The sequence below is a fragment of the Eubalaena glacialis genome, chromosome 17, assembly GCF_028564815.1.
Source record: "Eubalaena glacialis isolate mEubGla1 chromosome 17, mEubGla1.1.hap2.+ XY, whole genome shotgun sequence".
Lineage (NCBI taxonomy): Eukaryota > Metazoa > Chordata > Mammalia > Artiodactyla > Balaenidae > Eubalaena > Eubalaena glacialis.
In genome coordinates this window covers 71539535-71611623 of record NC_083732.1, presented here as the reverse complement: position 1 = coordinate 71611623, position 72089 = coordinate 71539535, and the positions used below count along the sequence as shown (strand labels likewise).

Here is a 72089-nt window from a genome sequence, read left to right as displayed (position 1 = left end):
TGTGGGAGAGCTTAGCCTTATCCATAGGTTCAGTTTTGAAAGCAAGCAGAATAAAAGAAGACTGCAATTGTTCACATGTGTTTGAATTTACGTGCACTTAACAGTTTTTTAAAGGGCTTTTTAAAAAGAGCTTTTAATATGATAATCATTTTCTGTAAACACAATACTTAAAAAGAAAATGCTTAATGATATTTTTTTTAAAAAAGTAGAAAAAAAATGCTCTTCTATTACATTTCTAAAAAGTATTTATACATTAAAAATATCTCAGTGCACATGGGTGTCATATTTTAATTTTTTCTTGAAAAGCATAGTGACTGCTTCTAGATTTTTGGCTTTAAAAGAAACACTTTCATTCATTCCATGCAAAGTCATATTTTTTAAAATTACATATCAATACTCATAAGATACATTTTGCATTGGGAAAATTATGAGCCACAGTAACATCATGCACGTAATTGTAAATGAATTCATCACACTTTGAAAATGCCGCAGGTTTTGAAAGCAGGGGGACTGTATGAAGTCTGTTTCCCTCCATCATCAGGGGGTCCCTGAACATACTCTCAGTCTCTCTAAGTTTCCAATTTTCTGGGCCAATCTTGATTACTCTCTCGTAGGGCAGATGTGCAGATTAATAGAAAATGCACATATAATCCTGAGCATGGTGCCTGACATCTGTAAATGCACAATAAACATTTCTTTTTATTGTTAAATAAATTTTACTCTGTTTCAGGCACTGTATCAGGCCATGATGACATAAAGATAAGAAAAAGGATCTTGTCCTTACTCCCACTTTGTTTAGAAGAAACCAAGGGAAGAATTAAAATTATCTTCTAACGACTGACAGCCAGGAAACCTGGGCACTGGAATCTTTATGTTTATGTTTCTGAACATAAATCTTTATGTTTCTGAAACTCCAGCTGACCCAAACATTCTCTTGATTTTGATAGTTAAAAGACTAGAGTTTCTAATTGCCAAAGACGTTTGTGGTCTTACACTAACCGCATAACTTCCAGTTGGAGTGCAGGTGGCTTGAAGTTTACCAACAAGGAGAGTGGACACCTTTCTTTGAGCGTGCTGTCCTGAACTGGTGGCCTGAGCAAGCATTTTTCTCAGATTCAATGGGCTTTCTTCGTTGTCTTCAAAGCAACTCTTCCTTATCCTTCAAGAATCAGTTCAAAAGTTACCTCCTTTCTGTTTTTTACTATTTGCCCACACACTCCCAGCAGTGTTAACTATATTGTCCTCAGTTTTGTATGGCACTCTATCATATACCTCCATTATAGTACCTAATATCAAATAGTGATAAATTAATGTTTATTATTTATTTTCAAAATATGAAATTTGGGCTATGTCTAACCATATTAATATGTGTAACCTCATTAGATGTGTTTGTTTGACATTCAGTAAGGATTGTCTCAAGGGACCAAGTTTTAGGTCTGTCACTAATTGTGTGACCCTAAGTTGCTTAATTCCTAGAACTTAGTTTCTTTAGCTACAACATGTTAATTTGGACTATGTAACTGCTAAAGTCTTTTCGGTTCCCAAATTCTATGAGTGTAACATCAAGTAAATTAAAATGTGCAGTTTTATTCTCCTTTTATTTCAAAAATGAGAAAACCAGAGCTCAGAGAGCTGACGTGATGTTAATAGTGTTGAGGAGATAGAGCTTGGTATTTCAGAGAATGGGCTCTAGGGGCAGAAGGCCTGGGTTGGAATCTTGCCACCACTGCTTGCTTGCTTGCTCTGTGACTTTAGGGAAGTTGTTTAAACTTTCTGTGCTTTTTAAATTATCTGTAAAATGGGGATGATAATAATATCTATGTGTAAGGTTGATAAAAAGATTCAGTTACTTAACATATGTAAAATGCTAAGAACAGTGCCTGATCAATAGGAAGTATTAACTGGCAGCTCCCATCCTTACCTGTTATCTTACACTAGTTAACAACACATAAGGTCCTGGAACCAAGTCTTCGGGCCACACAAATGGTGCATAACTTGAGCTAACCTCAATAGCCAGAATTAGATAAGGTAGTAAAGAACAAAAATAAAAACATTTATCACCAATTGGGTTTTCTTTTTTTTTTTTATCAAGCTCTTTAACAACTTATCTCCCAAAGCCCATCTTCTCCTGGTAGAATTGGGTCCCTTACCACGATGTGAGGCCACAGGATGCACGGTCAGATTTGAAAAGCAATAAATACAGTGCAGTTCAGTTTCCTGAGAAAGATCAAATGTTTTGAATTTGACTTCCTTTCTATCCCTAAAAAACATTTCAGGAGGAAAAGACTGATGAATTCCTCATTGATCTTTTTCCTTTGTATGTTTTGTTAGATTTTTTTAAAAACTAGGCTGTGAAAAGTTGTTGTTCATTAATGAAACTCAGAAAGTAGTCAAATCCCTTTGAAGTTCAAGACAGCATCTGTTCCACTGTCCAAAGAGAGTGGAGAAATTAACATCTCCATCACGTGGGTTTCAATGTAATTCAGGTTATTGCCACCCAGAAGTTGCAGGTGCAAGGATATAGCTAGCTTTGTTTTATGAAGCACATTCATGTTTGTATGTGTGTGTGTCCACATGCACAATAAGGACCAGGTCTTATAAAATGCATACTTAAAAAAGTAAGTTAAAAAAACATTGAAATTAAATTAGAATTGCTCTTCAGGTAGATTTTTCTATTACCAGTCAAAGCTATTTATCCTTCAGTCAAAAATAATCTAGGTCTTGTACAAAAAAACTAAACATTCTAAGGGAAAACTTAAATTTTCTAACTCAGCTAATTGAAAGGAATACATTTAAAAGTGGAAAATCAAATTCAATCAAATTCAAGAGGATGCTTACCTCTCAGCCTTCCCAATCAAGATTTCAAAAGTTAGAGTATTAAAAAAAAATTAAAAATATTATAATTTTAACTTTGCATATAAATGCACATTAATTTGTCAGCCTTTTGATTTACAGTTATGGCATTTTGGGGGAGATGGGAGGCATATATCAACTAATCTGTGCCATCTATCTTTTATAAGCCATATCAGTAATGCAATTTCTATAACTTCCAGTCTTGGTTTCCTTAGAATGGAGTGAGAACTCTGGCAACACTTGGAACATAATCTCAATGCAGAAACCTCAAATATTTTTTCTCATCCATACCTAATTTGATAACAATAATTTCAAACAATATTTTATAGATCAATTAATCCCCACACACATATTGTTTTGTTAATTTATGTGTAGTTTACTAAAGTAAGTAATCATAATAACTGTCAAAAATGGATAAGCTTCCACTTCTAAAAAGATAGAATAGATATGTTTTTCCCTACTCCTCCTGCTAAGTATACCTAAAATCCTTGGAAATTATATGTAAGGCAAACAAAAAGAGACCTTGAAGGTCTCTTTCTGAAAAACAGAAAGAATATAATACACAGAAAAAAAAAGATGAACAGAGCCCTAAGAACCTGTGGGATTGTCACAAATCTAACATTTGTGAAGAGGAAATGTTTAAAACTATCATAAAAAGTAAAAATTAAAGGAACATAAAGGGAAGTAAGGTTTTAAAATTTCATTCAAGCTAATAAAATCTCAACACCAGTTTTCTGTGATAAATTATACATATATACATAATGTAGTTCCTAGAGCAACCATTTAAAAAATTATATGAAGAGATAAAGTGAAAAAACTATAGATGAAATAAAATGGAATTAAAAAAAAAAGTTTAAGCAACCCATAGAAAAGAGAAGAAAAAAGAAATGAAGAACAGACAGAACAAGCAGAAAACAAAGATTTAAATGGCAGACCTAAGCCCTAACTTACCAATAATAACATTAAATGTAAATGGTCTAAATACACCAATCATAAGACAGAGATAAGCAGAGAAGATAAAAAACATGATGCAAGTATATGCAGTCTATGAGAAACTCACTTCAAATACAATAATATCAGCAGGTTAGAAGTAAATGAATTAAAAAATATATATCATGGTCTTCCCTGGTGGTGCAGTGGTTAAGAATCCACCTGCCGATGCAGGGGACACGAGTTCGAGCCTTGGTCCGGAAAGATCCCACATGCCACGGAGCAACTAAGCCCGTGTGCCACAATTACTGAGCCTGTGCTCTAGAGCCCATGCTCTGCAACAAGAGAAGCCACCTCAATGAGAAGCCTGCGCCCCGCAACAAAGAGTAGCCCCTGCTCGCTGCAACTAGAGAAGGCCCACGCAAAGCAACGAAGACCCAACACAGCCAAAAATAAATAAAATAAAATAAATTAATTTTAAAAAACCTTTAAAAAAATATATATATATGTATCATGGAAACATGGAAACAAAGCAAGAATGGCTATATTAATATCAGCTAAGGTAGATTTCAAAGCAACAAAAAATACACATACGAAAAGATATATAATACAATAAAACATAGTACTCCTAAATGTATATGCATTAAACAATAGAACTTCAAATCTGTGAAATAAAAATTGATAGAATTGAAAGGAGAAATAGAACTATTCACAATTATAGTTAGAAACATCAACATCTTTCAACAATTGAGAGAGCCAGATAGAAAATCAGCAAATTAATAGCACTGGATGGCATCAACCAACAGAACCTAATCAACATTTGTGGAACATTCCACACACCAAAAGCAGAATATATTCTTTTCAAGTACCCACAGAACACATTCCTAGATGGACCACATTATGGGCCATAAAACAAATCTCAAAAAGTGTAAAAGAAATGAGATCATACAGAGTGTGTTTTCTGACCACAATGAACTCAAATCTAGAAATTGTTAACGGAAAGGGAAGAAAATCACCAAATGCATGAAAACTAAACAACACACTTGTAAATAATCCATGGGTCAAAGAGGAACTTTCAAGGTAAATCAAAAAATACAATTAACAGAATGAAAATAGAAATACAGTACATCAAAACATGTGGGATGTAGTTAAAACATTGCTAAGAGGGAAATGTATAGTTTTACATTCTTACTTTAGAAAAGAAGAAATATCTAAATAATTATGAGAGAAATTTAAAAATATATCTAACTATTAATTTAGATTAATCCATATATTCTTATAATCCTACCAGTTGTTACTTTATTCTACTACTACTAATTTACAAATTTAGATGACTAAGACAAAAAAGGATATTGCTAATTGCTGAAATGAATAACAAATAAAAAATGTGAGAGGGCTTCCCTGGTGGCACAGTGGTTGAGAATCTGCCTGCCAATGCAGGGGATGCGGGTTCGAGCCCTGGTCTGGGAAGATCCCACATGCCGCGGAGCGACTGGGCCCGTGAGCCACAACTGCTGAGACTGCGCGTCTGGAGCCTGTGCTCCGCAACAAGAGAGGCCACGACAGTGAGAGGCCCGCGCACCGCGATGAAGAGTGGCCCCCGCTTGCCACAACTAGAGAAAGCCCTCGCAGAGAAATGAAGACCCAACACAGCCATAAATAAAATTAAAAAAAAAAAAATTCTAAAAAAAAAAAAAAATGTGAGAAATGTAGAAGTACCTGCAATTTAGGAATAGTAGAATAAAGTAGCAACTTAGATTAAATTGGCTTTCATTTGCTGTGTATCATTCATCTTTTCCAAATTTCTATTAGTTTCTTCTTAATTTCTTTTTTTGGCTTGGTTTTCTTTTTTGATGAAAATTTCTCTGTTTAGGGAAAAAAATAGTAGAATCTTGTGTGTGTGTGTGTGTGTGTGTGTGTGTGTGTGTGTGTGTGATAGAATGGAAATGTCTTTTTTATCCAAGTAAGCTTAATACATGTATTTATATTTATTATATTGTCACTATAAATGGACTGATTTTTACCTCTGATTTCATATATTCTATCTATCATACAATTACATTTGTGGAAATAAAAATAATTTTATATTTGTGCACTTTGCATACCTCACATTGGTGGCTCTACATGGAATTAATTTATGACTGGAGGACCTATTTATGAATACCAAGGACCTGAGAAAAGGAATGGTAGGTGAGATAGAGAGGGGAGATTACACTTGAGAAATATTTAGAGGGTAAAATTAAAATATTTTGAATGTTAATTGAATGAGGGAAGTGGCAGACAAAAGGATAACTTTTTGATCTCTAACTGGAAAGACTTAATATAGGGTATCACCAAACAATAGATGTATGTAGTATGGTTGTACCAAATGTTCCATTTCTTTTCCTCTATGTCCTGAACCTTCAGGGCCCCTCCCTGTGGGAGAATTATACTTTCCACCCCTCTGATGTCAGCTTTGTCCCTCTTACTTGTTTAGGCCAATGAACAATGAGCAGAAAGGTGATGTGCCCTTTCTGAGCAGAAGCTTCCTGAATTCAGCCCAGTTTGCCATCTTCTCTTCCTTCTTTAATCTGAGATAAGCCATGTCCCAAACTGTTTTCTCAGCCTGGATCCTGAAGTAGAGTCATGAACCAGAGTCTCAGTCAATCACATGAAACACAGTGAGAAATAAACCTTTGCTTTCATAAGACACTAGGATTTGGGCTTGTTTTTTGTGCTGTAGTATAATTTAGCCTCAGCTGACTGATACACGTCAATAACTTTCACGATTGTCCTATCGGAACACATTATTTACATTAGCTGTAGGTATTGACACCACTTTTTTCTCCTAAACTCAAGACTTGCATGAATGGTATGATATATATTAAGTGAATAAGTGTTTATAATATTTGAAATTGGAACTGCCTAGTAAATCCTCGCTATGTGATCAATTTACTTAAAAAAATATGTGTGGATGGGAGGATGAACATATAATTATTTCAACTTATTAATAAAATCTTTTAGCAATAGAAAACATTTTTAAGTTTGTCTCTACAAAGGAAAGGAATATTTGTAAAAGTTAGACTAAGCACAGTGTATGTCAATTTGTTTAAACAATTATTTTTAAACCACAATTATTTTCTCTCACTGACCTTAATGTTGCCATTTCAAAACAAACAAACAAACAAACAAACAAAAAACCTCTTAGCCTTTTAGATTGGGTATCATATTTGAAAATATGAATAGGACCCTTTGGAGAGAGACAAAAGAACAAAGAACCTTTGAAGGCTGATTTAATCTTAACTGCGTCAGTCACTTGCAGAGGTTTTGGGATGATTAAAATTTCATCTATCGAAACAAAAATAAGCCAAATGACAGTCATCGTTGAAGAATAATATTTGTACAAGGTATTAGACTCCCTCTTTCCCTTCCTCCTCCTCTCTTTGTATATAAATATATGTATTTTTTGATTCTCCCATGGTCCAGGCAGTATGCTTGGTGCTAAGGATTAATCCAAAAATGGGGTAGGCTCTGTCCCTACCTACAGTGAACTACATGTGTTTAAACAGGCAGGACACACATTCCTTCCTCATCTAAACAAGGTATAAGTGTTTCAGCAATCTTGCCGTCTTCAGCAACTGGAAAAAGGCAAAGCAGCTTTCTTAGTAAAAATGCCTAGTCATGCTCAGGTGTAGCTGGTCAGTTAGAGGTCACTGAAGAAAGAGAGGTTGTTAGTCTTCTCCAGTTTATGTTTTCTGGTAAAGGGAGGATCCTCCTGTACAAACAGCTATTTTAAGAAACCAGTTCCCGACGCAGAGTTCTTTATTAAGATGAAATGGTGGAAAACTGTTATTTAGCTTCAAGGCAGAGTGGCACGTTTAAGAAAACACTGAACTTGTGGTAAGACAAAGTGGGGTTCCTCCTATAAGTCACCTGGCCGAAGGCAAGTAATTTGTCCTGATGGTAAGATTCTTCATCTGCAGAATGGATGCAGTGGTAGCAGTTTTATCGTCTCAGCATTGCTAGGAAGGAAGAACAAATAAACACACATTATGTTCACTGCAAATGTGTCTTACTCCGTTTATTTCATGCCTTACTATTTCCTTTTTTTTTTTTTTTGAAATTTTTGTCAGTGTAAAAAAGTAACATAGATCTGGATTGGCTCCTCCCAGAACATCCAACCACAGTACTGCATTAGGTCAGTTATATAAAGAGATACAAAGTAACCAGCCGCGACTTTACTCTTGAATTTATCCATTCAGTCACTATTTATGAAATACCTGTTATTTTCAAGGTTTTGTATCAGGTGCTCCAAGAGATACAGAAGTGAATGACACAATTCCTTTGGTATTACAGAAACCCTAGTTTTAAGACTTTATCCCAAGGGGACAATTGTACATACCTGAAAATATTTTAAATGAAGGTCATGTCTTCAGCACTTTTATGATAGATAAGAAAGAACAAAATAAACTATCAAGCAAGAGAGATTGGTTAGATACATTCTTGAAGTATTACTAGTATAGAATCATATACAGTCATTAAAAGGATTATGTAGCTCTCTAGATCATTAACTGAAAATATACAACATATTCAGTTAAACGAAGAAAAATTTACAAAAAGTAAATGTTCCTCTTTTTGTAACTTCTGTACATCGATCCATGTGTCTATATGAAAAAACTGGCACCATTTCTGAGTTTTTATTCTTTTTGTACTCTTTTGTGGTGTTGCTTATTTACAATGAATAAAGATTTCTACAGAAACAATAAAACTATTTTCAAAGAATTAAAAATAAATAAATGGCACAGGACTAGTCTTCAAAGATTCTACAACCAGAACTAGGAGAGATTACGTATATAAACGTAACGATAAAATTAGAAAGGGATAAGTATGATGTGAAAGATAGGCATGGAGCATCAAAAGAGATAAGAAGAGGGAGAGATAATAAGAATACTGATGCAGGCAGAGATGGGAAAAGAGTATTTTAGGCAGAAAGGACAAATGGACTAAGGTTTTGAGATGGAAATGTGCTCTAAATTGTTTAACCTAGTGTGCTTCACGTGGAAAGGTTTGCTATCAGACTGGAATGTTTAAGGCAAGATCAAACTAAAGAGTTGGGCCTTTGCTGAGTTAACAATGGAAAGTGGTGATATTCTAGAATAGAATAACGATACGTTCAGATTACACAGTGGAACGATTTCGCCTTATATGGATGCCCTGGCACGTTGACTGGCAGTACAATCCTTAGACCCAGGCATGAGGGCCCCCAGTTCTGAGCCTATTTTCAGGGCCAGCATAAGCTTCTACCCTGGATTTGGAAGTCAAGGGTCCAAAGAATTGTGCAGTGGGTGCCTGATTTGTGGAACTATGGATGTGCTTGGAAGTGTAAGCTGGTATATTCAATGCATGTCTGCAAGGCCCATCACATGATGGCATATAGTCAGGAGTGGGAAAAAAAACATGGATGGTCTCAGGACCAGAGGCAGGAGACTGGTGCCAGGTGGCTGGTGGCTGGTAGTGTGTTTTTTCACTGCTGTTCTGGCACAGAATGCTAAGGTTTTTGAGAACTCTAACTTTGAAGACTTGCAAGTTTATACAAAGGTATATTTTTCAAGGTAGGAAGAGGAACTAATTTCATTGATACTTTGCCAGCTTGATTTATAAATACCAAGCATTTAGACACATGGCATGTGAGCCGCTATTACTACTCCTGTGCTGAGTTCTGCGCATGTTAGCAGTAAGGCTGTAGATGGCCCACTGTAGATGCTCAGTCAACTTTTGGTGAATGAATACTTGGCAACAATGAACACAAGGACTCCAAATGAGGAGAGATGACAGAGAGTAGACCATATTGGCCAGAATTTCTAAGAGGGAAACTTTTCTGCTATACTTCCAATTCCATATCGTCAAACAGCCTAAATTCAGTTATTTGGAAGAGAGTTGGGAAGTCATGTTCAGGTTGTTATATTTAGAAGTATCTTTTATTTTATTCAGGAATTTAAATTAAATAAAGACATGAAAAATAGCAAACATATCCCTTCTTTTTGCTCTAAAAACAGAGGTGTGAAGATTTATTTTCAGTTAACCATTTATTTTTGGACACTCCTACCAAAGAGACTTGCCAGAAGCCCTGGCAAAAAATTCCTTGATTCAGTCTGGCCTGAATCATTGACTCATTGCATGTGATGTGGGGCAATTCATTTGACCTCTTTTCACCTCAGAGCTTTTCAGCTGGAAGCATAGGTGTAAAGCAAGAATGTGCTGAAAACCAAATGCTCCATCTAAGTTAGCTTCCTTGGGTAAATACATTATGCAAAAAAAAAAGAACGTTCAACTCTTTGAAAGAAGTATTTTAACTTTGGCTTTTAATTCTTAAACATTGGGCTTTTTATAATTTAGGTAAACTCAGTGAATACTCATATATCAAATACCTTCTGAACTATATATTTACTGCTGGTGCTTAATAAGTATTTTAAAAGGATTTTCTTTAGGAATTGAAAGCCAAATCTGTAGCTTTTACATCTTCAAAAAGATCTGACCAGCTTCTTAAATTTTTGAATTCTGATTATAGTCTAGAAGTACAGTAGCAGGAAGCCTAACCGGAACAGGAGAAATTGAACATCTCCATGACAAGGGAGGAACAAGTTCTTAGGCACTTTCTTTTCAACAATACCAGTAATTATGGTTAACATTTATTGCACACTTATCAGAGCTTTACATGCATAATTTTATTTACTTCCAACATGAACTTCTAAGGGAAAGTTTGACTACTTTCCACATTTTACATAGAAAGAAACTGAGACCTAGAGAGATCAGGCAATTTGCCCAAGACCACACAGGTAGTAACTGTATGGGGACCCAAAACAAGTAGTTTGAGTCCAGAGCCCTCAGGTGTACACTTGATAGTGCCTCACTTGTGGTCGAAATCAGTAGATTAATATGCCAGCTGATAACCTATTGATTATACAAACCTCATCACGTTCCAGACAATCATACTGTCATTGAACAGAGAAATTCTTTGGAATTCACAATTCAACTGTATTTTGCAAAAGAAGAGTTTTTGCTCTTTTGTTTCCCAAGTAAAGACCAAAAATCTAATTTTAAAGAGTTATGTGTAGAAAGCCCAAGAAACCAATGTCTCCATCTACAATATTCTTAAAGCAGAAGTTCCCAAGCTTCAGGGTGCATAAGAATTACCTGAGGAAGCTTTCCAAGTAAGTATATTCTCAGGACTCACCACTCTAAATTCTGGTGAACTAGGTCTGTGGTTTGGACACAGAATCTGTATTTTTAAAAGCAGCCAGGTGATTGTGAGGCAGGAGATAGGTGGGCCCCAGGCTGAAAGTTTCTCCCCTGTGGACAGAAACTCCATAAAAGCAGGATGATGGAGGAGGCTGCGCCCTGCCCAGATAGAAGATAAGAGACCACATATTCCTCATTCTCAATGTCAGGGAGACCTCCCTGACCACACATGCACAGAAAGGCTCCCTGGAGGTCAAAAAGGGAGTGGGCGCCACCTCATAGTAAGTGATGCCAACTACCCATAGGCCTCTTCGCTAGAATCCATCTTGGCTAAGAGATGCCCACTCACACAGGGTAGGACCCTGAGATATACCAGACACGGACTCAGAACAAGGCAAAGCAAGATGATTGGTCAAAGGAAACCCAGAAGAAACGCCCCATAAAAGTGATTCAAACTACCATGGGGGGCGACTCTCTCTCTCTGAGCCCCCCCCCCCCATGTGTCTATCCACACATACTGTACCTTTTTTCCTCCTAATGAACACTTTACTTGCTTCACTACTTTCCATCTCTATGCGGAAATTCATTTCCTCATAGCTGATGGGCCAGGGCCTTGTCACTGGACACTCATCCCTGGTGGTCTGGTGGCTAGGATTCAACGCTGTCACTGCCACTGCCCGACCTTAATCTCTGGTTGGGAACCGAAATCCTGCTTCAAGCCACTGCAGGCCGAGGCCACCCGAGATCAATTGCGCTGGAGGCTGCCCTCAGTCCACACTTTGAGATGTCTTTAAGTTTCTTTTCACCTCTGATTCTTGGAGCCACCTGGCTTTTCAAAATAAACAACATGGCAACTTCCCCATTTGCTTAATTAGAAGTCTTGAGAAATTCAGTGTGAACAAACAACAAGTGCTGTCTGCAAGAAGTGAATCGGGAACAAAATCAAAGTACGTTCCAGTTCTTCGCTTAAGCATAGTATATAGATGGCACCACTGCATACTAAGTTCTCAGACCCACACAGATCTGGGTTGAACTTTGAAACTTTAAAATACTGGAAAGCAATGCTATGGCAGAGAACATGAGAATGTCATTCCTTTGACTAGCATGACAATACTTTGCTTTCATCTTCAAATTATCCTGAAGTCTAAGGTAGGCAGGATGTGACTAAGGCAATGCATGCAGTCACACTTCTTAATGGCATTTTTAGGGCTGAGAACAGCAGTACCAGCCCTCGGTGCCTTTGGAATGGTAATTCTGCTAATTGGGTTTTGGAGCTAACACCTCGCTTGGACAAAGGAAGTCTCACTTTACTGAGTTGGTTCAGGATTTTCCTCTAAGGATTTCAGCCACCTCTATTTGAAGGCAGGCTTCTTACCCCAAAAGCTTGAAGCAGAATTTAGATCTTCTTGTTCTCCTAAAAGTATAAAATCAGGTTTCGATGCCCGAGGAAAGGGAAATGAATGGATTCTTTAAAAATCTTATATTCCCGATTTCCTATTCCCCTTGGATGGCTTTCTCCCAAATGCCTGATTCCCTTAATTTGAGATTTTACCTCCCCCAAATTGGGGCATGAAAAAAAATTAGTGTGAATCATTAGAGAAAATAAAAGGTTTGCTTAGTTCCCCCTCCGCCCTTGTGTTTTACAAAAACTTTAAAGTATATGATGTGGTTTCTAAAGAACTAAAAGATTTAGAGTTTCATAGTATTTCCAAAGACTGAACAATATTTCTCTTGGACAAGGAAAATTTTAATTTGTCCATGAACAGATTTGAGGAAAAGCAATCTGTGAACCCCCTGAAATTGTATGGACATTTTTTTTTTCTTAATTATAAAAAAAAAAAAAAAGGTTCCTCTACCTAGAAAACTTTTAACTATCCCCTCTAATAAGAAATACATTAGTTTCCGGAAATTAAGCATATCTTTAAGATTTTTAAAAGCTGGAAATCTTGTCAAGCTTTTCAGGAAAAAAGCGAAATGCCACTTAATCTCCAAAGAAGATGATTTAAATTATGTATTTCTATTTCCACAATTACAACTATTAGCAATTGCTTGTGGGCACTTCCATTTCAAAATCTTCTCCTTAGTCATTATAATTAAGACTATTAAAATATCAAAGGACAGTTAGATTTCAGACTTCCCCTCAAGTTGTGCTCTCTACTTTTATTGATTTGTCATGTAAAATATAAACTCTTGCTGACAGAAATTGTTGGTATTTAAATCGAGAATAAACAGTTTTGTCCTTTTCTGTAATCTGGATCAGAAAATGCAAGTGATAAAAATGTCATTTAGATACACTACCAAATGTAAAATAGATAGCTAGTGGGAAGCAGCCGCATAGCACAGGGAGATCAGCTCGGTGCTTTGTGACCACCTAGAGGGGTGGGATAGGGAGGGTGGGGGGGAGGGAGATGCAAGAGGGAAGAGATATGGGAACATATGTATATGTATAACTGATTCACTTTGTTATAAAGCAGAAACTAACGCACCATTGTAAAGCAATTATACGTCAATAAAGATGTTTAAAAAAAAAATGTCATTTAGGCTGTGTGAAATAACTTTATCCCTCTCTAATCTGAAACACATATGACCCAGGGGATAATTCTTAAAATTTAAATAGTCCAATAACATGAAAGGAAAACTCCCACATATTCAATGCTTTAAGGTAAAGTTTTAAAATACAAGGTTTTCTCTTCTTTTCTTTTTTTAAATAATTCATTCAGATGGTTGTATTTGGGTATTTTGATGTCAATCAAATCACAATCATAAGTCTCAGGTACTTTTGAGTATTCATCTTTTAGGGTTTAGACTAAGTCATATAATATTTTAAAGCTAGCTTCCTCACCCATGGAAAGAGATGTTGAAAGACGATTATAAAGAGTGTATATGATGAGGAAAGGGAGTTTTTGTCCCTTTTCTTTCATTTGGGGAATCTTTAAGGCACAGCTCTAATAATACTCAGAATCTAATTGAAAATAATCAACAATTGACAAATTATTCTATCTGATATAGTGAGATCTTCAAAAACTATGATGAGAAATAAAATCATCCTCTTCTACCTATATAAGTGTATCAATAAGTATTTTGATCTCTTCCAACCTGTTCATTCTAACTTCCTGGGTGTCTGATAGATGCTTCAATATCTCCCTCTACCCACAGTGAAAAACACAGCCATAGCTTCTTCAAAATTTGGTCTGAATTAATCCTAGAGCCTCAAGAGTTCAGCCTTGGAATTAATATTAAAAGTAAGCAGTCCAATTTCTATGAACTACTAGAAACTTCTTCACATCATCCAATTTAGAAAACTAAATTCCAGAGCAATCTCTTTCCATCTTTGCACAACTCGGATTCTTACAAAATTCTACCATTTATGAAGCTGAGATATATTGTGTTTTAATCCCCATTGGCGTACCGTCTTAGGCTCATAGAGAATATCTTAAATCTCACATGTATATGCCAGCACTGTAAAAGTTTTCCAGTGTCCGTTAGGTTCTCTGAATCTTTTCTGTCAATCTAGGCATTTCTATTTCCTATAGTCATGTTTCATATGACAGGATTACTATTAAGATTCATCTTCCCACTGCTAGATCTCTACTCAATGTGAAACAGTTTGCCTATGTTCTTAAAGTAAAACACTCAAATTTATACACTACTGCATCTGGTATGCATAACATAATAGAGCATTTTCCAAAGCATAGTCTGTAGATGCTTGGGAACCCCAAGACCCTTTCAGGGGACCGCCAAGATTAACACTATTTTTATAATAATAAGACTAAGAAATTATTTTCATCTTTCAATATGTTGACATTTACACTGATGGTGCAAAAATAATGGTAAATAAAGCTGCTTATACCGTAGCATGAAACAAGGCAGTGCATCAAACTGTACTATCAGTCTTTGTATATTTTACCCCCATACATTTACAGGAAATAAAAAGCAAATTTCATTTAAGAAAGTTCTTGATAAAGCAGTAAAAAATTAATTTCATTAAATGTGAATTCTTGAGTGTATGCTTTTTAACGTTCTGTGTGAAGAAACACCAAGCTATCATGTTTTCTGGAGGAAAATCTTTCATGTGATTGAGTTGTGAGCTGAGCCAGCCGCTTTTATCCTGGAATACAAGAGCAACTCATAGACAAACTACTATTATCCAGACTTAGGTATTTTGGAAGACATTTTATTTTTTTAAAAAATAAGTGAAGTGAACTTGTCATTTCAATGAAAACTACAGTTACTGACATTATTTGATGCTAGTGAAAATATCTGAGCGTTCAAGAGAAAATTAGAATTTCAGTAAACTTTATTTGCCACCATGACCATGACAGTTTCCCAATATTGGAAGACTTTTTTGGATGAGATTGGTGGTGATTCAATGATTGTGATTTTTTTAAAATATGGAATAATGAAATATACCAACAATTGGAAAATCTACATAACTTAGTGAACTGATATTTTATAAATGATTGATACATGTCACAAATTCATTAACGGTTGTAAAAGATGCAATTAAAGTGTAAGATAAACCAGCAGATTTTAATGTGACAGAGTACACAAAGTTCATTCCTATTGTTTTAGATTCAACATTGCAATTTACCTTTAAAAAATTACTATTTGTCAAGTTTTGACATAGCATCAAAGAACAATAACTAAAAAGGCTATTAAAATACTTCTCCATTTCCTAATTACATATCTGTTTGAAGCCAGATTTTTTTTTTAATATACATCAATCAAAACGATTGAATGATGAGGCAGATATGAGAATCCTCCTATCATTAAGCCAGATAGTAGAGATTTGAAAACATGGAAAACAATGCCACATTTCAAAAAAATATTTTATTAAGTTGACAAGTCATTGTGTGTATTATTTTTAATGAATTAATAAATATTTTTAAATTGAGACACAGATGTAGAGAACAAACGTATGGACACCAAGGGGGGAAAGCGGCGGGGGGGGGGTGGTGGTGGTGTGATGAATTGGGTGATTGGGATTGACATGTATACACTGATGTGTATAAAATGGATGACTAATAAGAACCTGCTGTATAAAAAAATAAATTAAAAAAAAAGAAGAAAAAAATATTTTTAAACTTTTCTAGTCAGCTTTTTAAAAAATTTATTTGATTCAAGTATAGTTGATTTACAATGTTGCGTCAGCTTTTATTTCTAACATGCTAAATATTGATGCCTATAACCCATATGCACAAGTTTTTTGAAGTCCTCAATAAGTTTTAAGAGTGTACAGAGGTACTTTACACCAAAATGTTTGAGAACCACTTATGCAGAGAATTATGAAGGTACTAAATCCTTGTTCTGGGGAAATTCCCTGGTGCTCCAGTGATTAGGACTCTGTGCTTTCAGTGCCAGGGGTGCGAGGTCAATCCCTGGTTGGAGAACTAAAATCCTGCAAGCCACGCAACGCGGCCAAAATAAAAAGAAGAAGAAAATAAATCCTTAAATCCTTGTTCTGGAAACCTTGTCTCTCAGACACATAAACACTTGCTCTGTGTTGTGGGAGGGACGAGATCAGTAACAGGTCACATCAACTCCAGCAAATCTCCTACTTCTACAGTTCCTTGCTACATTGTCTTGTACAGTTGAAAATGTAATAGATACAGTTGGATACCGTAGGTCTTAGAATGTCAGAACCTGAAACACCTGTCATCTTCTGATCCAAGCAGCTCATGTTCAAAATGGTAAAATTATTTTTACTATAATAAATAAAATTTATTTATTATTAACTATTTACAATAGTTAAATTGTAAATTAATTATCGAATGTTATTCAATTGGTCGGTGCCATAGCTTGTTTGTGAACTGGATCTCACGTCTCTTAATATGTTGCTTATGAGTCAGTACTAGACGGCTGGTAGCCATAAGTCAGACCAGGACCAGAAAGGAATTTCAGTTAAATGTGAAGGTTTGGGGTGTATCTGTGGGCACACAGAAGAATTTAACCTATGAGAGTCAGTGAGGGGGCAGAAGAAAGCTGAAGTAGGTCCAATAAGTGAGCACGGGGTAAAACTTTAGTTAATGCTTATCAAGAATAATATAAAGAATAGAAAGCCAGGAGAAGGGTACTATTATTTTTTGAATACCCACAGTGGTTATATTAGGAACCATTGGGTTACATTAGGAAGCTCTACCTAAAGGAGAGGCACCACATTAATCTCTTAATATAATTTAACACATTCTATCATCGTAACAACTCTGTAAAGCAGGTATTCTCCATTTATCAACTAGGAAATAGAGTTCTAGAGAGGTGAAATATGATTTCAGGATTTCACAAATGGATCATGCAATCTTGCATCAAAAGTGGGATTTGAAGTTAAGGTCTTTCTTATTCTGGATCCCCTCCCTAAGAAAATCTGGTAGATACAATATTCTGCCTTCAGGGAACTTTCACCTCTGGCTTTAAATTGTGCTATCCTCTTCCCTCTTCTTTTGGGGGTGGGGAAGGCATTGGTGGCGGGAGGGGGAAGAGACTGATAGAAATGCATGAATGTGTAATTAGCTTTTATATTCATCTATAATTAGGGGACATTTTACTTTTGCTTTATGAATCATGAATTACAAGTAGAAGGGGATAAACAACAAGTGTGTTTTTAAGAAAAGAAACCCAATTTTACTGAACGTTCTCATTGCTTGAACTCTTAGCACAGAAACAGTTAAATGCTACCAAGAAATAATGAACAATCTTGCATTACATATAATATTCATGGAAATTTAGAGCTGAGGTTGTGTTCCTTCGTGGGGACCCACAGCTAGACACTTGACATCCCACAATTTCCACCCTACTCCTAAGTCAGTTTAATTCACATTACATGTAAGAGTACATATGTTAGATAATATATTTAAAATTATAATTTAGCATGTAAAAACCACCATACAACTAAAAATCACAAAGCCAGAGTCTGATTCAGTGAGACGAACTTGGGCTCTGAAATTTAAACCAGTTTCTCAAGAGTTGACCACCTAAGGCAGGGTTCAAACAAAGCCTGAAGGCTTCAAGGTTTGCAGGAGAAAATTAGTAAGTGAGTTTCCCCACAGAGGTGTGAAGTCATCAGGCCAAGGTAATACTTCTCAGAGGTGTAACTGCTGTGTGTGGGGGTAAGGTGGAGGTGAGGGGGTGGAGGTAGGGTGGAGGTGAGGGGATGGAGGTAGGGTGGAGGTAAGGGGGTGGAGGCAGGGTGGAGGTGAGGGGGTGGAGGTAGGGTGGAGGTGAAGGGGTGGGGTGGAGGTAGGGTGGAGGTGAGGGGGTGGAGGTGAGGGGGTGGGGTGGAGGTAGGGTGGAGGTGATGGGGTGGAGGTAGGGTGGAGGTGAAGGGGTGGGGTGGAGGCAGGGTGGAGGTGAGGGGGTGGAGGTAGGGTGGAGGTGAGGGGGTGGGGTAGAGTTAGGGTGGAGGTGAGGGGGTGGAGGTAGGGTGGAGGTGAGGGGGTGGAGGTAGGGTGGAGGTGAGGGGTTGGGGCGGAGGTAGGGTGGAGGTGAGGGGGTGGGGTGGAGGTAGGATGGAGGTGAGGGGGTGGGGTGGAGGTAGGGTGGAGATGAGTGGGTGGAGGCAGGGTGGAGGTGAGGGGGTGGAGGTAGGGTGGAAGTGAGGGGGTGGGGTGGAGGTAGGGTGGAGGTGAGGGGGTGGGGTGGAGGTGGGGTGGAGGTGGGGGGCGGCGGAAACCGTAGTACTTTGCAGGTTGGTCCCTGGGGACAGGCTGACACCTGGTGTTGTAGTTAAAATCTTGACCTCTAATCACAGCCCCCTACACCACATCCTGCGAGACGTGTTGAAAGGCATCGCTCCCAGTTTACTGACTTTTCTGTTTTGACTTGTTCATTCTTGTAGAAGATATATGATAAGGAGCAAGAACCCAGTTTTCAAGGCCTAGTCGAGTTTGAAGGAAGTCCACACCTCACAGGAACCTTGGAGGAAAAGAAAAAAGAAAAAAAAAAAGAAAGAAAAGAAAAGAAATCTCTTTTATCCTATAGTAACTTCCGTGAAATCTCCAAAAACCGAAATAGTTAATTTGTAAGCTCGCTTTCATTTTTTCCTAAACAGTGCCACCTACTGTCCATTTGAAGTCATCAGGAAGCTTGTTGGCGAGGACCAAAGAGAAATAAAGAAAAGGGGAAAAAAGGAACAGAAAATTAACTCCCAGCCTTGGGTCATTGGAAGAAAGATGAGAAAAGGCCATCAGGAAGCAAAAATAAGTATTTTGACTCGTTATCTTTTTAAAAGGCTCGCAAGAAGCAAAAGTCACTTAAGACATTCCCTTAAAATAGCTTTTTTTAAGGGCGCTATTTTGGAGTCCTCTAGAGGACGGTTTATATTTTGTTTTATTTTATTTATAATGCTCGCTGTTGGCGTATTTTAATGGTAGGGGACCGGGTTAAGAAAAAATACAATTATTTTTCTACTTTTTCGCCCACCCAAGGCGAAACTTCCATGTAAAAGGGACTTTGGACACTTGACATCAGCTCAGAAACTTGTGAGCTGGCGGGAAGAAAGGGTTAACAAGTGGTAGAGCAGTCACTGATCTTTTAGAGTTTCAGCCGGCTTTCGGAGGCTCCAGGTGTATACACACACACACACGCACACACACCTCCCAGCTCTCTCTCCCCAGGGCAGTTACTTAGCCTAAGGGCACCATTTGGTCTTAAAGCAAATTACTTAAACAGAACTGGCAGTGCATCGCGAAGTGGGAATCCTTGTAGCTCAGAGGAGTCAGTCTACACAGCGTGGCCTCCCGGCTCCACTGCTGGAGGAAAGGAGGGAATCAGGTGGTGGCCAGCATGTGTGCACAACATTTCTCTGCACACGTTTGCAATCAAGTTAATTGAATTCATTGGCGTTTAGAACCGGTCGCTAGCTCAGAGAGAGCTTTGAATGGCCAATTTCTCTCTCCCTCTCCCCCTCCCCGCCTCCCGCCCGCCCGCGCTCCCAGTTCCCTCCCCTCCGGGTTCCCCAGTCCGCACCTCCCTTCTCCACTCCCCTCACCCCCCACTCCCTCCTCCGCCCTATTAAAACACCCACCAGCTCACTTGTTAAGACCCCCTTAAGTTGGAGGAGGCAGAAAGGCAACAACCGCGAGGAAGGAGAAGTCAAGACGTCTGGAAAGAATTACTCAGTCCTGGCTTCCAGCAGCCCATTGAACCAGGGACTTGAACCAGCCCCAGCCAAAGACTTTCTCCCGATTCTACGCTTCCTGGGTTCTGCTGAGTTTTCACCAGGCTTTTTTTTTTTTTTTTTTTTAATACGAAGAAGAGAATTTCCGATATTAGGGGAGGGGGAACTAGAGCATAAAATAAAATAAAGTTAATTTATTTTCAAAGCACAGATAACATTTTCTTTAAGAGTTAGAAGATTGAAGTGCAACGGAAATATTAAAAAATACTAGTGATTTTTTTAAAGTGGGGGAGACCTAAGCATTTAAGACTCCCCCATCCTTTTTAAATGTTGTTTTTAAATTTTTTATTTTTTTTGGCCGGTCGTCTCAAATTCATCTGATCTCCTATTACCTCAGTTTTGGAAACTGCCCGCCACCGACCCTCCGGGACCACACAGACAGGCTGAGGACAACTTTATGACCAAGAGCTGAACAAGGTACGTTACACTGGCGCGATTTGGTGAACGCTGAGGGTCCTCGAATAGGCCAGGGAGAGGGAAGACATTATCCACGTTAAGAGTTAAAAACAAATTTAAGTCAGTTTTCGACAGAAAAGTTTGAGGTCTGAAAATTTCCAACAGACTGCAAATCAGGGGATATTTCAGATCACTGTCAGGCTTAGCAACATTTTCTCTGTCTTCTCCCATCCTTGCGGCGCTCGCCAGAAATCCGCTGCCTTTCTGGAACACAGGTAACCTCTTTGCCTGGGAAAGGCTGCAAGTCCCGGGATGTACTTTTCCATTCCGCATCTTCCCGAGCTGCAGAGGGGCTCACGAGTTAGGAAACAAGGATTTTCCACTGTGTATGGAAAATGCATTCCGCGCAGCCTCCCCCTTCCCCCTTATTCCCATCACTTCTCTTCTTTTTTTCCCACACACTCTGTGGGAATGAAAGCCCTGGACAGCCTAGCGCGTTTTCCAAGTGGGAAGCCTGTTTCTTACTTGGAATGCAAAGGGTTAAAGCGATCCTGGGTCCCAGCTCTGGCCCCAAAGAAGGAGGGTCCTTCGCCACCTCCTCGCAAGCTACCGGCCTCGTTCGGCCACTCCCCGTCTTCCCCTGGCCTCCCCTCCTTTGCACTCCCTGCACCCCATTAAAGTGTCACTGTGGGTCTGTCCGAGCTCAGCCCGGCTCCAGAAGCCATACTACGATCTGGGGTCCCTGACCCAAGCAGTGGCACTCGGAGACCCGAGCGGGAGGAGGGCGCGCATCCCTCCTCTCGGCTGCAGGGCTGCCCGCCGGCCCGCGAGGGCAGGGCGTGCGCGGGGACCGCGTGCTGCGCGCAGGCAGCTGCAGCGTCCCGGGAGCCAATTCCGACGTGGCAACGAGCACGCTGGCGCCTCTTTCCGCAGCTGCAGCGCGGGGCACAGTCGGGTGGGGATTTGGGGGTGCCTTCCCGAGCGCCCAGCCCCGGGTGGGGGGTGGGCTGTGGGAGCCGGGGTGAAGGTGGGAGGCGAGCCAGAGGCTAGGTTGGGATGGATAATCAACACCTTGGGCGGAATTCGTCACGCTGGTTCCCGCCCAGCGCGAGCGAGGGCTACAAAATGGGTCCCTGTGAACCGGAGGGCGGGTCTGAAAGGAGGGTCTGTGTGAGAGCGAGGACTGGGAGGCTAGAGGCTTTTCCTCAGGCTAAGGATACGCAGCCGAGGGGAAGTGGCTCTGAAGGGATAATTAAGTCTGGAAAGAGAGGCTGGGAGCTGAGAGGCGGTGCCTGGGGAGGAGGGTTTTCAAGACCTGGGTCCTATTACACAGCCTTAGGTGCCAGCTTCTCGCGGCCGCTCCCTCCATCCCCCAGACGCCCGCCCTAAGTACTTGGGAGTCACCAACCCCACGCGCCTCTGGGTGGAGTGAGCTGCTACAGCCCTGCTCCCAGGAGGTGGGTGTAGGAGCTCTGTTGGCTCCTCCCTGCCCGGTTCCACACCCTTGGGGGCCATTGCTGCCGGGTGTCTCCCGAACAGCTGCCCAGAAAGGCTACACTACTCCAACCCACGTGGCTGGCCTGGGATTGCCTTTGACGTCACATCTAGGGGGGAGGTGTGACGCAATAGGTCGGGAAGTCCTGATTGGCGACCGAGGGCTTCCCCAACTTGAGGCCTGAGTATATATAGACTTTCAGCTCAGCCTTAGAGTAAAGCCAAGGAGTCGGTAGTTGAACATTGCTGGAAAAGGGAAGCGACAGATAAGGAGAACAACTTCACTGCCCAGTGTAGATTTCAAGGCTTTTTTCCGGCAGAGTTCTTATTGTAGTGAAGGCATATGATAATGTACCTTTGAAGGTTTAAAACAGGATTGTGATTTTTTGAAAAGGTTATTTTAACACAATATTGTAAAGGTCAGCACACATTCAAACATGCCAATGATGAAAGGCTAAAAATTAAAATGTGTATTTATATAGAATTGGGTAGAACAAATAGTTATGCCCATCAAACTATTTGTAGATACAATTGAAAATGTGACAGAATAGGTTTGAAAAGAACTCTTAACTTCTAAACTTTTTTTTCTCCTTTCATTCCAATTTGTGCAAATTGAATCATTCATTACATTAGTTTTCACTGCATTATTCTAGAAGCTAAATAAGATTACTCAGGCAGCTGAAATACTGTTTTTTTTTTTTAATACTTATCATATCCCACCAAGGTTTTCCTAATATTTTGGCTATTCTTTTAACTTTTCAATAAAGTTTAACTCTTTGAAGTACAAATTTTACTATGTATATTATGTTGTGTATGCATTAAGCAATATTGGGGCTAATTCAAAATTCTGAGACATTTCTGGATTAGAGCATTATAATGAGGATATCATTTCTCCTGTTTTCTTTTTCTTATTTATATAACATCTGAGTTGGGTGAACAGAAAAGCTTATTGTAGAAGTGTTGACATGTAAATTACCAGAATTACTTGTATTGTACCTAGAACTGAATCCTTTCTTATCAGAGAAAGCTATGGTGTTTATAAGAATTCAAGGTCTTAAATCAGTGACTAGTATCAAATTTGAATGTCACCCTCCACAAAACAAAGATGACGTTTAGTCAGCTACCTTCCTGGAAAACAAGAATTGTGCAACAAATGAGTAACAGACTTACTAGAAAGTAAGTCATATTGAAACTAATCATTAATGTTAAGTCTGTAGAATAGTCCCACGATGTTGAATTTCATAAATATTTTTTTGCCCATGGTTTCCTTATCAGCTAAGTTTTTTTTTGAAGAACTATTTCTTGAATTGTTAAATTCATGCCTGTCACTGATTCATTTATTTTCTATCATTGGCACTGTGAGGAAAGGCCTTATCTATGGATTAATGGGGAGATCCCCTTTAGCAAAGCTATATTACACAGTTATATTTTTAATCTAAGAACAAGTAGCATGTTACATTATTAACATCTTGAGTTTTATACAATGTGGGAGCTATGAGTTAATGTAATTGCAGAATAGAGCATAAACCCCACTGTCCCTTTCTGGGTTCTCTTTTTATCCATGCATACCCAAGCTGTGTTCCACTAAGAGGCTGTAAGGACAGAAGCAGTGGCAGTGCTAGGCCAGCTGAATGGGGGGACAGCTCCCTGCAGGAAAATCATTTCCATCACCCCAACTTGGTTTTAATCCTTTCCTCTGTAGCAGCAATCTTCATAGACTTAGTATCATCCCACTGCATATACCTTAAATTCAATAATATTTTGAATGTTACCTATAACATAATGTTAGCTATAACATGTGGAGTTTATATATATACTGCCTTACAATCTAGGAAAATGTCACTGATATATGAGTCAAAATAAATACAAGGTCAAACTCAAATATTTTTCAATTTAAATAATAAAATATTTAGAAATGAATGTCTCTTAAAAGCATAATCTGTACTGCAGTTTATTTAAAAATGAACAAGATGTAGTGCATATCTAAATCGAATTCATCATAGAAAAAGCATACTCAAAGAAGTGTTTTTTTTTTTTTTTTAAGTTATTTTTGGCTGTGTTGGGTCTTTGTTGCTGCACGTGGGCTTTCTCTAGTTGCGGTGAGCGGGGGCTACTCTTCGTTGTGGTGCGCGGGCTTCTCATTGAGGTGGCTTCTCTTGTTGCGGAGCACGGGCTCTAGGCTCGCGGGCTTCAGTAGTTGTGGCTCGCGGGCTCTAGAGCACAGGCTCAGTAGTTGTGGTGCACGGGCTTAGTTGCTCCGCGGCATGTGGGATCTTCCCGGACCAGGGCTTGAACCCATGTCCCCTGCATTGGCAGGCGGATTCTTAATCACTGCGCCACCAGGGAAGTCCCTGAAAGACGTTTTAAAATAACCATAGTATAAGGCAAAATGCAATCTGGCCCATAAAGAAAATAATAGCTACTATTTATCACATGTCTAATACGTATCAGGCACTGAAGTAGATACTTGACATACATTATATCTAGTATCCCTCCTGCCCACCAAAGAAAACTTTATGAAAAAAAAGGAACCTTGCCTCAGAAAGGTAAAGCAACCCACTGAAAGTCACAGTGTTAATAAGGAGAGTGGATGAAATTTAATTCAGGAATTCTTGACTATAACACCCTTGAGCTGGACTATGCTGCAGCTGGGTTAGTCAAGTTTTATGGGGCCTCAAATTGAGGAGAAATCACATCTAATTGAGAGAGATCAGGGAAGATTTCATGAAGAAATTTGGCATTGTGGTATATATGGCTACATAGGGAATGACCTATAGAGACAGGGCCCATGAGCTGATGGAGGAACATGTAGAGCTAGGATTCCATGCCAAGTCCTTCTGTAATTTCCCCCTTTGCCACAGAGAACTTTAGTATGAAGTTTAGGATGGCAAAGTTCAGGAACCAATAGGGCAGTTGGAAGAATGGACATCTTAGCAAGTCTTTGATCAATACAGCTGGTGCAAATGAAGAGAAATCTGAAATGTAAAGTTCTGGATCCAGAGACAGCTCAGGTGACAAGGTCTTTGAAAGGTGTATTGCCTAACCCTGTAAGCTCCGGTCCAGGTCTCTGCTAGAGTAAGTGTGGTGGGACTGGAAAGACAAAGCCAGCTTCAAAGCCAGAGAGGGAGAGGAGGTCAGAAAGGGAGAAGGGGAGGGTCGTGTGCTCTAATGTGAAGACTGCTGGGAGGCTTCATTTGGGTACTTCTCTTAGGATTTCTAGTTGAGGATGGTAGCAGAGGCAATACACCTGAGGGATGTATAACAATGCAAATGAGATCATGAAAGTTTTCATAGACTTTAACCCAGTGATTGCCAAACTTTGTTGCAATTAGAATTACTTAAGGAGATTTAAAAACTCCTGATGCCCTTGTAGCACCCCATGCCAAATAACTCAGAATGTTTCAGGAGCCACACATCAGTAATATTTACAGATTCCCTGGTGATTTGGTTGTACATCAACATTTGGGAACCACTGCTTTTTAATCTTTTGCTCACCATACGTTCTAATCCACTGTTAGCAGGCAAATGGCCACAAGCAGAATATGTCTTGTTACAAAGAAGTACATTTCCATATGCCTTGCTAGTGTCACCTGCCTAAGTAAATATTCCTAATTCTAATCATTCTACATGACCTGAGGCCTATTTCCCCCTCCTCCCACACGACACCAGTTTAAGAGTAAAGAAAACCTGTGTTCTAAAACCATTTCTGCTATTTATTTATACTAGATGTGATCTTGAGCCATGCATTCACTAACCAAACATTTTAAAAAATATCTCCTGTCGTCCTTTGTGCTTTTGCCTGTTTAAATATTGGCTACAAATAAAAGGACATTGATCTTGTCTTTATTAGATTTTGTGTGTCAGTCCCTGAGATCAATCTATTCCCTCAGTAAAGCTTACTCTAAATGTGCCTTTTATCCCTTTGTACTGCCTCGTCATATGCATATGTGATTTGTAACATGAGATTAACAGTATATTTACCACCTAAAGTTATTAAAATTAAATAGGCTTTTGCTATTCAAGTAAACAAAACTTGCTTAAATGCCTGTTGCCTAGTAAATGATGAAAAAAAGTTAGCTGACATAACAATGATGCCAATGATGATATTTAGGAATAAAGTCACATCTATCATTCAGCAAATATTTCCTGAATACCAACCATAACCCAGGCAATGTTCTATGTCCTTGGGGCACATTAGTGAAAAAAAAATATATAAAATCTGTTGATTTTGTGGAGTTTACATTAAGGTGCACCAAGCTATTCTTTAACACTTGGTTTGGCCTAGAATTCTGTGAAGACTAGTCCTTGGTGAATAATTGGTATCAAGTCCAAGAGCAACTTAAAAATCAATTAATAGACTAAAGTCTAATCCTGGGCAAAAAAAATCCAAGTTTTATATTTTCACTCTTTATGGGAGGTAGATTTCTAAGTCTTCTATCAGCAAATGATCTAGGGTGAAACTAACCATATTTTCCAATTTAGCAATAAACCATATGTCTGAGAAGGAGGGTTTGCTTATGAAACAGAGTATTTGAATTGGGGATTGTCTCAGAAAGTCTCACACATATGGTGCCCATATCTCTGAAATTATAAAGAAACATCCTGTGCGTCAGTCCCTGAGATCAATCTATTCCCTCAATGTAGCTGGCTCTTTAACCCTTTGGCCTGTACTGAGATGCTCCATGCGTCATGCTAGGCAACAACGCGATACCTTGCAGAAATAGAAAGGTTCTATTGCTGCAGTTTACTAGCAACTTTTCCCAGGCTGAAAAAGGACATTCTGTAGACTCCTATGATGTAAGAGGGTGTTCCCACTTCAGCAGTGGCCAGTAGATGCTATGCGAACACTCTCTGTGTCCACACGTGCTGATAAAAGCAAGGAAAATGTGAATAATGGAAAAGAATAGCAGGCGGTTCTTTTGCTGGCTATGCTGATTTGAAACACAAGCAGAACACACTTTTAAGCTTCGCCCAGGCAGAGAGTTTTAGTCGCCTTGAAATTTTTCACTCTTGTGAGAATGACTCATGTCTTGGAAAAGACAAGTTCCTAGTCTGGTGCTCCCAGCACTTTTAGGCATCGGTTAATGTACACTTTGGGAGTTTTCAGCATCCAGTCAGCAGTTTTAATTAACAAGGGATGCTGTGCTCTCTTGCCTTTCACTGAAAACTCAGCATTTCACCATTGCCCAGCAGCTTGAACTTTCCATTTGTGTCGTGATTACCTTTATCAGGGTACTTGTTGCATTCTATGAAATCCTGTATAAGTGCTAAAAGTGGAACGCACATTTGGTTTTTGTTTTGCTTTGTTTTTTTAGCTTCCATGTGAGCTGATACTTTGTATTGTGTTTCTGATTTTTTAAAAACAGTTTCACAAACACTTTGATTTTGCTCCTCACCGTAGCCCTGTGAATGTTGTTGACAAGTACCATCATCTCCATTTCACAAAGAAAAATAATGTCCACAAGCGCAAACCCTGGTCTCCAGCCTGCTTTGCATTACTTAGATTGTAATGAGTTTGGGAAACTAAACCCAAAATGAGTAATGGGCACACAAACAAACACAAACTCAAAAATTATTTCTTGTTAACATAAGAGTCCAAGGCAGGTAGTCCTGATTGGTGCCATTGGTGGCTGGCTTCCTTCCATGTGGCAGTTCAAGGACCAAGCTCCCTCTATCTTTGGGCTCTGCAATCCCTTAGGACCTGTTGATATGTACATCAAGACTGTGGAGGGAAAAGAGATATTGCAGGAGGCCCATTCTCCCCCTTAGAAGTCCTATTGGAAGTGGCACATCTCAGGTTAACAAAAGCTGGAATGCCATGGCCACATCAAGCAGTCTGCTTAGAAGGAGTGGAAACACAATTGGTGAGCAGTCACAGTAAGCTACCCTAAAGTGTAATGCATATCCACTCAGGACCACCTCAATGAGGACCACAGGGACCAGAATGTAAATAATGTCACTTGGAGCTGAGTGATGTGATGGCCACACAACTAGTAAACCACGATGTTAATAGGTTTTATGTCAACATTCAATTGTAAGTCTTAATGTGGAATAGGAAAATATAAATAGCATATCCAATAAGAGATTTTGCAGAGGTAATTGCTTAGCCCAAAGTAACTTTGAAAATAAATTTACTTAGCTTTCAAAAACTAGTTGAATTAAGGGAAAAGATTAAATTGGAGTTACCTGCAAATTTAGAGATGTCTTTTGTTATGCTCATGAGGTGACTTTTGGAATGCACCTGGTTGAGGCTGGTTGCCAGTAGAGGCAAACATGTGATTAGAGGGTTGGAACGTCCATTTCCCTGCCCAGACCATTGAGGAGGGAAGACAGGCTGGAGATTGAGTTCAGTTGCCAATGGTCAATGATATAATCAATCATGCCTATGTAATGGAGTCTCTAAAAACCCCAAAGGAGAGGGTTCAGAGAGCTTATGGATTGATGAACATGTGGAGATTTGGGGAGAGTGGTGCATGGAACTCCATGCCCTTTCCCCATACCTTGCCCTGTGCATCTCTTCCGTCTGGCTGTTCCTGAGTTACATCCTTTTATAATAAACCAGTAATCTAATGAGTAAACAGATTTCCTGGTTCTGTGAGTTCCTTCTAGCAAATTAATTGAACACAGGAGGGGATCTTGTGAACCTCTGATTTTTACCCAGTTTATCGTAATTGCAGGTAACAACCTGGGCTTGCAACTGGCATCTGAAGTGTGGGTGTTTGTGGGGGGCAGTCTTGTAGGACTGAACTCTTAACCTGTGGAATCTGATTCTGTCAGGCATATGATATCAACATTGATTTAATTGTCAGGCACCCAGCAGGTGTCCACGGAATTGTTTGTGACATGTGTAGGAAACCCCCTCTCCTCCACATGTTGGAACTGGGTCTAGGAAACCAAAAAGAAACAAATTTTAAAGGTCTACCAAGCACCTCTTCTATGCTCATAATTGGAGATGCTTTGAGAAATACGAAATATATGATCCTCCTGTACTCTAGTTCAAAATATTTCAGGAGATTCACAAACGATAGGGAGGTGTACAAAATTGTATATTATTAAGAACTGGAATGTGTTTTTAGGTCTGATGTGTTAAAGCTCTTAAGACAAAAGAAAATTTACCTGTTGAAATTAAGCATGATGCTATTTCTTCTCTAATTGTATGATTTATTTCTGCAAACATTTATTGTGTTCTTACTATATTCCAGTAAAGTTCCTGGTCACCAGGTTCGAACCAGCTGGTATTAATGGTGGATGAGGGAGACAGCCATTTGAACAAAGGAATGTAATACAGAATTTCAGGGGCTTTGGTAAATGTCTGTGTAGGATATCTATGCATAAAGAAATTTTTTAATTTTTTTTTGCATAAAGAAATTTTAATGGCAACAGAGACTTGGGAAATAATTGAGTCTAAATGCCCTCATTTAACAGATTTTTAAAGACTAAGGCCCAGAGAGGAAAAGCAACTGGCTCGAAGTCACACAGCTAGTTGATGGAAGACCTAGAAGCATAGAATCCACGTATCCTTACGTTCAACCTTGGCTAGCTGCATGGGAAAGGTGTGAGCTGAGGGATTTGCACTGGAGATGAGATAAAACTACACATAAGCGGGACTTCCCTGGTGGCGCAGTGGTTAAGAATCCGCCTGCCAATGCAGGGGACACGGGTTCGAGCTCTGGTCCGGGAAGATCCCACATGCCGCGGAGCAGCTAAGCCCGTGCGCCACAACTACTGAGCCGGCGCTCTAGAGCCCGCGAGCCACAACTAGAGAAAGCCCGTGCGCAGCAACGAAGACCCAACACAGCCAAAAATACATAAATAAAATAAATAAATTTATTAAAAACAAAAAACTACACATAAGAAATTTAGCAAAACCTGTAGATTTTTCACTGGTCAGTATTGGGGTGAGGGAACACGATGGCGCAAGAAGAAAGAGTGCCTTGCTCACTAAAATATTTAGATTTTATGCTTAGCTATGACCACATACATAGAGTGCATCCTTAGACAAATGATCTAACGTACTAAAAATAATGCATATGTGCATTACGGTTTTCAGTGGTACACTGCATCATCATCTCATTTGATGTTTGAAAGAGTCCTCTGAGGTATGCAGAAAGGGCATCCTTATCCCTGTTTTGCAAATGAGCAAACTGAGATGCAGAAAGTCATACAACTAGTTAAGTGAGAAACTCAAGGTTAGAACACCTGGAAGGCTTCCAGTCCAATGCTCTCCCTGTGATACCATGTATATAACAAGCATGGGACAAGAGTGGCTAACCAAGTATATCATGTGATTATTTTACAGATGCATTGTGAGAGGTTTCTATGTATCCTGAGAATAATTGGAACCACACTTTTTGGAGTTTCTCTACTCCTTGGAATCACAGCTGCTTATATTGTTGGCTACCAATTTATCCAAACAGATAATTACTATTTCTCTTTTGGACTATATGGTGCCTTTTTAGCATCACACCTCATCATCCAAAGCCTGTTTGCCTTTTTGGAGCACCGAAAAATGAAAAAATCTCTAGAAACCCCCATTAAGTTGAACAAAACTGTTGCTCTTTGCATTGCTGCGTATCAAGAAGATCCAGACTACTTACGGAAATGTTTGCAATCTGTGAAAAGGCTAACCTACCCTGGAATTAAAGTTGTCATGGTCATAGATGGAAACTCGGAAGATGACCTTTACATGATGGACATCTTCAGCGAAGTCATGGGCAGGGATAAATCAGCCACTTATATCTGGAAGAACAACTTTCACGTGAAGGGTCCTGGTGAGACGGATGAGTCACATAAAGAAAGCTCACAACATGTCACCCAGTTGGTCTTGTCCAACAAGAGTATTTGCATCATGCAAAAATGGGGTGGAAAAAGAGAAGTCATGTACACGGCTTTCAGAGCACTGGGACGAAGTGTGGATTATGTACAGGTAGGTTTCCGCATCTGCCAGGACAAACACATTTAAATAAAGCATCCTTTGTATCTCTCCAGTCGTATGCTATGGTCCATCCTTGTCCCTTCTGGACACAGTGCCTCTTTCAGTTCATCTGAAAACAGCATGACTGTTGAAAGCACATTCTGAAAGAGAGAGAAAAAAAATCTTGTAAAACGGTTAAAACTATCTATGAAAATGCTTAACTTGTGCAGTGTTATTGGTTGGAAATCAAGATTATTTTGAACATGAGACCCTTCCTTCCTTCTTTTCCCCTCCCTTACCTTCTCTGCCCCCTTGGTTCTGCCAAATCAATTCCAACGTCATTTTCCACACTCTTAAAATCTCCAGCGTTGTAAGAAAATAGTGTCTGCTCCAGCAAAAGGAGCTTGAGAAAACCTGCAGGACCAGGGGAAAGCTATAAAATATTTTTCACAGAGACTAGGCAAAATGGGGGCGATGAAAACAATTTTGATTTAAAAGTGTAAGAATTCAAAACTGAAACACATAGAAAAAGAAAAGAAAAAGGGAAAAGGAAAACAAAAACAAAAAACAACCTTCCCAGAACAAAATCTAAGTCATGTTTATTTCACTCCCCAAACAGCATTACCTCATTCCCTGCAACTTGACCTTTGAAAGCGTTTGTGATGGTGTTTGCTTGCATGAAAATTAGACAGGCTGTGTCTCTCATTAGTTCCCTGACTGCTAATTCTATGGTTTCTCCTCTTCTAGTTCTCACTGAAAGTTTCTTCTTTAGAACATTAATAGGGTTCCTGTGAGTTTTCTAGTTGTACTTTTGTGCAGCTATTTTAGTTAGATTTTATTCATGATGATATTGAGAAAGGAGAACTGTCTCTGGCTTCAAATTTGCATCTGGACACTTTTCCTCTTTTCTTAAATGTGAAATCCTTGCTTTTGGAAGACCCATCATATGTTTTAGGGGATTTATCAACACAAAGTGATGCCCAGTGTGTCTCTCTGTGTAATGAGATGGCAGTGGCCACTGGCTTCTATGTCAATTGACTGAGGTTCTAATTAACAATTTGTAGCTGGTTGACCTTGAGCAAGACCACCTCCCAAACCTCGGTTACCTGGTTAGAAGGAACCAACCTCACAAGGGATTTGAGAAAATTATTTCAAATTATGTATCCAAAGCGGCTTAGCAAAAGTTGTTGATAATGGCATTGTTAATATTATTAAAGCGTTTGCTGTTAAAGTATTATTTCTTATATGATTATCTAGTCCTCACTTGAAAACTATAGTACATGTCAATTGCTAATTAACATGTTGTTAATTTAGCTAATATCTGAAGAATTTTGAGGTATTTCTTCAGTTCATACCATCTGCATAAATCTCCCTTCTAGGGAATTGATTAGAGTTTCAACCCCAAGTGTCTCCTAATTTCTAGAACTTTCACAAATAAGGCTGTTTTAGTTAAATCAAGACATTTTTACATATTTACCTATTGCAACTTCAGGCCCAGATGAGAGGATAAACTGAAACTTTTAAAGTAAGGAATGGCTAGGGAACTTACAGAGGATTTGAAGAATGAAGCTCTGGGCCTAAAATGAGAAAACATCTGTTTTGATGTTTTGCCTTTAATTCTAGTTAAAACAATTTACATTTGTCGTTTCTAATCATGACATTATTGTGAGATTTTTCTTCTTTTTTTTTTTTTTAACCTGCTTCTCCCAAAGCCCCTTCTCCCATCATCTTGTTTGGAATTTTGTTTGTATCCTTGACAACTTGACTTGTGCCTGTCCAGGAAAAACTAATACAAAATATGAAATTTTAGAGTAGGCTTTTTGCTAGTGCCCTAATCAGGCTTGAGAACTTTCCTTCCTTCAGGCTGAAGCCTCCAGATAGACTGACCCTAGCAACAGCTGTTAACTGGGCCCCAAATACGCTTGAGACTTGCAGATCATTCAGAGCACTCAAACAGGGGTAAAAACTCTTTTGGCATTCTGAAACTAGTAAATACTATCCTGCCATGCCTCATCTATGCCCTATAAAAACAGAAATTGCATAAAGTTCAATCTAATATAGTACTCTCATCCTTCCTTCTGACTGACCCAGGGTCCAAGAGTTACAGAGCAGTAGCCACAGAAAGATAAAGAGGGAGGGGTTTGAGGATATTGGCTCCTGAGCATTACAAGTGATTGAATGTGGAGTTCAAGTTGGTTAGGGATGGAAGGAAGCAAAGTTCAGGTGCTAATACACAAGAGAGAATGGGGGCTAGGGGAAGAAACTGACCATCGGCTCATACTTGCTAACCTGGCTAGAGAACACTGTTTAACTGTGCAGAGAGATGGCCAGAATGATTGGTTTCCAGTTGCAGCTGGATCCTCAGCACTGGTCAGCATTCTTTTCACTTGATCTTGAATAGACGTCTTGCTTATTCCTCTCGTGTCTGTTAGTTCAGATCTTCATCACTCTCCTAGGGCCTTACCCAAACTCGTCCCTGCTTAACTACAAACAGATGATCTTGCCTTCTACAAAAGAGAACAGCAAAAGTACAGGCTGTGAAGGCTGTCAAGATCTGACTCTCTTCTGCTTACAGTTTCATGGGTACCCCACCTCACCTCCTATCTCAAGGTTAACCTTTCCACCTGCACTTCTGAGCTTTCTGGGTTGGCTCCGTCTGGTCTCTTTCAGAACAAGCCTTTATCGATCACTACCTCTTACATCTCTCCCCTCTCATCTCTAGTCTTCTATAGTAATTACTCTTTCAGCCTTGTAGCCTCTCAAATAATAAATGCTGACATAGAACATGGAGGGAAGCTTTAGTTTAAGACGAAGCCAGCATGGTAGGAAATTCATCTATGGTGCTAGTGGCTGCTTCCAGAGATAGAGGAGATAGAAAAGCAGAAGAAGAAAAATAAAGTGAGAAAATCAAATACAGGGAATGAGAAATAAGGAAGTGAATGAGGAAAATTTTCTTAATTTTGAATCAAAGTATTTTCTGGAGAAACTTTTTCAAAGTTGTAGAAAAGTGCAATGAGCAAAATTAAAATAATCTGCAGCAGAGAGGGGAGAGATAAATTAGGAATTTGGGATTAACGGATACACACTACTATATATATAATAGATAATAGAGAGCTACTGTATAGCGTAGAGAACTATATTCAATATCTTGTAGTAATCTATAATGGAAAAGAACCTGAAAAAGAATACATATGTATGTATGTATAACTGAATCACTTTGCTGTACACCTGAAACATTGTAAATCAACTACACTTCAATTAAAAAAAATCATCTGAACGGAATACACGACCCATACATAGATTATCAAATTTAATACTTTCCAGCATATACTTTTCTATTTTTCCTTATTTTAAAAACAATTTTGAGATTATATCATGTTTACCTCTTTGTATTTTTTACTTAACAATACCAGAAGACTTTTAAAGTGTCTTTTGATATCTAGATTAGATAATTGCTTTATTCATATCTCTTTTCACTGAACATTGATATTACCACATAAGTGGCCACCAGTCTATAACAAAGGGAAAAGACGGTATCATCCAACGTGTGTATTAAGAATTTCCCAGGTAAATGTTATACAATAAGTATGAACATTTTCTAAAAGGGAAGATTATAGGAAGCAATTTTATTATTAATTTAATCTGGCAGTACCATAGCTATCCAAGATTCTTTGAGCAGGAGGAAAGTAAGACTAAATCATTCATAATAGTAGAGTTGACCCTTATTATTCATGGATTCTGTATTTACAAGTTAACCTACAGACTAAAATGTATTTATTACCCAAAAATCAATAGTTGCAGTGCTTTTGTGATCATCTGCAGACATGTGCAGAATGGCAAAAAAAAAGTGAGTCATCCGATGTGCATGTTCCCAGCTGAGGTCACACAGGATTATGCTTTGCCTTTTTGTTTTACCTTTTATACTGTAAACGAGTAACTTCTTTAGTCTATTTAATATCATGTTTTTCATATTTTTGTGCTTTTGGTTGCTGATGTAGCTGTTTAAAATGGTCCCCAAGTGTAGTGTTGAAATGTTGTCTAGTGTTCGTAACACAAGAAGGCTATAATTGCCTTATGGAGAAAATAGGTTTGTTAGATGAACTTTGTTCAGGCATGAGTTACAGTGCTATTGGACATGAGTTCAATGTTAATGAATCAACAATACATATTCAATAAAGTGACACAAATAAATAAGTAAGCACACATACAACAAGGTTAGGTATTGATCACTAGACAAAAATGCCGTGACCAGAGACTTTGAGGACCCTAACTCTATATGTCCGCTAGAAGCAATTTTTTAGTATTTGCTAACTCACTGTTCATGGGAGCTTTGTAGAACACAACTACTGTGCATAATGAGGATTGACTGTGTATAACATTTGATTGGTTCCTATTTTCTGAAAATTTCTGAAGGGTCATGTTGAGAATGTTAATGTGACTTTGTATCCTTCATTTTAGAGGATGAAATTGAGCACATTGAAATAAGAATGGGGAAATCTGAATTCTTGATTTAACTGTTTACTTGCTACGGGCCTCAACTGGTAGAAGAGATGATTTCTGAGCTCACTTTCAGCTGAAGACTCTAACTTAGGACTGTCTTAATTTCTTTCTAGCAACATACCTATGCTTTTCAAGATTGGGATCAAACAAACAAACAAAAACAACAAACAACAACACAAAAGGGAGTATAGCATTAGAATTTTCTTTTCATTTTTTATCTACACTTTCCCTCAAAGTTGGGTTCTTGAATGTAAACCCTGATTTAAGGCAACCATTATGGGATTTCCTGATTCCTTTCTTTAGAATGAGGATTCCAACCATTTGGAATAAGGGTGTTTCCTGGCTTAAGCCTAGAGGTGACAACATTTGGTTTCTCATTTTTCCAGCTGGCTTGTCACCTTTGCTTTACACCTACAACTATTACTCGTGTATAAACCTTCCTGAGAAAGGAAAGAGAATAACCAAATGACTCCTTTTTCACCTTAATGTCTTAAAAAGATTCTAGGTTGCCTGAAGGCAAGTGTTACTTTATAACAATTTGGGTAACACATTCTAACAAGAAAGGTATATATCTTCCCAATTCCTTTTAAAAAGAGCAACAAATAAGGGCCAAATTGTTTAGGTTTCTATGATTTAGAGGCTTTTTATTGGCTAGATTTGGGGTCTTATACCATAAACAAAATTACTATGAGAGAATCGTCCTCCCCATCCCCCATCCCTCTCCCCAAAAAAAGTTTCTGTATTTTTCTTTGAGGGCATTTATTTTTTCCTGGAATGGTTTCACTGATTAATTTCAAAAGGTCTTTTTAGTCCTACATCTTATGATTTTGTTTTTGCCACTCATAGTCTGCCATAAACTGCTCTCTGATCTTTTTCCCTAGTAGACAGCCCAATCTAAGGATTTTTATATTGCCTGCTCAATAATCCAACTCGTTTAATTTAAATTTGTTGGGCATTGGACAAGGCATTAGTTTTTGCTCTCTGAGCAAGTCATGGTTTATTTATAGTACAGATAAGAAGGACCCCTTCCCTCATTGGACTAGTGTTCTTAGTTTGTGCCTCTGGTTTTGATGATCACTTCCTAGTATATATGTCTTCCTTTTATTGAGCATTTACTATGAGCTAGCTCTTATAAGTGCTATACATACATTATCTAGTTAATTCTCCATTACAGCAAACTTATGAGGTGGATGTGCTTATCCATATTTTTCACCTGAGAGATGGAGACTTAGAAAGGTGAGGTAAGGAGTTTAAGGTTACAAAGCTAGTCCAAGGAAATATAACTGGTCAATTGTGGCTTGGGAGGCAGATCTGTCTGATTCCAAGGTTTTGCACAGTGCTTTCTTTTCCTTTCAGTAGTGTGTTTACTCTGGCATTGTACTGTTAGGAGTTCTGGGGGCTAGCACCATCTTGTGTTTGCCAGTAAATAACTATTGGTGAATTTTAAAATTCTGGCTGACTTCTTTTCATTAGGGGGAATGTCCTGGGGGAAAGAGGGGGTAGGGGGTACTTTCCATTTACTCTGTGGTTAAGTTTTGGAAGGGAAACTGGGCAGTGGGATCATTACCAAAAGTAAATTTCAAACATGGTTGAAATAAATCATCTCCCTGGGTCCAGGTTAAGAGGAAGGGTCAAGATTAAGAAAAAAAAAAAAAAAAAAGGTCATGACGAACTTAGTAGTAAGACGGGAATAAAGACACAGACCTACTAGAGAATGGACTTGAGGATATGGGGAGGGGGAAGGGTAAGCTGTGACAAAGTGAGAGAGTGGCATGGACATATATACACTACCAAATGTAAAATAGATAGCTAGTGGGAAGCAGCCGCATAGCACAGGGAGATCAGCTCGGTGCTTTGTGACCACCTAGAGGGGTGGGATAGGGAGGGTGGGAGGGAGGGAGATGCAAGAGGGAAGAGATATGGGAACATATGTATATGTATAACTGATTCACTTCATTATAAAGCAGAAGCTAACACACCATTGTAAAGCAATTATACTCCAATAAAGATGTTAAAAAAAAAAAAGATTAACAAAGGATTGAGGTTTACAAGCAGGCAAAGGATGAAGGCAGTAGCAACAGAAAGGGTCTTGATTTATTTTCAACCTGTTTCCTCATTGAAGGCAGCCGGAATAATTAAGTTTTCCTCTTGCTGTGTAGCTCTCAGTGCCCTTTGAAGTGGTTCGGGGCAGGCAGAGGTGGAGAATCCACCAGTCAATCTGAAAGGAAATATGTTTAAAAAAAGGTGAAACATGGATACTCAGCATTTTAGACTTGGGTCTTAGAAGTTGAAAAACGTATGGTAGAATAAAAATATTTCTACAGGATATTTTTATTTAAATTGTTGTGAGGTAGATGAACTTTAACATCAGTGAGATAACCTGGAATGGACTTACAGTCTAACAGCTTATTTAACAGATTTATAGCAATTTATATATCTAACTGTTATAGGTGTTTTGGATACATTTGAACTTGTTCATTGTGATAAGGCATTCTTTATATGTAATCCATGCTCATGTTCCGTTCAGTGATTCCCTTTACTGAGTCACCTTTCATGGTAATGAGTGGGTTTACTTAGCAAGTACAAACAATGAAAGATTAGTACCCTATACTAATGGCATATATGACTTTTCTGTGAGCCTTTGTAATTTACCAAGTACTTTTACATACAGTGTGTCACTCTGGTATCATGATGATGGTAACAGTTTGTTCAAGGTCATAAAAGTAGTAACATACAGAACTCAAGATTTCATTGCGGCCTCTTGATTTGTTATAATAGTCAAATCTTGGCCTATTATAAGAATAGGAGATAGAGGCAATCCTAAAAACCTCTAGTAGAGTTAAATTGGGTCTTAGACCATACTTTATCTCAACTTGTTCTTTTAGTTTGTTCTTTGTTTTTTTATGAAAGAGACCCACCCCCTGGCCCCCCAACCAATTCTTTTAGGCTCAGGGCTGGCATACTTGCTTGTAAAAGGCCTGATAGAAACCATTAAGCTTTGCGGGCTACATGGTCTGTGTTGCAGCTATTCAACTTTGCTGTTTTAGTGTGAAAGCAGCCATAGATAATATAAAACTGAATGTGCATGACTGGGTTCCAATAAAACTTTATTTATGGCCACTGAAATTTGAATTTCATATAATTTCCATGTGTCACAAAAAATTCTTTTTCGATTTTTTTTCAGCTATTTAAAAAGGTAGAAGCTATTTTTAACCCCCAGGCCATATAGAAATTGCTGGGAAGGCAGACTTGTCCGTAGACCTTAGTTTGCCAACTCCTGTTTTAGATCCGGAGAAAGCGGCGGCACTGTCTCTTGGCTAGAACAGTGAAGGAGGGGGAGCCATGGTCTTAAGCAATTTAGCTGATGATTCTGTGGTTAAGACTGAGGTGGCTGGTTCCTCCCAATAATGTCTTCTTGTCTTGACATTTTCCACTCATTTTAGTCAAAATTTGGTGACTTTGCCTCATTTCCGTATCTCCTAGTGAGAAATCTTAGGACTGGCGATCATGTAGTTTAAACAAATTACAGTGATACATTCAGCGTGGACAGAAAGACATTTTGATTTGTTCTCCAATTCTTTCCTGTGTGCAAATCAGTCCTGTGGTTTTTCCCAGTGTGAGGTTAAGCTCCTTGTGAACTGGTGTATTTCTCCCACAGTTTCTAGCCCAGAGCTAAACAGCCAACATTTTTGAAATTGCACACTTCTCATTAATTGGTGAGGAGACAGCTAGAAATCCTGTTTCTACTAGACTGATTTTAAGAAGGGCTAGAGTTATACCCTTTACACACAAACAGATTAATACTGTTATATCCATGAACATACATGCTTTCACAGACTGTCGTAAACGGTGGTTTTCTAGTTGGCATTCTATCACTAAAGAACATCCAGAAATTGAACTTCTTTAGAAAACTCTTTGATCCCACTATAACAAACCCCTCCCAGGAGATTTCTGAGAGCATTCCCTTCTGACAGTTAAACTCACCATGTGAACAATCTCTCTCAGAGAACTTCTGGCACTTTGCTGTTGGAAACTGGGAGGGGCAGGACCAATTTAAATATGCAGAACCTCAGAAGTTTGGTTCAAGTTTAGTCATTTCAGAGAGGCAGTTCCCTTGGCTTGCTTATCTTACAAGCAAGCGGAGTTACTTGAACATTAATTCTAGGTTGCCCCCTTCCTGTTGTTTTTAGTCTTATTTTAGCTTTCTGGTTTTACCTTTCCCAGCTTGAGTCAATAGAGGTGGGTGTGGCCATAAACTCTGGATGCTGAGAGGTTGAAAGGTGGATTTGAAATTATGCCTTCACTTTCTACTACCCTAGTTACTGGCCTGCCAGGCTTATAGCCGTATACAAAACAGTGACAGACAAGGCAAGAGAGAGGCAAAACATCGCTATTGGAGGAATTTGCTTAGGTTTCTGAGGCTTGGGACCCTTGAGTATAAATTGAAGTATTAGAAAAATCCTATTTTTTTAATGGAATACTAATGCCTAGCTGCTATTTTTTTTCCTCTAAAATAAGTAAGACCATGTAGACCAAAATAGAATGCCCCCCACAAAAAGAGGCAGGAGGTTATTTAGCAAATGCCTGTTTCTAAATAGGTAAAGTAATATACAAAATTCAGAAATTAACTTTAAAATTGTTATAATTAGTTGAGTCCAGAGAGGTGATGATTTCACTTTTTATAATTGGATACCCTATATACTCCTTAAGTCATGTTACAATAATGCATTTAAATTGCTCTTTTCACCAACATTCTTTATTAATATATATTAATTTTTTTCAGAAAAGAAATCTATTAATAAAATTAAGATAGGCACTTTTTTTTAAACGTTGAGACTTCCTAGCTATGTATGTGAGGGACTCCTCCGATATATAAAATCCCCTTTAACTCAGAGTTCATGCTTCTAAAAATTATTTTCATATTTTTTCATTCAAAACTGTTATATCAAATCCCTACTATTTTCATGAAGCCGTTCTGAGAACGGCACAAATGCTTGCTTTTGATATAAATAAAGAGACTAAATCTTGATTAAATTCATAAATGTAGCCAGACTACATAGAAAAACAGTGGAATTGCAGATAACACTCCCGTCTCTGCCAATCATGTCATTTATTGCTTGGATGGGGATGTGAACCTGGTTCATTACATGTCAACTTTCATCACTTTATGTCTACTTGGGCCTGGCTGCATTTTCCAGAAAAGGATACTATGTTATTAATGTCAACCAGGAATAGAGAGGTGACAGCTCTTTTCCTACTTTTGATTTTCTTTGATCATGTGGAAGAAGCTCCATCCACAGGTGTAATGTACCAAATTCCTCCCTAAGAGAAGTGACTTAATCTGATTGGTGAGTATGGCAGGAGTAAGGGGTAGCCTAGGTCCTTCTTCCCCCTTTCTTCTAGAAGAAGGAGCAGGCATCTGCCATACCTTTCGAAGGGGCATTAATTGTCTTCAGGAGACTAGTCCCACTTAGATGCTATTTGGAATTGGTACATCAGTCTAATTCTGGGGAACATAGTTACGAAGTCTGCTACTCCATTGATATAAGCCCTATTCTCCATATCAGCTTTATGAGTATACACGTAATATTTTGGTTTCTCCTCTCCTTTATTTTTCTGTTTTATTTTCCAATAAGTTCATAAATCAGCTTGGGAAGAAAAGTACTATTTATAACCCTGTACCTTTGGCCTCCAGTAGAAATTTCTGGGAGCAGCTCATGGGTATAGACAAATCCTAACAATTTTCTTGAAGTTGTAGTTGGTTTGGTTTCAAAATTGTTTTTTTGTCCTGTATAAAGTTTGTTTTTAAGAATAATAATTAGCACTTCTAGAAAAGCTTAAGATAATTTAACATCTACTTTTGTGTATAAAGAGCTAGACGAATACTTAATACTCTAAAATAAAAAGGTGGTCTGACCATCAAGCTCATTTCCTTTCTAATGGAATGTCATCTGCTAAGCCCAGGTCAAATGGACATCTTGCTTCAGAATTAATTATACAACCAGCCTTAGTAGAACTGCTTTCCTGTCTTAATCACCGTATTAAAACAGAGAAAAATAATCACTGTTAAACATGCCTTTTTTTCAATACTGTCATAGGAGTTTCCTATCATCATTCAGACCTGAGGGATAAGATATCTAAAAGCCTTATTTAAGGCAATTTTTTTAAAAAAAGAGATATCTATGGTGACCAACCCAAGATGTTTTCCAAGTCCTGGAAATCTAGGATGTTACCTGGGACATGAGACTTTCATTGCCAAAATTGCGTACATCCATGGCAAACCAGGCAAATCTGGTGACCCTACGTGACATGCCTAGGTCATCACTTTAGCTGTTCTATCCAGCCATGTCACTGGACATCCAATGACAGCCATGTTGGAAACTGGGAGGGGCAGGACCAATTTAAATATGCAGAACCTCAGAAGTTTGGTTCAAGTTTAATCATTTCAGAGAGGCAGTTCCCTTGGCTTGCTTATCTTACAAGCAGGCGGAGTTACTTGAACATTAATTCTAGGTTGCCCCCTTCCTGTTGTTTTTAGTCTTATTTTAGCTTTCTGGTTTTACCTTTCCCAGCTTGAGTCAGTAGAGGTGGGTGTGGCCATAAACTCTGGATGCTGAGAGGTTGAAAGGTGGATTTGAAATTATGCCTTCACTTTCTACTACCCTAGTTACTGGCCTGCCAGGCTTATAGCCGTATACAAAACAGTGACAGAGAAGGCAAGAGAGGCAAAACATCTATAGCTTAAATATTGAGTTTGCAGGTTCTTTGTATTGGCCATCATGTAACAAACTCTCATCCCTGTGTTACTCGCTTATTGAGGCCTTGTGACAGTAGGCTGAAGGCATAATACATATGCCCACTTTTGCCTACGTGGAGCATATTCATCATCTTCTTTTCTTTAACTTATTTCTTACTTTCTTCTTTGCAGGTTTGTGATTCAGACACCATGCTTGACCCTGCCTCATCTGTGGAGATGGTGAAAGTTTTGGAAGAAGATCCCATGGTTGGAGGTGTCGGGGGAGATGTCCAGGTGCATATGAGTTCACTTTTTGCATGAGTCACTTTTAGTAGCACCCTCACTCATTGATTCTTTGAACATACATTTATTATACACCCAGATCTGTGCCAGGTATTGTTTCTGGTGCCAGAGACATACTAGAATGTGCCTTGGACCCACTTTATACCTCTTCTGCTGTCTAAATTGAAGTAACTTATGATTTCTTTGCTTAATCCTGGGTTATAACACAAGTATGTAGTGGCTGATAAGTTATATAAAATATAATGTAAATGTGTAATAATTTCTGCTGTATCTTCTTGAGCCACAACTTAATGTTCTGGTAAAATGATGTTGGAACTCATTTAGTACAAGGGTTAAAAAATGGAGGTATGGCAGGAGATGGAGTCTATGTCATATAACTATGTATTTAAAAGCTGAACAATGTATGGTTGGTCAAAAATCCAAATTGGAATACAAAGGAAAAAAAAGAGAAACAGCAACTCAAATTTACACTAGAGAGAAAGTCAAAGGAACAATTAAGTGAGTTTTCCAATTATTATTTATTTCCCATTATTTGCTGTCAATGGAGAAACAATAAGTGAAACAAATATTAATGAAGGTGATTTGAAATTTATGGAATGGGAAAACAAATATGTGAAAATATATGAAGATTAAAGTGAGCCCTTTGCAAAAGTGCACTAGATTTTAGCAAAAGATGTGAGAAGCACATGGAATTTTGACTTTAAATGTAGGTATTGTGTTGCTGTATAACCCATATTTATATGCATGGTAATAGTGAAGGCAAAGAAAGTACACTAGATGGACAAAGAAATACCCTGGTGATAAAAAGGAAGCATGTAAAGTCCAGATGAAAACTGAACAAAATTGAGACAGAGGAGAGAATTAAGAAATATTGCCCCCCAAAACTAATAATTTTAATAGCCTTTGTGTAGAGCATTATTTCAGGATTCCAGTTTCGGGGTGAAGCCAGAGCAAACCCTTTTATCACTGGCATTGCTAAAACTGAGGAGGAAGGAGAATAATAGAGTTGGATGAGTTGAAAAGAGAAGAGAATAGGACTTAAAAACTTTCAAATATTAGATAGTAAGAAAGTGGGAGAATAATTTTTTTTTAAGATTTTTTGATGTGGACCATGTTTTTAAAGTCTTTATTGAATTTGCTGCAATATTGCTTCTGTTTCATGTCTTTGGTTTTTTGGCTGTGAGGCATGTGGGTGGGATCCCAGCTCCCCGACCAGGGATGGACCCCGCACCCTCCCGCATTGGAAGGCGAAGTCTTTAACCACTGGACTGCCAGTGGGAGAATAATTTAAGGGCTGAGAACTAAAGCCTAAAAAAATCTCAATTTTATAACATAACAAGAAAAAGAAACAAAACACATAACAAAAGAGTACAGAGAGTGATGGAGTAGAAAAAAATTATTGTCAAGAAGTCCCGGGCTTCCCTGGTGGTGCAGTGGTTGAGAATCTGCCTGCCAGTGCAGGGGACATGGGTTCGAGCCCTGGTCTGGGAAGATCCCAAATGCCGCGGAGCAACTAGGCCCGTGAGCCACAACTACTGAGCCTGCGCGTCTGGAGCTTGTGCTCCGCAACAAGAGAGGCCGCGACAGTGAGAGGCCCGCGCACCGCGATGAAGAGTGGCCCCCGCTCGCCGCAACTAGAGAAAGCCCTCGCACAGAAACGAAGACCCAACACAGCCAAAAATAAAGAAAGAAAGAAAGAAAGAAGCTTTCATTTAAAAAAAAAAAAAAGTCCCAACACATACACCCAGCTTATCAAATTAATATAGTATATAGAATGAAAGAAAATAATGTAAAATCGTGTTAAAAAAAGGAAAGAGGCTAAATAGAAGGATAAAAAAACAAACATTACTCTAGGTAGTAACCTCACAATGGTGCAGATTTTGTTGGAATTTTTAGCTGGGGCTTACCTTTATTTAATTATTTTTACTTGTATTTTTCTTGCAGATTTTAAACAAGTATGATTCCTGGATCTCCTTCCTCAGCAGTGTGAGATACTGGATGGCTTTTAACATAGAAAGGGCCTGTCAGTCTTATTTTGGATGTGTCCAGTGCATTAGTGGACCTCTGGGAATGTACAGAAACTCCTTATTGCATGAATTTGTGGAAGACTGGTACAATCAAGAATTTATGGGCAGCCAATGTAGTTTTGGAGATGACAGGCATCTAACGAACCGAGTGCTGAGTCTGGGCTATGCAACAAAATACACAGCTCGATCCAAGTGCCTTACTGAAACACCTATAGAATATCTCAGATGGTTAAACCAGCAGACCCGTTGGAGCAAGTCCTACTTCCGAGAGTGGCTGTACAATGCCATGTGGTTTCATAAACATCACTTGTGGATGACCTATGAAGCAGTCATCACTGGGTTCTTCCCTTTCTTTCTCATTGCCACAGTAATCCAGCTGTTCTACCGGGGTAAAATTTGGAACATCCTTCTTTTCTTGTTAACTGTCCAGTTAGTGGGTCTCATAAAATCATCCTTTGCCAGCTGCCTTAGAGGAAATATCGTCATGGTCTTCATGTCCCTCTACTCAGTGTTATACATGTCAAGTTTACTTCCCGCCAAGATGTTTGCAATTGCAACGATCAACAAAGCTGGGTGGGGCACATCTGGAAGGAAAACCATTGTTGTTAATTTCATAGGACTCATTCCAGTATCAGTTTGGTTTACAATCCTCCTGGGTGGTGTGATTTTCACCATTTATAAGGAATCTAAAAAGCCATTCTCAGAATCCAAACAGACAGTTTTAATTGTTGGAACGTTGCTGTATGCATGCTATTGGGTCATGCTTTTGACACTGTATGTGGTTCTCATCAATAAATGTGGCAGGCGGAAGAAGGGACAACAGTATGACATGGTGCTTGATGTATGATCTTACGTTTGATGTTTGCAGTTACAGATGCAGACACACACAAAACCTTAGTTCCTCTAGGGACTGTGCGGTATTGTGGCATCAGATAATGCCACCAAAGGAGACATATCACTGCTGCTGGGACTTGAACAAAGACATTTGTATGGGTTTATTTTAATTCTGCCAAAGTAAAATGATACATCAAGAAGAACTCAGATTTAACCTGATATTTCTATGAAAATGGGAAGAATTCTTTGTTTATGCACTTTTTCCTTATTGTACATCCGCCTAACAGTGTTTTGCCCTATATACCTCACTAGTCATGCTTTATGTGGGTTATCATGTAAGAAAAGGATTTTGGAAACTCAAGGAAAAGTTCTTTCAACATATACAACCTAACTTATGTACTGTGTTGATAGCTAATTTTTTTTTAGAAAGGTTTTTCTGTTTAACTCTACCAAATGAAATGCCAAAGGAAATTTACAGGCCGTTGGCTGTGCTGTATTTTTATATAATTGTACTGTGTTTTAAAATTTTGTATGCCAATTTTAAAACAAATTTTGCATATTTTATATTTTACTTCTCTGCCAAAATACACCTGTTCTTCCTTTTTTTTTTAATAAAATAGGTTCTGAAAAAATTCATACTTAAAAAATTTCTACCCAAAATGTGAAGCTTGGTTGACTGATGTTGTTCATGATAGAAAGAATAAAATGCTTCTCTCTCTCTCTACCTTTAAAATTGAATAGTTTATTTCTGTGAAAAAGTATTTAAACTCTCAATATTTTAACTTTTTTTCATTTCTTTTAGAAAAGGCCAATATACCTGTCACACTTCGGGAGTAGAAATTCATACTTGTGTGCACAAAAAAGAAATCATTGAAAATCAAGGCCAAAGGGGTAGAAAAGTGCAATTTTTTCATACGATTGAAAAAAAGGGAATGCCAGTTCTCAAAAGAAAACACTAGGCATCCAGCAGTGGATAAAATCTGGGTATCAAAGGTTGTTTTTGGAGATTCTCACAGTGTTTTCCCAGGCCAAGTTAAAAAGGAAAGTGGGAAAAATTGTCTGTATAATTTGGACAAATACACTGCAGTTCATCATTTTGTTCTGTGACCTGTATTCACTGGATCCTGTCTATATGTTGAACAAACTTTACCTACCTTTTTTTTCCCAGCTTGTCAGTTCACTTTACATGTTAGTATGAGGTTTATACGGGTGAGTGGGATAAATTATAATAAGGATAAAGCATATAGATTCAAAATTTTCAAAATCAAGCTCCATGTGTACCCTTTAACTTTCTAGGGAAGATTTTTTCTGAATTATACAGATAATTGCTTCATCTCTTCTGTTCTTGACCTAAATAAATGTGTTTACATAGTAGACATGATATCAAGGTTTAATAGTTGTATCAAGAATTGGCACATAAAAAAAATTGATGGACCCTCGGCCTGGTTAATTTAGCTACTCCGGGGCCTCAGTTATCCAGTTCGACTTTTGACATGACCCATCTTGCCTTGTAGCCAGTGCTGTGTAGACCTGTGTTAAAAACAATTGAACACATGAAGAGTTGCAGAAAAAAAGTATTGTGATGAAGCAGAAATGTGAAGTGTTCAACCATGTGCTTCCTGCCTTTCTGCTTCCTTTTTATGTAGACTTCTATATTTCATCCATCCTGTCCAAGAAAAAACCTGCACATTCTACCTTCAGAGCACAAAAAAGTATATAACGTTCTACAACTTAGACTCTCACTGATTGGAGAGCTTGTGGAAAACAGACCATGCCATTAAATGAAACTAAAACTTGAGTTTGCCTTTTTAACTATTTATGTTCTAAGTTAAGCTTTGATAACATTCAAATGTCAAATTCTCTCATTCTTATAAAAGATTGAATTAATTGCCTGTATTTATTTTAGCAATTATTCAATGTATTTCCAGTATAGGATGTATAGTATAATTGAATTTTTTTGTAAATAAAATATTTTTGATAAGATTATTGCCTTTTTTTCTAAGGGAAGGGGGAATTCAAACAAAACGAAACAAGATGTTTTATTTTGCTTGTAAGGGTATGGATTTAAGAATGGGGTATATAGAAAAATAAACATTGTTGGTCAAAGATAATGGAAGTCGTTTAATGTTACTAATCAGAAGGTAGAAATCTCCAAAGTTGGTATAGTTGGAAATCTGGAAAAATGAGAGAGAGAGAGAGAGAGAGTCCCAATTAACACAACCCTTGTCTTTCTTTAATCTTCTCTTTCTTCTCCTTCCCTGAAAACAGCCCAAATTTAGGCAAAAGTTGCTTTACTATAGTAATCTGTCATAGTGGGAAAAAAATCACCAATGTTTCAGAGACGTCATAGGCAAGTTTGTTATAGCATTATTTACAAATAATAACAAAAACTTAAAATAAGATTTAATGATGAGGGAAATAAATAAATGAATTATGGCATTTCCAAACAATGGAATCTTATTACCCATTAAACATAATGTTCTCAGAATATGAAGTTGTTGGAGAAATGTTACATTAAAAATATATAACCATTTTGTACAGTTAACATCCCAATTTTGTAAAAACAAAAATGTTTAAACATGGTTATCTCTACTCTTGGGAATATGACCGATTTATATTCTGTATACATTTTTGTATTTTCCAAGTACCGTAATCATGTATTGCTTTTATAATCAGAAAAGGACAATAAATATTGCTTTCTTTAAAAAGTGGGTTGGGGCATCTAATAACATTTCCTGGTTCGAGGAGCTTTAGTGGTAATTAATTCATTTTACTACTTATCCCTCAAATTCATCTTATTTCCCAATCCTTTTTTATTGTTCGGTTCCTAAGAATCCTTTATTACCTCGGTACAGTTACATTAAGAACAGAACACTATAGCCATTGAACATCATTGCCACTCTAGACACCAAAATAGTGATGGTTCTAGTTCCAGTAATTTACTGATAAAAGTCACTTGGTGCTATATTAGAGGTTGTCAACCTTTTGAGGTAAAGAGCCAGATAGTATACAATGCAGGCTTTCCTGGCCATATGGTCTGTCATGTGACTACTTAACTCTGCATCCATTGGCAATATGTATACAAATTTGTGTGGCTGTATTCCAATAACATTATTTAATGGACACTAAAATTGAATCTTGTATAATTTCCACGTGTTAGAAAATATTTTTCTTTTGGTACTTTTCAATCATTTAAAAATTTTAAAACTATTCTTAGTTCACTAGCATTACCAAAATAGGCGGTGAGCCAGATCTGGACTGCAGGCCATAGTTTAACCACTCTGCTCTTTAGGAATCTGTCAACTTCTTTGTACCATTGAATTCTCACACCGACACCTAATTTTTGAGCACATGCCATGTGTCAGGTACTGCCAGAAACACATTTTATGGGTCAACTATTTTATCAATAGTTCTCACTGATAAAATTAAATGAGAGACGTAAAATCATAAAGCTAATGAATTGTGGTGGTGGAATTTAAGTCCAGGCATTGTGATGTCAGACTGACCCTTTAAACTAGCGCTATTCAAAACGTCTTCCTCTTTCAAAATCATCAGCATAACCTGGGAATTTGTTAGACATGTAAATTCGTGACCCCACCCCAGACCCATTGAATCAAAATTTCAAGCTAGGCCCTGGAATCTGTCTTTAAGATCCCCAAAACTTACTCATATTCAAGTTTGAGAAGTGCTGCTTTAATCTAGTGTTTTATATTGTTTCCCTTAGACTAAGTATAATTTCTATGATAACTCAATTCAAAAATTTGTATTTTCCTATTGAACTTTTCTACTTTTATTATCATATATGTATGTTGGTAGATATCTGGTTTTAATTAAGTTTACTGAACACCTGTCATAATCAAGAAATCAAGAGGTGTACATTTTCTCTATACCCCAAAAGCTTATAATTGTGCAAGAGTGATATAATTATATGAGATTTTGACACAAAATGAAATAATAAGAGTGTAAATAGTGGGTATAAAAAAAGAAGGAATGAAATGTACAATTAGTTCTGTAAAGGTAGGCTTTGAGATAGCATGGTACTGAGGTGATTCTTAAAGATGTGCAAATTTGGGTGGGAACTAGGGACTTTTAGATGAAAAGAATCATATGGGAATTAATATGGGCAATAGAGGTGTGATTCTGATATGTGATTTTAAAACAGAATTGACAAGTTTAATTAAGGTATAGGCTGTGTTTTAAGTACGAGTTGAGATTTAACCACAGAAAGTAAATTTCAGGGTGGGTCATGGAAGACAATAATCCAACTGGGAGGAACGCTAGAATGTGATGTTTAAATTTGAAAGATCGTAGTACATGCAGATATTTTTGAATAGGATGCTACAATTGTTGTAAACTGAACTACTTTATGGTGTTTTGGATTTGAATATCCCACATAAACAATTATGGTTATAACATGATTTGGTTCAAGTGTGCTTATAATAAACTGGTATTGTTCTTCCAGTCACTTCCTTGGCTACTCTCATCATATTTCCTCCAAATCTGCCTCTCGTTTCACATCCTCAGTTAATGAATAGCATCACATCCAGCCAGTTGCCCAAATACTATCTTTGCCTTCTTTTATACCCCCTGTAACCAGCAGGTCACTACGACCATTTGATTCCACCTCTGCCTTGTCCCTCAAATTCATCTCTCACATTGGTTAAGATGTTCTGTATTTCTTACCTGAACTGTTAAAAACACTTCCTAAATCCTTCATTTTCCCCCACTTCAGTTTCATCCAATGGATTCTCTACATTTCTGTCAAAATTATCCTTCTAAGGTCTAACTCTGAATATAAGGTTTAACTTAATCTCAGTGTCAACAAGATAAAAGCATTAAATGTTTAAGAAAGACTCGGGGACTTTCCTGGTGGCGCAGTGGTTAGGAGTCCACCTGGCAATGCAGGGGACATAGGTTCAAGCCCTGGTCCGGGAAGATCCCACATGCCACAGAGCAACTAAGCCCGTGCACCATAACTACTGAGCCTGTGCTCTAGAGCCCGCTAGCCACAACTACTGAGCCCATGTGCCACAACTACTGAGCCTGTGCTCTAGAGCCCGCGAGCCACAGCTACTGAGCACGTGTGCCACAACTACTGAAGCCTGCGTGCCTAGAGCCCGTGCTCCACAACAAGAGAAGCCACCGCAGTGAGAAGCCTGCGCATCGCAATGATGAGTAGCCCCCGCTCTCCACAACTAGAGAAAGCCCACGTGCAGCAACGAAGACCCAACGCAGCCAAAAATAAATTAAAAAATTTAAAAAAAAAAGATTCAGGGTTGATGATTATCTACTTATATCCTCTCTTGCAAGTCTTCATCTTCCTGTTTTTGCGGTCTAACTAAACTAGATTTTTTGCTCCCTCTTGCGCACACTTTGTCCTTTATCTTTGTTTGCATTTTGCTCTCAACCTGAAATGGCTTTTTCCCTCCCCATATCTATTTGTCAAAATTCTTCTATATTCTCCATTCAAGGCATAATTTTACTACCATCTTCTTCCCCAAATACCTCAACTTAAAGGGATTTCTTGCTCCCCTTCACTCTCATATTTCATTTTATCTCTGTCATGCAGTCCAGGCTTTTTCTTCTGCCTTATGTTATGAATATCGGTGCACATCCTAATATCCTAGTAGACCAAAAGGTTTTTGAAGGTGATGCTACATTTTCATCATTTTTGAATCCTCCTTAGTGACTAGCAATTTGGTGAATAAGCAAATGATTACATAAAAGAACAAGGAATAAAGGATGGACTCAAGTAATGAATTTTCTTTAAAGAAAATCTGTGGCATTCTTTGCACTTTGCTTACAGGAAAAGCTTTGTGATGTGAGGACTCCACTTTCTTTTTGATTTGGGCAGTGGGCATTGTCAATACCTTGGCATTGTCTACTAAGTGAAGGCATTCATTCAACAAACAGATTTTGAGTGTGATTATGTGCCAGACTTTGCTGGGATTTCAAAAATAATAAATTTTGCTTGCCTTCAAGGAATTCTTTGAGTTTCTCCAGCAAACCATGCTCTTACCCTCCTGTGGGCATTTCCAAAAGCTTTTCCCAACCTAACTTCCTTCCCACCATCATCTTTGTTTAATTATCTTCTATATTACACTTCAGCCCCAGTTCAATCATTACTTCCTCAGGGATGCCTTCCGCAACTACCATAATGGGTTCATTCCCCTATTCTATCTAATATAACATTTTTAGTACTTATTTTTTCTCATCTCTATGATTCCTTATTTAATATCTATCTCTCTTATTAGTGGATAAACTCAATGCAAGAAGGAACTGTGTGAGATTGTATCTGCATCCCATCTTCTGATCTTAGTATATAGTTTGTCACATGGTAGGAACTCAGTAAAAGCTTGTGAACTAAATAAGTGGGTGAGGGAGTGAAACTCCCAGTACAGCTTGAGAAACAGCCAGAGGGTTGAAGTTCTATAAAAACAAATCAAGTTCCCAGCTTTCCATTTATAAAGAACTGTCCAGGAGTTATAAAGAACTCCTTTATCCCTGGACAGACTTATAACTTAAGGCAGAAAGAGTAGAGATTGTGAGGCTTTCATAATTAAGAGAAAGGAACACCTATGGGTAGGAGGCTCTTTTTCAGTTTTGAGAAAGGTGAAGCAGTGATTCACTAGAATTCCTGTAATGAAGATGCACAATCCTGAAAAAAATCACATTTTTAACTTAATAACTTAATGTTAAATGCTGCATTTCCTATTTTGGTTTGTGGTTCATGTTTTCCTTGATATATTTTGGGTATTTTTGACACGTGTTCCTGTGTTATCTGGTTTCCTGGAATATAAAGTCAGTCCTCTTGCCCAACAAAAGCATTTCTGATAGTAAGTTTTGTCTTCAAAACATAAAATATATGGGTAATAATAAATGATTAACAATTGCTTAAATACAGCACATGTGAGGACTTTCCTATACATGCACATTGGATATATTCGTGGAGTCACCTCTTTGCACGGCTAACTCTCATTTGTCATTTAAGACTCAACTCAGATATCACTTTCTCCAGAAATCTACCCTGTACCACTGCCACATATATTCCATAGCACCATATACTTACTATCTCTCCTCCACATATGATATTGTGTTACCATCATCTTGTTCTAGATTCTGCAGTCCTCAACTCCTAGCATAGAGCCTCTTAACTAGCAGGAACTCAATAAACATGGGTTGGGTGATGTTAAATGTATTTCTGTCAGAAAAAAGTTATTGACAGTACAAGTCTGTGCAGATGAATATATATCCTTACTTTATAGAATTTCACTCATTCATGTACTTATTTGACTTTCTACAAATATTTATTAGGATTTTACTATATACCAGGCTCCGTGCTTGGAAGGAAAACGCTTTATGTAGTAAGTGCTTGCTTTTCCAGTGCCCTGAGATGGTGAAAGATCTTCCATGAGATAAAAGGGTGTTATCCTTAGGCATGTTTAGGAAACACTGAGGATATCAAGTTTCTTCACTGAAGAAATTCTCACAAACCTTCAGCGTGCTGATGAACTTTATGAATCAGCAAGACGGGCCCATTACGTACAGAAATCTTTACACTTTGATAACTATGGTATCTTTTCCACAAGGATGTTGGTTAATATCTGGATTAACACTATCATCCTGCAGTACATAGCTTAGACAATGCTGGTATACAATGCCTGACACCACAAGTTGGATTTGTTTTCACTCAAGATTGAGAAACAATACTCAGAGCTTAACCTGCTTATGACTTGAGTAATCAGCTCCAGATGTGAAGACCACGGGGAAAGAGGGAGGAGCTTGCAGGATCTTTTGTCTCCCCCCTGAGCTATAGAAACAGGGTCTTCTCAAAAGAGTTTGGTTTACCCATTTGCTGTCAGAAAGCTCTCCACACTGTAGCTAAGACAAGCCTAAGTGACTTATTTTAGCTCTGCTATTCAGGGCAGCAAGGAGTTTAATCCTGATATGTTGGGGAAAAGTACAGTGAGTGGGTGAGCCTGATCTTTGAAACAACTTTGGCAATGTATGACAGCAATGACTCAAAAGAGGAACAGTTGCTTTATAAAATAAGGGAAAGGTTGCATTTTATTCTCTGCCTTGGATTGAGTTGAGTCACAAGATCAAATGCAATCATTTTTTGACCAGATCAGGATAAAATTACACTACATGTGTTCAGTCTTAGAAAGAACAGAGGCATGGGTATGTCATGTAAGTACACATCCCATCTCTCCAGACATGTGAAGTGTCTGTTTAACTAAAAAAAAAACAGGAAAAAAAACCAGATGAAAGCTTTCAGGAAATAAAAGTCCTGGAAGAAGGACCTTTTGGAATCAAAGTTGATTGGCCAGTTTTATGAAGCTATTAGCAGAATCAGTGTAGAAAGAAAACTTCAGGTTATTCAGTGCAACTCAGCTGCCTCAGATCTTTGTTGGAATGGGGAAAGGTACAAAGAAAGAAAGGGAGAGGGTAGAAAGTCCAGGATCTTTATCCCAAAATATAAACTGCAATTCAGTTAACTTTAGCACCTTGCTCTCAAGGCTTCACAGCTGGCTATAAACCCTGAGGCTAGCATCTGGGTCTCTTTTACCCAGATGTTTTGGACCTGATTTGTAATGCAGAAAACCTCAAATCTGCAATTTCTGGGCAGTTACTCTACTCTTAAATTTGGCATTGAGACTATGCTTGAATCCATTTCCTCCAAAAGGAATTGTAAATTATAAGATCTAAGGCTTATGAGTCTTTGATATTTAGATTTTAAATAAAAAGCCACCCTGGGTAGTCTACCACAGTACCTGAAATTTTCATCACCATTAAGAAATATCATAACATGTCAAAAATGGAGATTCTAAAGTTCTCACCCCAAAATGAAGTTTTACTCACTTTGGAAGTACACAAGGCCAGAACAAGTTTAGAGCTTTGATTCATGATGTATTCAGGCTTTGCTTACAGATTTACTTGTATTCAAATGATTACACTGCTACCTATCAGCTGTAGAAACTTGAGAAAATTATTTCACTTTTTTGGAGTATCATTTCCTCATCTAAATGATAATGGGAATGACACTCACCTCTTAGAGTTATTGTGTAATTAAGATAGCATATGAAAAGTACCTAGAAGTAATACTTTCCACATAATAGAGGTTTAATACAGTTTTCTTTTCTCTCCCCTCTTTCCTAAACAACTAACTGCATTAATGTTCCTTTCCTCTTTTTTTTCTTCATTCATTCCTTACTGTTTTCTAAAATTTCTTTATTCAGCAAACCACTAGACCAAGGACTGGGCCATTTAACTCAAATATAAAGGACTTTTACTTCTCAAAAATGAATTTTAATTCACCCAATTTGGGGCTTTGCTACAGCCTTAAGATTTTCTCTAGAAATAGGTGGCCTTCTTCTCCTTTAGACACAGAGCAGGACAACTGCTATAACTGTCTGTTCTGACCTCCAGAAGAACTCAGTACAGACAATTCTGCATCTGACAAAACAAATGCTTCGGAACATCTAAAGTGTGGTCGGTGGGCCAGTAGGAAGAGTATGGCATTGTCATCCAATGGATTTGAGTCCTAGAGCCACTCTCCATGTTCTGGTTGACTGTGAGTGGACACCCCAATTTCTCTACCTGTAAAACTACAAGGATTCCCCTTTACAAACCTCATAGGATGTCAGAAATTCAGAAAACTCTTCCAATTTGAGTTCTTGTTATTAGTTCTGAGCATTGGAAGGAGACATTCAGATTTTCCCATGGCACAGGTCAGATGAGGGCCTGGTCATTATGGACACTTGTCTTCATCCTCATTGCTACCACCCTAGCCACACTGCCATCATCCTGTGTCTATTGTCAGAGACACCTATCTATCTATCTTTCTTCCGCACTTGCTCGTCTGTATTTCTCCAGGGAACAGCCAGTGTGAGATCATGTCACTCGTGTGCTTAGAAGCTTTCAGATGTCTTCTATCTCAGGATGCCCTGCTCCATAAGGTCCTACACGATCTGCCTTCTCTCTGTTTCCATAATTTCCTGTTGAACTTCTATCTTTCTTCCTTACTACACTACATATTGGCAGTCTTTGTTTCTCAGCCAAGACAAGCTTGTTCCCACTTCGGAATCATTACCTGTAGCTCCTAAAGCACTCTTCTCTATGAACTTGGCATGGTTGGCTTCTTCCTGTCATTTAGGTCATCTCCTCCAAGGGGGCTTGAGGAAGAAATTGTGATTCACTGAGCTCAGCTCAGTATCCCCCTCACCTGTGTAGGTGTGTTGTGAGGCAGAGTCACTCTCTTGCATGGTGACCATGGAGAGCAGAATTCAGAAGACGAGGGCGGATGAGCAGACTATTTTGTATGTATCAATTACACATGTTGTCCCAGACGCTAACAGTAAAGCCACAAATCAGTAATGAGTCTCTTGGTGAACCCTCGTGAACATGACTGCTGGAATGCCAACTCCCGCTGTCTTCCATTGACTTTACTTCTTACAGGACACCTAGTCTCTGAAGTGACTGTCCAAGTTCCTTCCTTCCACGAGGGGGTGTGATGCTGCTCTGTATGCTTGGCACCCCACTGGGCAACCTCTGAAGCTGTCTTCTTGCGCTGTTGCAGCTTCCATTTAACATTGCTTCCATTGCTTTGCTCTTGCTGACGTTTCTTGTGGTCACCATTTCTACTGTCACTTGCACAATGGACATGCTCGTTACAGCCGCTCTTTCCAGTTGGTCCTCTGCTGCTCCTTTTGAATGACTTAAGAGCGTAGGTGGCAACCCATGAAGATTAAAACAGATTCCTGTCTCTCATCTAAGAATCAACAATTCCTTATCAATTAATTTTGTTTATCCAAAACAAAAATTATATATTACTATGAAACGAGCATGATTAATATTTTCTGTATCTTCAATAGAGGATATATTTCTATTTAACTAGAAGGGAAGTTTGCCCAATGTTCTTTTTTGTTCTGGAAAAAAATAAACCTTAGGAAGCAAAATAAAAAAAAAAAAAAAACAGATTCCTGGACTTTTACACCATAGTCCAGGACTGAGGTCTTTTGTTGTTGATTTTTCTGAAGTATAGAGATAAGCACCTAGAAAAATACCTATTTACAGTGTGTCTTCCATCCAATTCCTCAGTAATAATACTTTGAAATTAAAGTTTTTATTTTCCAGATGGTTTATTAGGTCTGCCTTTTGAAAAAAAAAAAAAAAAAAAAAAAAACAACTGAAAGATAGTGTGGGAAATAGGAATGGACAGAGGAGAAGTTGTTTAAGGTGCAGTTGAAACTAAGGCCCCAGTCTATCTCTCAGAGCTTCTAGAAATGGAATGGCCCTCCAGAGTTTTCCTAAATTTAGGCAAAGGGCCCATGTTTTTGTTAATACCCCTCCATATCAATCAGTAATTGGGTGAAGGATATTCTGGGGTAGAGACAGGGGAAAAGAATTCAGAGTTGGGAAACTCCCAGGGAGTAACTCAACTATCATTTAACAACAGATAGTACTATTAGTAGCTGGGGGCATAAGTACCTCTGTCCTAAAGCATGGAAATAGGAATTGCCTCTACTATAGTGTGCTCATTAAGAATGCAGATTTGAGGGCTTCCCTGGTGGCGCAGTGGTTGAGAATCTGCCTGCCAATGCAGGGGACACGGGTTCGAGCCCTGGTCTGGGAAGATCCCACGTGCCGCGGAGCGGCTGGGCCCGTGAGCCACAATTACTGAGCCTGCGCGTCTGGAGCCTGTGCTCTGCAACGAGAGGCTGAGATAATGAGAGGTCCGCGCACCGCGATGAGGAGTGGCCCCCGCTTGCCACAACTAGAGAAAGCCCTCGCACAGAAACGAAGACCCAACACAGCCATAAATAAATTAATTAATTAATTAAAAAAAAAAAAGAATGCAGATTTGAGGTGATTAGAGCTTTTTTGGTTAATAGACCCTTGGTGGACCTTAGGAGTCTGTACATCTCAACAACAGCACAGAAAATTCTCATATAATTTGTACTTCTGACTATGTTTTAGTAAAAATTACTTCAATAAATGTTGAAGTCCGTGTCTCAACTGAAAGAGCACTTCTCTTAATATTCTTCCTCTCTCCCCATTCTCAGTCAGAATTTTCCTGTTTATCAGAAGACCTTCTCCTTGCCAGATTACCCAGGATAGATCTTTATAAGTACAAGGCCCATTTCATTTTTCCCTCGATTGCTTCTCACTTTTTTTTCTCCTGAAGAGGTTGTAGATTGATGCCAATCTCTCCAAAAGGCAGCAAGCCCAGCTCTAACCAACTTGTGATAAAATATTACATCTTATTACCAAAACTTAGGACAAAATTTCAGGGTCTCCCGGAGGGATGTCATTAACACTCTTGGCTATTCTTTAATGAAAATCGAGTGAGAGGTTGTCCTCAAATCTGCTCTGTAAAAATGTGCTTTATTACACAAAAGTAAGAATGGTGCCTCCAGCTGTTTCCTTCAAAGCCCAAGTGTGGAGGGTTATTTGTGCCTATAAAGAACATTTGTGCTAGGACTGGAAGTCCAGAGTCACAACCTTTTAGATGTAGCTGAAACTAGAGAGATTGTCTAGTCATTGTCATTCTTTATCTCCACATCCTCTTGTATTTCAGAAGAGTAAACTAAGAACGCTGAGAACCCTGAATCTGAAAAGAGAAGCAAAGCAAATTTTGGTGCCATGGCCTAGACCTAAATTCAGGTTTTCTGAAAATACAAATTCAAGAATCCTTTCTACCAAGCTAGGCAGGCATAGCCAAGGATAACTCACAAGTGCAACAAAGAAAATCTGTGCATGTTCTCTTATTATACGGCAGGAGAATCCTTTGTGGAGAAAGACAGCTTAATCAATTCCAATCCCTCTTACTTAAGAAATAAGTCAAGATAATCCTTTCTCATATAAGATAAATCCTTTCTAAGAGTTGTTGATACTACAGTCAATAAGAGCTTGACTTGAATGACCTGTACCTGTTAACCACAAAACATTTCTTTTTGGAGCTAACATTTTTTTTGAATTAAAATGTTCATTTTAACATAATTGTAATTTTAATACCATTGTTAGAAATAATACAGAGAGGAGCGGCCAAGATGGCAGAGTAGGAAGACCCTGAGCTCACCTCCTCCCAAGACACAGCAAAGTTACAACTATTTACAGAGCAACTATCATTGAGAACAATGATAGTTCTAGTCTTCTAGTCTGAAGACTAGAAGAAAAGATATTCCACAACTAAAGATATACAGAAGGAACCATGAAGATACAGGTAAGAAGATAGTTAATATACCCACACCCCTGGGTAGGTAACCCACAGATGGGAGGATAATTACAATTGCAGAGGTTATCCCCAAGGAGGGAGAGGTCTGAGCCCCACATTGGGCTCCACAGCCCCAGGGTCCTGCACCTGGAATATGAGCCTCTAGAACTTCTGGTTTTGAAGGCAAGTGGGGCTTAGGTACAAGAGGGCCAGAAGGTTGTAGGAAACAGAGACTCTGCTCTTAAAGGGCACAGGTAAAAGTTCATAATCCCTGAGACCTAGCGCAGAAGCAGTAATTTGAATAGACCCTGGGTCAAACTCACTTGCTGAACTTAGAGAACTTTTCAGAGAGGCAGGAGGCAGCTAGGACTTCCCTAATGGGTGGTAGCCATTTTTGGGAGCTTGTTCTGCCACGAGGACACTGATGATGGCAAGTGCCATTTTGGAGTCCTCCCTCTAGCCTATTAGCAGTGTGGACTTACTTAGCCACAGTGCACTAGCACCAGCTCTGAGATACCCCAGAACTCACAGCCAGATATTATGGGAATTGGACTGACTCACCAGCAAGCCTGCATCAGCCCTGTTACCCCCTGGGCACTGCAGCCAGCCATGCTGGTATCCAGCTTCACCCCCTAGCAAACCCCCACCAGCCCCAGAACTCCCAAGGTCCTGGTGAGCTCCAAATACTGTACCAGCAGGCCATGCATATAAATCCCATGGTAACCACAAAACAACAGTCTAGAATAATACACACACACAAAAGAAATAAGAATCCAAATATAACACTAAAGATAATCATCAAATCATAAGGGAGGAGTGCAAACAAGAAGAAAGAAACAAAAAAGAACAAGAAAAACAACCCCTAAATGATTAACACAACAGCAATAAGTACATTCCTACCAATTACTTTACATGTAAATGGACTAAATGCTGCAATCAAAAGACACAGAGTGGCTGAATGAATACAAAAACAAGAGCCATATATATGCTGCCTACTAGAGATCCACTTCAGATGTAAAGACATATACAGACTGAAAGTGAGGGGTGGGAAAAAGGCACTCCATGCAAATGAAAACTAAAAGAAAGCTGGAGTGGTTATATTTGTATCAGACAAAATAAACTGTAAAACAAAGACTGCAATAAGAGATGAAGGACATTATATAAAGATAAAGGGATTGATCCAACAAGAAGATATAACAACTGTAAATATATATGGACCCAACATAAGAGCACCAAATACATAAAGCAAATATTAACAAACATAAAGGGAGATATTGACAGTATCACAACAATATAGTAGGAAAATGTAATGCCCCACTTACATCAATAGACAAATCATTCAGACAGAAAATCAACAAGGAAACTCTGGCTTTAAATGACATATTAGATCAGATGAACTTAATAGATATATATGAAACATGCCATTCCAAAACAAACAAAAATGCTCATTCTTCTCAATTGTACATGGAATATTATCCAGGATAGATAACATGCTAGGCCACAAAACAAGTCTCACTAGATTTAAGAAGATTGAAATCATATCAACCATCTTTTCTGAGCACAGGGCTATGACCTATAAATCAACTATAAGAAAAAACAGTAAAACACACAAACACATAGAAGCTAAACATATGTGACTAAACAACCAATGGGTCACTGAAGAAAAACAAGAGGAAATCAAAAAAATTCCTGGAGACAAAAGAAAACAAAACACAATGATCCAAATTCTTTAGGACATAGCAAAAGCAGTTCTAAGAGGGAAGCCTATAAGCTTACCTCAGGAAACAAGAAAAATCTCAAATAAACAACCTAACTTTACACTTAACAAAACTAGAAAAAGAAGAACAAACAAAACCCAAAGCTAGTAGAAGGAAAGAAATAATAAAGATCAGAGTAGAAATAAATGAAATAGAGGCTAAAAAAGTAGAAACGATCAATGAAACTAAGAGCTACTTCTTTGAAAAGCTAAACGAAATTGATAAAATTTTAGCCAGACACATCAAGACAAAAATAGAGCGGGTCCAAATTAAAAAATCAGAAATAAAATAGGAGAAGTTATAATCAACACCACAGAAATACAAAGGATCATAAAAGATTACTACAAACAATTATATGCCAATAAAAGGGAAAACTTAGGAGAAATGGATAAATTCTTGAAATGTACAATCTTCCAAGACTGAATCAGGAAGAAAAACAAAATATTAACAGACCAGTCACCAGTAATGAAATTGAATCAGCAATTAAAAAAAGAAACCCAACAAACAAAAGTCCATGGCCAGAGAGCTTCACATATTAATCCTACAGAATACTTCAAGAAGAATTAAAGACAATCTTTCTCAAAATATTTTTAAAAATTGAGGAGGAAGGGAAGCTTCAGAACTCATTTCATGAAGCCAGCATCACCCTGATACCAAAACCAGACAAGGACACCACAAAAAAGAAAATTGTAGGACAATTATCACTGATGAACGTAGATGCAAAAATCCTCAACAAAATATCAGCAAACTAAGTTCAACAATACAGTAAAAGGATCATATACCATGATCAAATGGGATTTATCCCAGGGATACAAGTGATATACCCAAATCTGTCAGTGTGATATATTACATTAAATAATTAGAGAATAGAAATCATATGGTAATCTCATTGGATGCAGAAAAAGATTTTGACTAAATTCAACATCCACTTATGATAAAATAAAAAACTCTCAACAAAGTGGGTATAGAGGGAACATACCTTACATAATAAAGACCATGTATGACAAACCTACTGTCAATATCTTCACGATGAAAAGCTGAAAGCATTTCCTCTAAGATCAGAAACAAGACAAAGATGTCCACTCTCACCACTTTTATTTAACATAGCATTGAAAGTCCTAGCCACAGCAATCACAAAATTAAAAGAAATAAAAGGAATCCACATTGGAAAGGAAGAAGTAAAGCTGTCACTGTTTGCAGATGACATGATTCTATACAGAGAAAATCCTAAAGATGCCACCAAAAAACTATTAGAACTATCATAATAAATGAATTCAGGGATGTTGTGGGATACAAAATTAATATACAGAAATCAATTGCATTTCTATACACTAACAATGAACTATCAAAAATAGAAATTAAGAACACAATCCCATTGACAACTGCATCAAAAAGAATAAAATATCTATGAATAAATCCAACTAGAGAGGTAAAAGACTTGTACTCAGAAAACTGTAAGACACTGATGAAAGATTGAGATGACAAACAAATGGAAAGATATACCATGCCCATGGATTGGAGGAACTAATATTGTTAAAATGACCATACTACCCAAGGAAATCTACAGATTCAATGCAGTCTCTATCAAAATACCAGTGGTGCTTTTCACAGAACTAGAATAAATAATTCTAAAATTTGTAGGGAAACACAAAAGACCTCAAACAGCTAAAACAATCTTGAGAAAGAACAAAGCTGTAGGTATCACACTCCCTGATTTCTAACTATACTACAAAGCTAGGTAATCAAAACAGTATGGCACTGGCACAAAAAAGACACATATCAATAGAACAGAATAGAGAGCCCAGAAATGAACCCACACTTATATGGTCAATTAATCTATGACAAAGTAGACAAGAATATACAATGGGGGAAAGACGGTCTCTTCAATAAATGGTTGTGGAAAAACTACACATCTACATGCAAAAGAATCAAAGGAGGCTACTTTCTCACACTACATACAAAAACTCAAAAAGGATTAAAGACTTAAATGTAAGACCTGAAACAATAAAACTACAAGAAAAAAACACATGCAGTGTTATCTTTGACATCGGTCTTGGTGATTTTTTTTTTTTGGCTACTCAGGCTAGGGAATCAAAAGCAAAAATAAATAAATGGAACTACATCAAACTAAAAAGCTTTACACAGTGAAGTAAACTATTAACAGAATTAAAAAGCTGCCTACTCAATGGAAGAAGATATTTGCAAATGATATATCTGATAAGAGGTTAATATCCAAAATATATAAAGAACACATAGAACTCAATGTCAAAAAAAAAAACAATTAAAAATGGGCAGAAAAGCTGAATAGACATTTTTCCAAAGAAGACACACAGATGGTCAATAGACACATGAAAAGATGCTCAGCATCACTAATCATCAGGGAAATGGAAATCAAAATCACAATGAGATATCACCTCACACCTGTCAGAATGGCTATTATCAAAAAGACAACAAATAACTAGTGTTTATGAGGATGTGAAGAAAAGGGAACCCTTGTCCACTCTTGATGGGTGTATAAATTGGTGGAGCCACTATGGAAAACCATATGGGGGTTCCTCAAAAAATTAACAAAAGAACTACATATGATCCAGCAATTCCACTCCTGGGCATTTTCCCAAGGAAAACAAAAACAATAATTCATAAAGATAGATTCACTCCTATGTTCAACATAGCATTATTTACAGCAGTCAAAAAATGGAAGCTACCTAAGTGCTCATTGGTAGACAAATGGATAAAGAATATGTGGTATTTATATACAATGGAATATTACTCAGCCATAATAAAGAGTGAAATCATGCCATTTGTGACAATGCGGAGTAAACTGGAGGGTATTATGCTAAATGAAATAAGTCAGACAGAGCAAGACATATACCATGATTTCACTTATACGTGGAATCTAAAAAACAAAACAAATAAACAAACATAACAAAACAGAAACAGAGTCATAGTTACAAACAACAAACAGGTGGTTGTCAGAGGGGAGGGGTTGGGGATGAGTCAAATAGACGAGGGAGATTAAGAGGTACAGACATCTAGTTACAAAATAAATGAGTCATGGGGATGAATTGTACAGCATGTGGAATAGAGTAGATAATAAAGTAATATCTTTGTATGGTGACAGAGTCTAACTAGACTAATCATGGTGATCATTTTTTAACATATAGAAATATCAGATCACTATGTTGTGAACCAAGAATTAACATAGTGTTGTAGGTCAATTATACTTCAACAAACAAACAAACAAACAAGAACTCATAGAAAAAGAGATTGTATTTGTGGTTCCAGAGTCAGGGAGTGGGCAGAGGAAGAATTGGATGAAGGTGGTCAAAAGGTACAAACTTCCAGTTATGAGATAAATAAGTACAAGAGAATTTTATGTAGAACATGGTTAATCTAATGAACACTGCTGTATGTTATATATGAAAATTGTTAAGAGAGTGAATCTTAAGAGTTCCCTTCACAAGGAAAAAAACTTTTTTCATTTTCTTCTATTTTGCATCTGCAGGAAATGATGGATGTTCACTAAACTTAATGTGTTAATTATTTCATTATGTATGTAATTCTACTTGTTATGCTGTACACCTTAACCTTATATAGTGCTGTATGTCAAATAATCTCAATAAAACTGCAAGAGAAAAAAACTCGATTGGCTAGTTTTTTTTTACCCAATTAAAAAAGGAAAAAGAAAAAAGAGTAGAGAGGGATCTTATTCTTTTTACCCGGTATTCCTCATTCCCCAGTGGTAACAACTTGCAAAACTATAAGACAGGGGACTTCCCTGGTGGTCCAGTGGTTAAGACTTTGCCTTACAATACAGGGGGTGCGGGTTCGATCCCTTGGTTGGGGAGCTAAGATCCCACATGCCGAAAAACCAAAACATAAAACAGAAGCAATATTGTAACAAATTCAATAAAAGACTTGGGGAAAAAAATAAGGAAATTGACATTGATACAACCCATTTATCTTATTCAGATTTCCACAAGTTTTTTTTTTATACTCATGTGTATGTGTTTTGTGTGTATTTAGTTCTTAGATGAGAAAAGGTGATTGCAAAGAATGTTTTACAATCATAGGTCTTTATCAATTTTGTGAAGATCTTGGGAATAAAAAATCAAATGAATGAAGTAAAGTATGAAATCCTTTATTCGTACATGAGATTCGGAAAGTGAAAGTGTGCCGGGATGTTTTTTGAACCCAGGTCATGGCTTGCGCACCCTGAAGATGAGTTGGATATCAAAGGTCAGAACTCAAGAAGCAGTGAACAAAACTCAGCACAAGCCCATGCTCTAAATAAAGAGCCACAGCCAGTCTGGTCTCAGCCTAGGAGCTGTGGAAAGGGAGCCAGTGAAACAATGAGACGTGCTCTGAGGGAGGGACTGACACTGCTGACTTAACTCCTACAGGCAGGACTTTCATGTGTTCCAAGATTACTGCTTAGGTGAAAGGGTTTCTTAATGATGCCTAACTCTCTGTCTTCATTTTTGGAAAAAAATCAAAGTCCCAAATTAAAAAATAAATCAAGGAGCTATATGCCGTGTACTATGCTTTTTAGAGGCTCAGAAGAGAACACGGCATTCTGGAATACCTAATTGAGTATCCTGAGCTCTTTATAACAAAGAAGAGGGTCTCTGGCAACCTGCCCCCATTACAAATCTTGTGTTCCAACTTTAGGCTCCCCCAGTCCTGGCCCTGATTGTTTTCATTTAGGGCTGGTTGGACCCCCAAGCAGAAGGCTTGGAGATTGCTTCTGAATCAACTCTACCATGAAATACTTGGGGTGCCAGATTTGAGCAAAAAAAAAGAAAAGGGAAAAAAAACAACCACAAGAAATACTCTTGAAGTCCAGAAAACCTTGGCTCAAAGGACATAATAAAAAAACAACAAAGAGGAAAAAAGTGTGTGTTTGTTCTTATAAAATATGGGGTTAGCACTTTGTAATCAAACTTCTCTATCACAGCTGTTGTTAAATGCATCCTAGAAAGAGCTGCCAGGTGAGTACTTAGTTTGGGATTATGAGAAACTCTGCTTGACAAAGCTGTTGATTTCATCACCCAGGCTAATTACCCAGGCAGGGCAGCCAGACCATTGGCTATCTCCAACAGAGAGACTAGATTCCACATTCAGTTTAGTAACTTAAGCCTCCCTGGGTGTCCAACCTCTGCTCTCTACACACACTCAGAACAGGCTGTTCTGAGTCTTTGTCTACTGAACCCAAGAGGAGAGGGAAGGCAAGGAGGGATTTTTGTCTGTCCTTTCGATCTCCATCTGAGCTGAGGCTTCAAAAGGCAAATGACAGATTCCCATATCCCTGCTCTTGACCTTGTCTGCAATTCAATCTCCAGGATTTGAAGAGTTTTAAATCAATGTGTCTCTATCCTGTTTAGAGAGTATCATGGAAATCTCCAAACCAAGTTGTATTTCACTTCCACTCCAGCCTGTGGCGATGTGCCAGTCCCAGGCCCTTAGGTTTAGATGACATTTTGTCAGTTCTCCAGTGGTTGACAGGTTTAGTGATTAAACTCTGTTTAGATGTGGAGTACAGAAGTTTTGAATGGAAGCTGCAGAATCAGATTGCCTATGGCCAAATCTTGGCACCAGTGTTTAAAAATTGCATAAACCTAGTCTAGTCAGTTAAACCCCGAGTCTGTTTCTGCATCTAAAATCTGTAAACATTTGTGTAATTCTTATTCTCTGAAATATGTTCAAAGCATTATATATGATTTCAACTCTTGTAATCTTTATAATATTCTTATGAAGCGGGTACACATCATATTCATCATCCCATTTTGTTAAGAATAATAGAGCACAGAGTGATTAATAACATGTCCCAGGTCACAGCCTAGCACTCAGTGGACAAGGATGAAACCCAGCAAGTTTAACTCTAGTGACTAATGGCCCAGTTACTATGCTGTACTGATTCTCCAACTTTGATAGAAACGAGTAGTGCCTAACTGAAAGGGGTATGGTGATGCTTAAATGAGTTCTACATAAACAGGTTAGGATGGGGCCTGGACCATAGTAAACACTTGTTAAGTTCTAGCCATAATTATTATTGATGAGGGTGATGACAATATGGGGGTTATGAGAATGTGATGATGGCGATAATGATGCAGTTTGAGAAAATATACATCTATCCTTCCCAAGCCTAGGTCAGCTTCCTGAGCACAGGTATCCAGGACAGTGGAGTTTCTCATCACCTTGAACTGATGGAAATGGAATGAAGCTCTCAACTCTTTAAAAATATAACCCTACTTAGGGCTCCACAGTCATCCGGTGACGGTGAAGGAGAAGGGATAGAGAAAAAGGAAAGAGTCAAAGCAAGAACTGCTTCCCCAAATTTGACTTAGTATAGCTCGTCCCTGTACTAGCTGATTCCCCCAGCAAATTTGCTGGCTGGGTATCATTTTACGATTTTACCAATGAAGACATTTGAGCATTAAAGACGCTAAGAGACCTTTTGAGTACTGCAAGCAGAGAATCCCTGAACCAGAGTTTAATCCAGGCCCGTAGTGCAACGCAGCTGTGGCGGTAATCAGTAATTGTGTGTGAAAAATAATTGAAATAAACTGCAGAGAGTCCCCAAGGTAAGAAGCATCCCTGTCTCTTCGTAACATCGCTCACTGGCAAACATATAATGAGCATCTTGTAGATACGAGGCCTGAGTTGCCTGATGACTTCCACAGACCCTGCACAGCAGGCTTCAGAAAGGGTCTGGTCAGTCGAAAGCAGGGTTCCAGAGCTGTTAGAACAGAGGCAGCTGTCCAGGAAGATATTACACAAAGACACAGACTCAAATTTCCAAACAGTTGGGAATGTGTTGTTTTAAATACCCTCCAGTTCCTCTTTAGTTCTCTGCAGGTAAAAATAGCTCAGTTGCCAAGAAACCTCGGAGCGGTGATAAGTTCTCGTGAAACAGATGCACAAGTTTGTTGTTAAATGAAGCTCTAGAGGACTGCTCTTTAAAGCTTCAACTCATGTTGCCCAATATACGATGGGTCCATCACATCAGGCTAAAATGTGTTTTTATATTTAAATAATATAAATTAAGAGAAGACCACACTGACCAGGTAAAGTTAGGCTGTAGGTAACGGTTCCTCTCCACCTCATCTCAGAGTCACGGCCTCCCTTCCCCCACCATGGTAGGCGAGCCAGAGTCTGGGTTGGAACGAACTGAATCAACACCTTGGGTGGAATTTGTCTGCTGGTTCCCGCTCAGCGCGAGCGAGGGCTCCAGAATGGGTCCGTGTGCACGGTGGGGGGGGGGGGGCAAAAGGAGGGTCTGTGTGAGGGCGAGGATGGGGAGGCGACAGAAGCTTTTCCTCTGGCTGTAGAAGGGCAAGAGGGGAAAATGGCTTTGAAAGAATAATTAAGGCTGGAAGGAGGGGCTGGGAGCTGAGACGTGGTGTCTGGGGAGGAGGGTTTACAAGACCCGGGTCCTATTGCACAGACTTAAGTGTGCTTGGACTCACCGATCGAGAGCTGCTACAGCCCTGCTCCCAGAAGGTGCACGTAGGAGCCCTTTGGGCCTCTCTTTACCCAACTAACTGCCCACCCTTGAAGACCTTTGCTGCCGGGTGTCTCCAGCACAGCTGCTCAGAAAGGCTACACTCCTCCAGTCCTCTTGGCTGGACCGGGATTGCCTTTGATGTCACACCCAGGGAGGAAGTGTGATGCAATAGATCTGGAAATCCTGATGGGCCACCGAGGGCTGCCCCCGAACTGGATGCCTGACTATATGTTGACTTTCAGCTCAGCTTTAGAGTAAAGCAAAGGGGTTGGTAGTCGAAGAAGGGAGGTGACTGAAAAGAGGCAGAACAACTTCACTGCCCTTTGTAGATTTCAAGGTTGTTTTTGTTGTTGTTGTTATTTGTTTGGCTTTTTTTGTTTGTTTTCCCTGTAGATTTCTCATTGCAGCGAAGGCATATGATAATGTACCTTTGGAGATTTTAAACAGGATGATGATATTTTTTAAAGGTCATTTTAACAAAATGTTTAAGGGTCAGCACACATTCAAACATGCCAATGATGAAAGAATTAAAATTAAAATGTGTATTTATATAGAACTGGCTAGAACACATAGCTATACCCATCAAACTATTTGTAGGTACAATTTAAAATTTTACAGAATAGCGTTGAAAAGAACTCTTAAATTATGAACTTTTCCCTTTCATTCCAGTGTGCAAATTCACTCATTCTTTACATTAGTTTTTACTACATTTTTCTAGAGGCTAAATAAGATTACTCAAACAGTTGAGATACTGTTTTATTTTCTTTTTAAGATAACTATCACACTAAATCAAGAGTTTTCCTAGTATTTGCCTATTCTTTTATATTTTTAATAAAAGTTTAACTCTTTAAATTACCTATTTTAGTACGTATATTATGTAGTGTATGCATGAGAATTTGGGACAAATTCAGAATTCTAGGTAGATATTTCTGGATCATAGCATTGTAATTCTGGTATCATTTCTCCTATTCTCTTTTTCTTATTTATATAATATCTGAGTTGGGTGATTAGAAAAATGTATTGTAGATGTATTGACAAATGTTTATTACCAGAGTTGCTTGTATTGTACCTAGATCTGAATCCTTATGCTATCAGAGAAAATTATGGTGCTTATAAAAATTCAAGGTCTTAAATCGGTGACTAGCATCAAATTTGAATGTCACTCTCCCTAAAGCAAAGACGGTATTTATCTTTGGAAAACAGGAGTTGCTCAACAAATGAATAAGAGACTTACTAGAAAGTAAGTCATTTTGAAACATCATTTTTTAAAGTCTATAGAATAGCCCCACAAAATTAAATTTCATAAATACTTTTTCATACTTGGTTTCCTTACCAGGTAAATTTTCTTTTAAAGCAATATTTCTTGAATTTTTAAACACCTACTTTCCACTGATTTATTTATTTTCTATTATTAGCACTTTGGGAAAGCCTTACCTCTGAATCAATGTGGAGATCCCCTTTGGCAAAGCTATATTACAGTTACATTTTTAATCTTAAGAACAAGCAACATGTTACATTATGAACTTCCTGACTTGTATATAATGTGGGAATATAAACCCCACTGTCCCTTTCTGGGTTCTTTTTTTGATCCATGCACATCCAGGCTGTTTCACTGAGAGGCTGTAAGGACAGAACCAGTGGCAGGTGGTATGACAGCTGAATGGGAGGGACAGCTTCCTGCAGAATAATCATTTCAATCACCCCAGCTTGGTTTTAATCCTTTCCTCTGTAGCAGCAATCTGCATAGACGAAGTAACATCCCACTGCATATACCTTAAATTATTCAATAATATTTTGAGTGTCATCTATGTGGAGCGCATATATATACTGCCTTACCCACAATCTAGAAAAATGTCACTGATATATGAGTCAAAATAAATACAACAAAGTCACATTCTTAAATATTTCTTCAATTTAAATAAGAAAATATTTAGAAAAGAATGTTTCTTAAATGCATATGTCTATACCGCAGATTATTTAGAAAGGAATAAGATGCAACTCACATATTGGTGGAATCCATAATACAAAAAGCATTCTCAAAGAAGTTCTTAAATAACCATAGTATAAGGAAAAATATGATCTGGCCCATAAAAAGTAAAATAATAGCTATTAATTATTACACATCTAATATGTATCAGGCATTGAGTTAGATACTTGACATACCTTATATCTAACTGCACCCCACACACAAAGAAAACTTTATTAAATAAAAAAAAAAGAATCTTGCCTCAGACAGGTTAAGTAACCCACTCAAAGTCACAGTGTTAATAAGAAGAGTGGATGAAATTCAATACAGGAATTCTTGAATATAACACTCGAGCTGGGCTATGCTGCAGCTGGGTTAGTCAAGTTTTATGGGGCCTCAAATTGAGGAGAAATCACATCTAATTGAGAGAGATCAGGGAAGGTTCCATGTAGAGACTTGGCACTGTGGTACATATGGCTACATAGGAAATGGTGTGTAGAGATAGTGTCCAAGAGCTGATGGAGGATCCATGTAGAACTAGGATTCCATGCCAAGTCTTCCTGTAATTTCCCCTTTGCCACGGTGAACTTTAGGATGAACTTTAGGATGGCAAAATTCAGGAGCCAATAGGGCACTTGGCAGAGTGGGCATTTTAAGAAGTCATTGATCAATACAGCTGGTGCAAATGAAGAGAAATCTGAAACGTAAAGTTCTGGATCCAGAGACAGCTCAGGTGACAAGGTCTTTGAAAGGTGTATTGCCTAACCCTGTAAGCTCCAGTCCAGGTCTCTGCTAGAGTAAGTGCAGTGGGACTGGAAAGACAAAGGCCAGCTTCAAAGCCAGAGAGGGAGAGGAGGTCAGAAAGGGAGAAGGGGAGGGTCATGTGCTCTAATGTGAAGACTGCTGGGAGGCTTCATTTGGGTACTTCTCTTAGGATTTCTAGTTGAGGACGGTAGCAGAGGCAATACACCTGAGGGATGTATAACAATGCAAATGAGATCATGAAAGTTTTCATAGACTTTAACCCAGTGATTGCCAAACTTTGTTGCAATTAGAATTACTTAAGGAGATTTAAAAACTCCTGATGCCCTTGTAGCACCCCATGCCAATTAACTCAGAATGTTTCAGGAGCCACACATCAGTAATATTTACAGATGCCCTGGTGATTTGGATGTACATCAACATTTGGGAATCACTGCTTTTTAACCTTTTGTTTACCATACTTTTTAATCCACCATTAGCAGGCAAATGCCACAAGCAGTATATGTCTTGTTACAAAGAAGTACATTTCCATAAGCCTTGCTAGTGTCACCTGCCTAAGTTAATATTCTCAATTCTAATCATTCCATTCTACATATGGTCTGAGGCCTAGTCCCCCCTCCTCCCATCCAACATGAGTTTAGGTTAGGTATAAAGAAAACCTGTGTTCCGGAGCCAGTTCTGCTATTTATTAGACGTGATCTTGAGCAATGTAGTCACTAAACAAACATTCTTTCAACATCCTTTATTGTTCTTTGTTCTTTTGTGTGTTTAAATATTGTCTACAAGTAAAAAAGACACTGATCCAGTCTTCATTGGATTTTAGAACATAATGAGGACAAGTACACTTTATAACTTAAGTTACTCTTCCTTTATGTTAAGACATTGAACCCATTAATAGCCCATTGAAACTTACATGTATCAGTTTCAATGGGCTATCACTTGTGTGTGTGTATATATATATATATATATATATTAGATATATATATATATATATATATATACACACACACACACAAGTACCTGGTTACAGTAAGCCTGCAAAAAGGTATCATTCCCATTTTGCAGATGAGGAAATGAGGCTCAGAGAGTAGATACCAATATCAATTTGCTCTTTGTATACCTCCTTGTTCAGGTGACTGTGATGAGGAGACTGCCCACAGTGCAGCCTCCATCCATCCTTCTTCTAGACACTCAGCCCTGGTTAAAATTATTAAAATGAACAGAATTAATTATACCCCAAAATATTTGATGTTCAGGGATATTAATTGTCCAAAGACACATGGCTCATTCATAGACCCCTCAAGTGGTTTGGGGGATACAGCCATCAAACAAAGAAATGCAATTCAGCATCGCAGGGGTTTGACAGAAGTCTGTGCAGGATATCTAGGCTTAAAGTATTTTTAATGTCAACAGAGCCTCTGGGAATAATCAAGGCTAAACTCCCTCATTTAACAAATTAAAAACAAAACAAAACAAAACTGAGGCCCAGAGAGATAAAGTGACT

At 38.3% G+C, this 72089-nt stretch overlaps 1 protein-coding gene across 1 annotated transcript; it reads left to right on the top strand.

Annotated features, from left to right (window-relative positions):
- The first annotated feature begins 30362 nt into the window (after nt 1-30362).
- Nucleotides 30363-45390, top strand: LOC133076870 (hyaluronan synthase 2). Its single transcript, XM_061171485.1, has 3 exons — nt 30363-30989; nt 42406-42507; nt 44461-45390. The coding sequence occupies exons 1-3, from the start codon at nt 30363-30365 to the stop codon at nt 45388-45390; spliced, it is 1659 nt and encodes a 552-aa protein (XP_061027468.1).
- The last annotated feature ends 26699 nt before the right edge of the window (nt 45391-72089 follow it).

Bases quoted from the DNA above. Each gene is read 5' to 3' on its own strand.
- LOC133076870 (XM_061171485.1), top strand. From the start codon at position 30,363: ATGCATTGTGAGAGGTTTCTATGTATCCTGAGAATAATTGGAACCACA. The intron at 30,990-42,405 runs GTAGGTTTCCGC...TCTTCTTTGCAG, and splicing joins GAAGTGTGGATTATGTACAG to GTTTGTGATTCAGACACCAT. The intron at 42,508-44,460 runs GTGCATATGAGT...TTTTTCTTGCAG, and splicing joins GTGTCGGGGGAGATGTCCAG to ATTTTAAACAAGTATGATTC.